This window comes from Chamaea fasciata, unplaced genomic scaffold (genome assembly GCF_029207755.1).
Source record: "Chamaea fasciata isolate MVZ Bird 193981 ecotype frontalis unplaced genomic scaffold, bChaFas1.0.hap1 SCAF_2, whole genome shotgun sequence".
Lineage (NCBI taxonomy): Eukaryota > Metazoa > Chordata > Aves > Passeriformes > Sylviidae > Chamaea > Chamaea fasciata.
This window is the reverse complement of record NW_027094087.1, coordinates 7740237-7812325: the sequence shown is the minus strand read 5'-3', so window position 1 is coordinate 7812325 and position 72089 is coordinate 7740237. Positions and strand designations below refer to the sequence as shown.

General features: G+C 37.9%; 1 long non-coding RNA gene across 3 annotated transcripts; it reads left to right on the top strand.

Annotated features, from left to right (window-relative positions):
- The first annotated feature begins 13269 nt into the window (after positions 1 to 13269).
- Positions 13270 to 71266, top strand: LOC136305013 (uncharacterized). Of its 3 annotated transcripts, none has more exons than XR_010724977.1 (3): positions 13270 to 13398; positions 57220 to 57360; positions 70885 to 71266. It is a non-coding gene; the product is annotated as an uncharacterized lncRNA (long non-coding RNA). The 3 variants fall into 3 exon arrangements; XR_010724971.1 differs by lacking the exon at positions 70885 to 71266 and adding an exon at positions 64022 to 66023; XR_010724978.1 differs by lacking the exon at positions 70885 to 71266 and adding an exon at positions 58195 to 58459.
- The last annotated feature ends 823 nt before the right edge of the window (positions 71267 to 72089 follow it).

Genomic DNA, 72089 nt, shown 5'->3' with positions numbered 1-72089 from the left:
AAAGAATATACTGATTTACAAAAAAACAAAGGTAATTTCACATTTGAAATACTGGAGTTAAAATCAGTCTGGAATTAAAAATAGTCCCTTTTGCTTCCTCATTAGCAATCATGATTGTTTAATCAATAGCAGTCAGGAGAAGTGACACAAAAACCTGCATCGCTGGTGAAGCAGGCAGGATATTGACATTTAAACAAATGCCTTAAACATACTGTGCTTACACTTCTGGTTTTAATATTAAAAGCTAGTAGGGGAGCTTGTCTTGTCTTGTTTTATCATTCATATTAATCTTGCATGCGCAGCAAACTTCATGCTGTTATTTTGTTGTTGTTGTTGTTATTTTCCACAAGAAAGAGAATTGCAAACCTATCAAATCATCCTTTTCTTTCAAGAGTTTGACTGAAACCACTGTAAGACTTGGAACTTTGGAGATACTTCCATTGATCTCAGCTGCTATGAGCACGGATAATAGCCAGAATAAAACAAAACAAACAACCTCTCAGGCATTCTTCATTCTAATAATCCATGCCTGAAGCTTTTCAGCAGCCCAGCTGATGAACTATGTGTCTGCACTGATTTTTTGGGGTACTGGATAGTTAAACTCAGTAGGGCTAATGAGATCTGAGAATTATATAACCTAGAGTTATGAAGTATCTTCAGGGTAGTCAACTTACAATGTAATTTGGAAATTACCAGTGTTGTGTTTTGTGATTCTCTGTGGACTATTTAAGTATGGAGGATGCATTTTTGTGCTGAGGTTAACGTGTTAGTCCTTTGTCCTTTCTTATTTCATAAGAATTTTGATTCTGTGACTAATTTTTATGCTATATTAATATTCTGGAATGTTCAAATGGCCTTTGTGAAGGACATACTGACAAGAAATTATGTTCTAACTATTTGATCTCCCCTAAAGACATTTGAAGAGGTATCATACATTCATTACAGGGACATTTTTGGGTTTGAAGCTCCACAACCAGGTGATTCATGGAGCATTTTGTTCATTTTTTGAAATGCTGGGGGTATTTTTGTCTTTGCTTTTAACATCAATTGCATTAAAGCTGACTTTGACCAGCCTGACAGAACCACACAGAATTGAAAGTGCACTTCTTGTTAATTTACATGAGCAAACAGAATGGAAATACTTTTGAATCCCTATTTGTAAAATTACCAAGTTCAACAGACCCCAGATTTTAGTTGAGCACTAAAAAAATAGCTAAAGAAGAGGAAAACAAAATTAAATACTTCTAGAATTAGTTTTGTCTATCTCACTTAGAGTTTTAAATGTTTCTGTGATACCATACAGTTTTTAGCTCTCCTGTTAGGACAAATTCCATCATCCCTTCCTGGGAGATGACTCGAGGGAGTGTTCTGAGTCAGTGTGCCCAGTTAATCTGTTGCAAAGTTTTAATTGTGATTCACTCATTCTTTTCAGGATATGGGGTATGAATAGGGCCAACAATAATGAGCTGAAGTCTAGAAAAGAGGAGTCTTTTGTGACTACACTCCTTTCTTTGGTGCTTAACACCCAACTGGCTACAAAAAGTATCTAAGAATTTGTTGAGGCAAAATAGTCTTAGCCACAGGACAGTTTACTTAATTTCTTGCCAATTAACACAAGCTTCTAATGACCAATTTGGGTATTGGGGAGGAAAACAAAGATAAACAACCAAGCCCTGCAGCAAACCTAAGCAACCAAGTCCTTCTCTGGGGCAGCCAAAGCTGGAAAAAAACCCCTTCATTCCCCAGCCCTTCCTGTCCTGTAGGGGTACAAGCCCACATTCCCTCCCTGCCCCACACCTCATCCAAGCAAGCAAGGACAAAGAACAGACTTGGAGCATTCTGGAAATTTTGCTGTCAGGGACTCAAGCCAAAGTCAAGTCAAGTCCTCCAGCCAAATTCACAAAGTGGTCAAGCCTATCAAGGCATACAGGGCAAAGCAGTAACCATGCACAGTTAATCACAGAAATCTCTGTGGTTGACACCTAATGAATATTCATGGGCAAGTGCTTCTGCCATCATTACATATTTTAAAATAAAGACCTCTGTGTGAAATTGAAACCTAATGTTTCATCTAACTTGTTTGCAGTGCAGAGAAATAAAAGGAGATTTTTACCTATTAAAATGATGGATTGCATCTCCTTAAAGGATGATTATAATTAGTTGAATAAACATCTAGAAAGTAATGATCTGTAAAGATACTACTATCCCACTTTAACATACAGTAATGAATGCAATAGAAAACATTGGTGTGCTGGTTTATCAACCAAAATGATGGCTGTACATGACATCCTTACTAATACAAAATGCAATAAACCTCTTACAGTTTGAAGATGTTTCTTTGTAAGTTCTTGACAAACTATTCCAAACCATTTTGAATTAAAAATCAGTTCTTTTTAAGCTCTTTAAACACTTTTAAAGTGTTGTCTGTGGTTCAATATGAGTAGTTTGAATATGTTTTTCTGACTGCATCAAAGGAATAGAATCTGCTCTTGTGAGAGTCCACCTGGAGCACTTTGCCCAGCTCTGGGGCCCCCAACTTGAGAAGGACACAGACCTGTGGAAGCAAGTCCAGAGGAGGTGCTCAGAGGGCTGGAGCACCTTCCCTATGAAGACAGGATGGGGGAGCTGGGGCTCTTCAACCTGGAGAGGAGAAGGTTTGAGGGAAAACTTATAGAAGCCTTTCAGTATCAGAAGGGAGCCTATAAGGGGGCTGGAGACTGAACGTCCTTTTTCCAAAGGCATGCAGTGATAGAACAAAGGGCAATAGCTTCAAACTGAAAGAGAGTACATTTAGATTAAATATTGGAAAGAAATTCCTTACTGTGAGTTTGGTGAGGCACTAGAATGGGTTGCCCAGAGAACCTGTGGGTGCCCCATCCCTGGAGCCAGGTTGGTGGGGCCTTGAGTAATCTGCTCTCATCAAAGGTGCCCCTGCTCATGGCAAGGGGTGTTGACCAACACATTTGGTGTTGAGGAAGATATTCAGTGCAGGGAGCTCAGGGTGCAGGTGCAGATGGAGCTGCAGGTTCACCTCTGGGTGAGAACCTGAGACAAGAAGCTGTGAACTGCCACCCTTTGCACAACAAAGGGCACAGGGACCTGTGGCACAGCCAGGTGAGGGACACTGAGACACATGGCAGGAGCCCATGGCATGATGGCTCAGGAGGAACAACAGGACTTTGGTGCACTTGGACTGTGAGAGGATAAAAGCCCAGGGGTTCCTTTGCTCAGGGTCCCTCCTTGGAGGCACCAGCTCAGGCTGCTTCTGTGTTACTGCACTGTGAATAAATGGCTTTATGGAATAAAACATCTGAGACTCTCTGTGGAAATCCTGGGATTCAGCTGGTGAGGAAACCTGGTCTGACTCTGGGTAGGGGTGTGAAGGGAGTCAAGCAGGGACCCACTGGGACACTGGAGCCCCTCCCGCAGAGGGACCTTGGTCCCAGCAGTGACCCGGGAGTGTGGCTCCCAGAGAGTCTTGGGAATGGTCACACTAGGAAGTTCTCTTACCTGGGGGTTGGAACTAGATGATCTTCAAGGTCCTTTCCAATCAAACCATTCTAACATTCTATGAAATTCTTTCATCCGAGTGTAATTGAGAAGAAAAGTTTATCTTTAATAGAAATAGTTAAAAATTTTTAATAAGTTGGCTGTTCCTGGATTTAAGAATAACAGTGAGAAGGGACGATTTAGACATTTTCATCAGGCCTGAGGGGTTTGATTTTTGTGGTGCAATAATCAGTAGTGTATCCCTCGACAGGGTACGTGGATTAGCTGTATACCATGATGACTGGGACACTGTATTAAATACAAATGTAAAAATATTTACATATTACTATGAATGAATAAGTGTATTTGTTTTAAGATCAAATTGTGAGGGAAGCAAGTCTTATACTGTTATTTCTTCCTCCAATTCTTACCTTGTGGAGGATTTTTTTTGTGTGTTTGACAGATGGTTTGTTCAGCAGAGTTATTCAGACATTAGAAATGATACTCTTCAGAATTTACTATCCCTGTATTTCAAAAGAGTTTATAAGTTCACACATGACATATGATATGTTTTTATGCCTTAGGGAGGAATATGTAAAACAGTATTGGATAAGAAATGAAAAGATGGGAAGGGAATGAAGAGCAGACAAATGGTTTTCAAGAAAATATCTGATTCTGATGTCAATGTAGCTATTCCTTCTGTTTCAAATCAGCAAACTAAAAAGCATAAAAAGATAATTTTCACCAATTGATCTAAACTAGATTTAAACACCGGTTTAGCTGAATGACTGAGGTGTCAGGTTTTGAACAGTTATAGCTTGTGACTGTCAATTTACCAATGCAAGGTAAATCAATATGACCTTCATCTGAATGAAATTAAGAATATCAACTAGAGTCTTGTATCGTTTAACACTGTGATTGCAGATAAGCTGATTCAATTTATGTAGATTTAGACCATTTCTGGTTTGGATCTGTGCAGGACTGGCAGCATATTGTAAGGGAAAAAAAAAATCCTAATTGTTAAATTGGAGTTTACTTTTAAACCATTCAAAAGCCACTTGATTGGATTAGTGTTCATGTGGTTCAGGAGTGACCATCCAAACTGTGGCTGGATGAGACACAAATGTCAGTGGCAATACAAATTAAAGGGTTCCCACCTTCCTGCCCACTCTGTCTCAAACACAGACATTTCTCAGGCTGCTGCATTACAGACTATGAGGAGAATTAAATTTCTATAAGAAGTGTCTTTCCTAATTTTTTTTTCTTAATTTTGGAATTCTTTTTAGATCTTTAGAGGTAATCAATATCACTAAATAATCCCAATTTTGGTTATTCTTAAAACCTAATGATTTTTAATGCTGTGCCTATCTCTGCTTCTCTCCTGTAGCCCAGTTCTTACCTCCTCTGGGCCAAGAGGCCACCCAGCTCTGGGATCAATTAGGGTCTTCCCTGGAACACATCCCTGTACCTCCAGCATAGCACAGAGAGGTCCTGTGGGAAAGGACTGTACTCCAAAGGGGGAGTTTTCTAGCCCCTGGTTAACCCACTTCCCCTTCAGCATCTCAGTGGACCTTGCCATTGCATTGTGGCTTCCTTTTGAATTATCTGTTTAAATTTTAAACTGCTTTCTGGAGTGTTCCCCCTGGGTGTTGTAGCGAAAACTTTAATCTCATGTCTGTGCTGAGAGGCATGAAGGAAGTCCCGTGGTAGTTCTTTCTGACAGGGAAATGGATGCTGCCTCACAAAACAAGTTTGAATTTTACTCCCAAAGTCTCCAGGCAGTTCTTTCACAGCTTTGCTAACAGGCACGGACAACACTTTGAGAAAAACCAACTTAAAGCAAGCAAACAGAAAATATGAAAAAAGCTTAGTAGGCATTCAATTTTGTTGCTGGCAACAAACTTTTCAGAATCTTAATTTTAAATCTGCCTAATGCTTTCAGACACTACTTTGGATTTCCACATTGGAATACATTCACAAAGTAATTTAAAACCTTCTCAGTGAAAATTTACTGGGATGCACAGGCTATCGTGTTTTTCAATCAATAACCTCTCCTTTAGTAACATAGTATCCTGTTGACAAGAAAAATAGTGGATATGTCTTTCTGTAAATCAGTCAAGGGGGATAAGCCCAGAGAAGGAGTAGAAACTAAATTCTCCAGATCAATACCTACTGTTGTGTATCTGTCACTTCCACTGTGTGGCAGGAAGTGTGGTTGAAACCAAAATAGTTATTGATGCATTTTCAAATTTCAAACGTTCACTTACTTGGAGATACTTAACGAGAGTTTTTAAAGCACCTGATTACTTATCCTGGCTCTAATGACCTTGGGAAGTCAAAATCAATCTTGGAATTTTTTTTCCCCCCCACCACATATTGCATGTGTATATCCACAGACTGATTTTCCAAAGGAACTTAAATGACTTGCATAAGGTGGAAAACCATGGATGCCATGGTGTCTAGAGCTGCAAACAAGTGCCATGAGCAGCAGTGAACCCTTCCTCTCTTCAGAGGGAAGAGCCCCAGCACTATGAAGCAGCCGAGTGCAGTGTTGTGCTGACTCAGAAACATGGCAGAGCATGGGCAGAGACCAGCAGTGAGGGTGGAAGAACCAGAATCTTTTGTTCCTCTGGTTTGGCTACCTGGGCTGGATTCTTTTTGAGCCATATCTGTGATCCGTGCTGCTCTGGCACGTCACTGCACACCCCTTTAACAGATTTTGGGTGCTAAAATATTTAAACTATTTAAAAACCAGAACAGGGTGGAGGGTGCAAGGTGTGTAAAATTGCGCCTACTAACTGTAGGTCTTTTCTGGAGAGTAAGAACCTGTTTCTCATCTAAAGTAAGCAGATAAAATTCACTGTCTTCAATGGAGTTAGGTGATTAATGGGAACTGATATCTCTTTGATGTTTGCTGCCTCTCCCCACCCGAAGAGAGTGTTGGCAAAGGAAGTTAACTAAGAAAGGTAGGAGAGCAGTGTTAGAGTGTGCTGGTTACAGAAAGGTGACCTGCAAATCAATTTGAAGGTGCACGCTTATGCCCCTGGTAATAGGCAAGCTTTCAGCACATTATTATCCAGCCTCACCTGGATCACTGCCCTCAGTTCCTGGGCTGACACTACATCAGCTCTGCTGGACCATGGAGCATGCTAATGGTTAAGTGTCTTCCACTGAACAGCAAAGTTTGGTAAAGCACTCACTTTTAAATTCATTAAATATTACTAAGATTTTTGAAATCAGATTTAACTTTTTTATTCCCATCTTGATGAATCTAACTATGAGCCCTCTCATTTTTAGGGCCTGCTTGACAAGGAAAAGATTATTAGGAATATTAATATAGTCATACAAGTGACAGTCAGGAAGTTGCCTTCTTTGGGACTTGCATGGTATCGGGTTGCCTTAGAAAGGAAAGGAGAGAGAGTTCTGTGGGTTTTTCAGCCTTTCCAGGGTCAAATTAAACTCTTTAGAATGTGCCTGAGAACCTGCTGGGACAGGTACATATGAAAATGCATTTCCAGGGAAGTGGAATTATGCAGAGGGAAGCAATCAGATGAAGTCAGGAACATGATTTTGAAATAGAGAGGGAGGTAATAGACTCTTAACTCTGGAGGTGAGAAAACTGAGATTCATCCCATCAGTCTTTGCATATGCAGACAGATGCAAGTAAATTCTCCATGACAACTTGGAAGACTCCTCTATATGTCTGGCAAGTCCTTACAATGACAAAGATGGTAAAACTCTGAAATAGATTAGTTGGGAAAATTGTGGATTATCTACAGTATAAAAGCCTCAAGAATAGCTTGGGAACACATCTGTTGGGAATGCCATGAGGTGTATTAGGGAGAAATTATCTTGTCCTCTGCTTTTTTTTTTGTGTGTGTGTGACTGTGGAGGCTAAAGGAAGGTCAGAGAGGAGTGAGTGCGAAAAAGATTTGGGAAGAAGTACAACAGAGACAAATGATAGCATTCTATACGGAAATGCCAAATCTGATAAAGGTACCACAGAGAATGAAGAAAGGATAAGTTCACAAATGTATCTATAATGACTCCAAAATGTCTGTATTTAACCCTAAAACCAGTCTCTTCAAAGTGTAGTTAAATTTGTTCACACGCAAACATTATTGACTCTAGATGACAAAGTACATATGTTAAATCATAGAAATAAGTGTTCTGAGATGTGACTCAAATTATTTTTTTTTTCCTTAAATATGTAGAGTCTTCATGTTTCTTTTTGCAGTTGCAAGATGAAAATGTATTGTTCTAGATACCTCTGGAACAGTGTATCTACCAAGTATAATTTTTTCTAAAGATGGAGCTCAAAATTTTACTTACAATTTTGCTGTAACTTTTCCATTATTTAAAATAGTAGTCTTCTTGTTCCTTCAGGTAGCTGTCAGAGAAATGAAATTCGATACTGAAGCTTAATCAAATGTGAGCTTGAACTCCTTCCTCTTTCCCCATTTCAGTCTGAAATTCACACTCCACAAAATGCAATCATGTGAAATACAAAATCCAAATTATAGAGTAGCAGTACTTGGAAGTCTAAAACAAATGATTACTTAAAATTCCAGCTTCCTATCTCAGGGATAGATCCATGAAATCATTGCAGCTAAAAATAGCTGATACACCAAAACATTAAATTTAGGTAACCCATGAGCTGCCTATGGATAGGTACCTGCATAAAAAAGCAAATGGAGAAATTCTGCTTAAGATTTCTGAGACAGCCGAGTACAGGAATCCCTAAGGCCTTATTACTAATCCTTATCATATATCTGCTTATGCATTAATAGAAAAAGTGAACTGTATCGGAATTTGCTGTGCCTCAAGCAAAGATTACTTCCACCTTCTTTGAAGGTGAATTGTCTCTCTAATCCATCAGAATAGGATGTGCTGTGCATCTGAATTATGAGCAAATAAATGCACTGGCAGAATTGGAGTCTTTCTTCTAATCTTAATGCTAGTAAGAACTCTAATTTCATTCTGTATTGGGCATTTGTATCCATACACAAATAATAGCCACACTTTTAAAAAATATACACTAGTCCCATAAACACTGATGAGGTGGGCTTAGGCAATAGGATCAGCACTTTATGAAGAAGCAATGAATTATTCAGTATTGAAAAATGTTATTATTAATTTGGGATTTTCAATTTGGTTGCAAAGTTATATTGAAATCCCTCTGTATGGATATGGAGGTAAAGAAATGCCCATTATGTGACCTTAAATAGCAGTTTGTTGCATTTACATGTGCAGAGTATGATGCTTTTGTACAGTTCCTGAGTTCCATACATAAAATATGAAACTATTATGAAGATATAGTGGCCAGCTTTACAGAGTTAAATTGCCTTATAATTTTGAAATACAACAGAATGACCCAGGGCATGCTATAAAAATCTTAATTTAGGAAAATGTCTATGTGAAAGTGATTTGATAACAAATGGCAATTATTTTCTTCCTTATTGCTATGGTCAAATTGTTAAGAGATGGATTTTGTTTTCATTCTTAATACAAAGTGTTTAAAAAAAAATCTTCTCTTGTCAGCTGAAACCTTGTCTGCGGATTCCCAGCCTAAAGCAAGATTTTTACAGTCAAGTTTTAAATCCCTTGATGTATCTGTGTTTGTAATGGAAATGCTAACATAACCTTAGCTGTTACAGGGCAAACAATATTGCAATAATAAATAATGAACAAAGTGGTTTAATAATTTGAAGCAAATCATGTCATGGGCCTGGCAAGATTTTATGACTAAATTATATGGGCAGGAAGGCAGGAACCTATCAAAGGACATGCTGCATAAATACCATAAATAGATGGACTAAGGATATGTGTTCATGAAGCTGAAACCACAGTTTTTATGATCTGGGGGATAAAATGCTGCAGGAGACTGTATGAAATTGTGTGGAAGCTTTAGGCAAATCAAAAACCTGAACAAATGATCAGTGTGTCAGTTTTTAATCAACTGCTATTATCTCTAGTGCTAATGAGTTGTACGGTGCCTGTAAATCTGTTGGACTTCTAAATATGGATGTATTGGTTAATGATCCATTATGTAGCCTGTTGGTAAAACTTCTTCCCTTCTAACTGCAAAATATCAATTTCTGTTTGCTTCATTTTCTTTGCAGTACCCTGCATAACCTGACTGCATGTTTTCCTCTTTGTAGCTTAAGGAACAGTGAGAGTTTCCCTGGCACAGTTTGGATCTGGTTCAGCTGGGCTAGCACTTTCTTTGTGATTGTCACTCATACTCACTGCATGCTTCTAAAATGATGCAACACCTCCCAAAGAAGGAAAGGGCTGATTAACTTGCTGCTGCCTGAGCTCTGGTACCAGAGTTACAGCTTGAAGGACATCAGTTTTCCTCCAAAGAGTGAAGTGCTTGATCCTCAGTTAACTCTTTTCTTTGGCAGTTAGGCCAATGGCCACAGGCATGCCTGGAGTCACTTGGGTTTTGGAGTGTCTTATGGCTTGGAGTTACAGAGCAGGCAGGATGTGGAAAACCGGCCCTGCTTGGTGAGCTGGTGATACAGCACATTCTGCCCAGAGGAGAGGAGAGGAGAGGATCAAAAGAACCATGAACCCGTTGCAACAGACTCATCTTAGTCAGGAGGGGCTGCTGCTTGGGCACTTTTCCCTAAGGAATTGTTAAATGGGCAGAAAATTGACTTTATGTCCAGTACTGGGGAGACTTTATGTAAGTAAAGCTCTGTGTTTCGTACTAGAGTGGCTGTGCAGCAGAGGCCACAAGAAGAGAGGCTGAGATTTTGGCAAGATTATACTCCTTTTAGCTTCCTCCAAATTAGCAAATACTGAGCGAAAGCAGTGTTTTAGTAAGAGGAGGTTTAAGCAGACAAAATCTGTGTTTATTTTAGTCTGTGCGGGGTTTGGTTCCAAGGGCTTGGGTCGCAGCTGGCATTCAGAAATGCCCTGGTAGGGCAGAGCAGATCTTTCCATATTCCTGGCATGATTTTATTCTACTTATGACATACAGGCACAAGCCAGTCATTATGCCATTGTTAATGCATTCATTTTGTAGTTCTCTGACACTTCTGCAGATCATAACAATGGAGAAAGGATTGTCAGGCTGTGCGGTCAGAACTGAGGATTACAAGAAAATGATCCAGCTCCATAAAGCTAAGGGTGGGCTTAGGGCTTAGACTACCCAAAGTCCATTTGTGAAACACTTTTCATCTAGGAGTCTTGCACCCAGAGAGATCAGTAAATGTGTCCCTAAATCTATGAATTTGTCTGTTGCTTCAATAACATCTGTCTCCAATCGTAGCCCTTCAGGTACCAAGGCTCCATTTTAGTTCAGACACTGACGCAGGAAATGCTGGCTGGTGATCACATCAGTGCATGTCATTTTCTGGCCAAATTAGTTTATAGATACTCTGGTTTACTCATTTGTGACAAAAAGTGGCTGAATTGCCTTATTACATAAAGGTTTATTATTATTATTATCATCATTATTATTATCCTTTGTTATTGCTAATAATGATTATCACAATTAATGTTAATAATAATCCGTTTCCATGCTTTATGTGTTCTTTGAGAGATCACCCTCTGTCTGTTTTCCAGGCAGCCAAATTAGGGCACTCTGATGTGATACCATTTAATATTCCCCTCTTAGCTCATCTACTTATGGAAGAGCATGGCAGATGTTCTTTAAACTCTAGGGAAGGCTCTGAGAGCCTCTACCAGGAAATTTGTGCTCACACCCTGTCACTTGGAAGGAAAAGAGACTTTTTGCTGTCCTAAAGACAGCAAACACAAGGCTAAGGGTTCTTGATATGAGGAAATACAAGGAAATAAGAAATATAAGGAATTGCAACTTTCACAAAATTTCAGGTCTTGCTTTTGAGGGAGGGTGGGAATGTACAATGGAATGCTAAAATTTATGCGTACTCTTCAAACTTGTTACTCAGACTTAGGCAGAGCAAAGGAAGAAAACTATCCTCTATCAAAATTCTCTCCTTTGAACTGTGTGTTAGCACTGTGGATTCAACTAAAATTTTCTGTCATAGTGTAACAAGCTTTAATGATTTGGAATCCAGGTAAATTTGAGCAGAGTTTCTCTGCTGTCTCAGATCTGGGAAGTTTAAATCTGATAAGCCATGTCTGTCATACATTACAGGAATGCAAGGGAAGCTCAATTGCAAGATAATTTAAATAACAGGTTTTACAATTCACTGACAGATTTGAAGACATGCACTGCTTAGGCCACACTGAAGGACTACATCGTACTTTATAGTCCTTTGTTATTAACTGGTTGCTGTTTCTGGTACAAATCATCCGTCTGTATTCCAGTGTTTGACTGATTCTTATTTATCTTTTGTGAATTTCTCATGTGGTTTAAAGTGTGATTAATTTTGGAATATTACCTTAAGTTCTGTGTATTTTTTAGGGATAACTTGTTCTGTGCTTTTCAGTGACGAATTCAGCAAAAACTATTTTTACCAGGGTCTTTTACTGGAACTGGAAATCAGATTGCAATTCCTCCATCCCTAAACCTTCCAGAAGCTCGTCTCCCCAGACTGTTTTCAGTAAATGAGACACAGCATAGAGAAAGTTGCTGCAGTTAATATTTTTCAGAGAGAGAATGAGAGTAATGAGGTTGTTCTAGGAAAGAAAAGAAATGGAAAACAAATGCAGAGTTATAATTTCCCCCCCCCCCCAAATGCGAAATTCATTCTTCAAGGCTTCTCTTAAGGAAGGTTTGAATAGAAAAACCACCCCAGTCCAAGCTGGCACCTAAAGATACTAGGTATATCAAACATTTGATGTTAAGGATTCTGAAAAAACTCGTTCTATTGTAGGACAAATGTTTACATGCCCCTATAAAGTTCAGTTCCTTGTAAAGGGGACACTAGCAATCCTCCTACATGAATTAATGAAAATTAATGTTGAATATTTTATGAAATGTGCTCTGAAGAGATTGTACATATTTTTATTTAGAATGTTGGGGGTTTTTTACCCATGTTTTATTTTCTGTCTCTGAGTAATACTACAACAACAACAAGACAGAAAAAAAATTCTGTTGTAGTGGCAGAAATGTGCCCGATAGCTGAATTTGACACTTTGAAATGCTGTAATTTTGACAGAGGAACAAAGACAGGCATTGGAAATGAGGTGTTACTTCCCTGGTCAGACAGTTTCAATTAAAGCTTGGGAAGGGGAAGGTTCTTTGAGTGATACACCTCACAGAAACAAGCCATAAGAAGTATATTAATACCAAAATGTTCAACTCTCCTACTGTAAGAGTGTGGCTGTGCAGGATATTTCCATCTAAAATGGCAGGATGAGTTTATGTGCTGCATAAAACCCAGTGTTATCTCTTCTGCAAATTTTCAGAACAGTTTATCTGTGCTTATTGGCAGCATTTGCAAACATCTAGAGATGATAGATACGGATGGGGGGAAGCAGGGTTAGGTAAGAAGTTGAAAGGGGGAGAAAGTGAGGAAGAGCTGTTTGAATTTGGAAAGGTGGCTGTTTCTGAAAGCCTGGTGTGAAGTGACGCTCCTCTGCTGTGCTCCATCTGCCTTTCTTCCAAGTCTGGCACCACGGAGCTCCAGAAGCTTGGTTGAAGGAAGGCACTGTCCAGCACCACAGCCCATAACTCTGACCACCCACAGCTGCTCATGGTTTGACCTCTCTGAGCCATCGCCCTCTCAGTTACTCCCACACCCAGCCGCTTCCAATGGCTTTTAATTTGGATCCACACCTGTGGGGTCTGACTTGTTTGATATCAGCTGGTCCTCCACTGCTGCCTCCTTTTATCCAGCCCTTGTAGCTCTTCCCTTCTCACCTCTTGCAGTTCACAGAAACCATTGGGGTTTGTGTTGTGCTTTTTTTTTTTTTTCATCTTCCTTTGTCTCTGGAGAAGGAGAAGGCTGGAGGAGCAGAGGTTGGAAGGTAGGTAGAGAAACAAAGGAGGAGGGAATTGAGAAGGAAATTTGAGGGTCTGCTAATGAACAATGACAACAACAATAACAATGCCTTAATGTATTTTATTTATTCTTTGAAAACTATTCACTGAAGAATAAATGCAAATTTGTTTCTTTTGGTAGCATGTTTGTTTCAGAATTTATTTAGGTAGTAACTGGAATGTATATTACTTAATTGCAACCTGTTTGCATGGGGAAGGATGAAGACAGAGCTACAACCAGCCAAGCTTTTCTTTTAGTGTACTTTTGTGTTGTGGGGTTGTTTTTTTTTTTTTTTTAGGGTAAGCATTGCAGTCTTTCTTTTTACCTTGTCAATCACACATAATTAGTACTTTCTGTGCACAGAGAGTTTTCACTGTCATGCAGATTGATTGGGAAAAGGCACGTTCTCTAAGGCCTCAGTTGTTCTGATGAATTAAATAGCCTTGCTATTCAAGTTAGTAAGAGCAGACTGTGACACATATTACATATGTATACTTTCTGCAGTGTTTGGAAGGCCACTTTGACTTTCATGGGTATTGGATCTGACTCGTAATTCTGGCTATCATAAACACAAGTGATCCCTTATAATAAAACATTTGGCAGTATTTACCATCAGAAATGCCTCTTTGCAGAATCTATGCTATTTTATGCCTTCTGCAGGCTATCACTCTAAATTTGTATTTAATTGGCACCTACACCCTGCTGAAGCTGGCATCCCACCTTGTCTGTGGGCTGAGTGCCATGCTGACAGATGGACACCAGTGCTGGTATGCTCCAGCCAGTTTTCACATTGCACACGAGTCTGAGTGGCTACGTTTTCCTTTGCAGATAGCAAATTTGAAAAATCTTAAAAGGACTTTGAAATAGAGGGAGAAAGGATGCACCAGTGTTTTCCAGCTCCGTGGTGGGAGGCCAGGAAAATACACTGAGGTGGTATGAAGCAGATATTAGCTGTGGTTAGCCAGGGCTGCTGTTCAGAGGGAGGATTATCTTCATCTCCACCCCCGATTAGCTCTCCACAGGGCTCACTCTGACTTTTCAGTGACATTATTTCCATGGCTAAGCCAAGTTTCTTGCAGAATACCTCTGCTAAATACAGAAATCCGATCTGTCCTGTGTCCCGTCTATTATTTCTGCTCAATAGAAGCTTTATAAAGACAGCTTTGCAAAAGAGCATCATTCAAATGGCTATTTAACTCCTCAGTGAAGAAGGTATGTTCCAGAAAAGAAAAAGAAAAGAAATCAGTAATTATGCTGTCTCATTATTCTTCAGCATTTAATACACATTTCAATACTTCCTGTTCAGCGTTTCTTTTCCTTTCTTCAGGCAATTAGCTGCCAAGACATAAACATAATAAAAGCTAAACTGTAGAGGAGAGGGTTTTTCAGCCTTTTGCTAATGCAGGCACAGACTTCAAATCTCAACCTGAATGCTCTTTACAGATTGACAAGGGGCACGTTATTCCAAGTCATTCCGTATTATGTGTGAAGAGTGCCCCAGCTGTGTCACTGCTGAGGTTAAAAGGTGTTAGTGCTTGCTTCTTTTAAATGAGCATAGTAAATGAAAGTGAACAATTAAGTAAGAAATTTGGCTTGCTATCTCCGCATGCTGCGTTTTATTGTGGTGTTGCCAGCTTCTCTGAATGAAAACACAAGAGCAAATTAAACAGCTTTATGAACTCGCAGGAGGAGCAGTTGTTCTAGTGGCTTTCATACAAATGCCTAATTAATTCTTGAAGTAACCCAAATTGTTCTTTTGTGATCTGTGAATGGGAATTTGCGAGGAACCTGTGCAGATGAAACTAAGTGAAAGGAGAGCTGGGATTTAATGATTAGCTGGCAGTTTGCACTCGCTGGGTCCAGGAAATTTTAGTTATCTTTCTCATTAATATTGCATTACAAAGTTAATGAAACATTTGGGTGAATATGTTATAAGTAATAAGGCATTAATGTTATTTTTCGATTAGTCAGTTATGCTAATGGGCATCTGTCATTTTTTTACCAGTGTTGATTTGAATTATTTGGGCATATGTTAAAATAAAGGTATGATGCATTTAAACCCCAAAATTTAACAAAAACCCTTATGCTTGGCTAGTAGTAGGGGACTTGAACTAATTTATTAACAGAAAGACAATGTTACGTTAGGAGAAATGTTGACAACTCTATAACTTGTTTGCTTCTTTCCAATGTTTTAGGAAACCTCAGTTTAAATTCTTTTTGTTTCATGTCAATCCCACATGAAATAATAAAAAAAAAACTTAAAAATTGACATAAAATATTCATTATTCTACGCCACAACATCTTCAGAGCATGTCTTGAAGTTAATGAATTATCAGAAATTATTGAAAAAACTACTTATTGTAGTATTCCTATTCACTGCACCACTGCAGGGTCTGAATCCCCTGGAGACAGCAGAATTAATGTGGTGTCAAGCAACAGCACCTTCATGGGTAATATTAATCCAAACTCTCCTTTTTTGTAAGCACATTTGATATGGAGAGTTGTAATCGTTTATATCAAAGAAGTGTCGTTCTGTTACATATTTAAAGGTCAAAGTTAACTGGTTTTAGGTAACAGTTGACCAGGTCTCTCTCTATGTCCTTTGGAATACAGAATACCATGAATTATATGTGTACACTTTCTTTAGCAGGTCTTTTAATAGTGGACAGTGAAGTCAGACAATGGGCAAAATGTAAACAGCAGAAAAAAGCTTGTCCAGGGTGCATCAAAGCATCGTGTAATGTGCTGGCAGCCATAGGTGTGAAATAACTCCTGTGCATCTCCAGCAGGAACACTGAAAGGAGCTGTACTTGGGGAGGGGAGAGCTTGCTTTCTTCATCCCCTTTTAAACATGTACCACATGATTTCCCCCCTACTGTATTTTCATTTAAACTTGGGAATTCTTTTTTGAGTAAGAACCCAGCCACTGTTAGCATTTGAGCCAGGTTTTACTGATTTAGCATAACTTGTATGTTTGAATTTGTTTGCTTGCTAGTACTTTTTTTTTTTTAAGTCTGCCTATCCTTGTACTTGCAACAACTTTCTTGAAGATTGTATTAAGCTTATCATAGATTTAAAACAGTCTGATTTAATTTGCTGTTTACATAGTGGAGATGCAATTTAACACCATGTTGTGTGTTTTTTCATTAGCTGAGAAATGTGGAACAGGTTTACATTTCCACAGGTCTGCAAAGCCTGATCCATCTGGCCCATAAAATGGAAGTGATTTCTTGTCAAAGCAAATCTCTCCACTTTTCTGAGGTTTAAAATAGGCCCCTCAACTGCTCGATTATTTTCATGAGCTGTAGCAAAGACCTACTTTACATTAAAAAAAAAAAAAACCCCGACAAAAAACCATGACAAAACCCACTCTGGAATAATGACATAAAGCAGTATTTAGCCATGATGAGAATAAAACATAAACAGACTTTGAAGAAAAAGAAAAGGTCTTGAAATCTTTGGAAGATAAAAACCTTTTGCTCCCACTGCCCATGTTGATCTGGAAAACGTCCTGATCTAGAGGAAACACATAAGTATTGCTAGAATGTAGTAAAACCCTGAATGGATAAGCTAATGTTGTCCTGTATGGTGATCTATAATAGTCATTATTCATGGATTGATATGGACAGTGTTGATTGCAGAAGTTCTAGTTGATTGACAATGTCTTGGTTTGATTAGAAGCTGTTTTCTACTCTACCAGATTGTCACTGGTCAGTTGAATTCATACTTCATACAACACTGGATCCAATATTTTAGGTAAAGGTAAGCTGTAACCACAGCAGTAATGGTAACTCTAAAATTGCTTGTTCCCTGACCCTAATTTATAGTGAGTACATTCACAAGGTCATATGAAGATCAGGATTTCCTGTGTGTCTGTGTGTGATGCATGCACACTTATATCCCAGGGGAGCATTTTATTTAGTGAGAGACTTTCAAACTTAGGTAAAAAGAATGAGGGCTTAAACTGGAAGGTTACACAAAGAAAGTTATGTTTTAATACCACAGCAGACTTTGCTTTTTTTATCAAACAACAACTGATGGGTTTTTACAACCTATTGTCAGTGTCCCTCTGAAAAAATTTGGAAGAGAAAGAGCAAGTCTGTGTTTCCTCTCTTGTGTAAACCTGTGATTAAAAATATATATGAATAAGCATATTTTATAGATTGACTCCAAGAACTGAAGATGTTGACAGCATCAGGGACACTTGATGGATCACAAAGTTGTCTAATTTGCTACATTTGACTGTATGAAAATTTTTCCAAGTTACAGAAGAGAGTGTCAGAAATGCAAAATAGAGAAGAGCACTACTTGGCTTACCTGTATATGCTTATAAGGCATAAATTGTGATGTAGGGATGTGCATTCACAACCCGCAGGCAGTGAATAAGTCTGGCATGTATAACTTTCAAAAGAGAATGTGATTTACTCATATAGATGAATTATTAGATATGTGTTTCTTTTATATATACATATAATGTCTAATAGATATCTATATTTAATATGGGTAATACCTCTTTGTCAGATCATCATTCTAGCGACACATTCGAGTTTCTGGGAGGCTGGAGCAGAGCTGTGTGCTTTGAAACAGTCAATATTAGTTCAGTCAACCTTTGCCAAGTACGGCCATATGTGGTACACCTAATTCTGCCTAACCCCTTCAGCTTTCTGTCACAGTTATTGCTAATGCAGTATATTATTTTCCTGGACCCGTGGCTTGCCTCTGTCTCCCACAGGGCTGTCAGTGACAGCTCGGTAAAGACACTTAATGTCTTCCCGAGCTGCGTGTCAGCTGTAATGCACTGCTTTGCACCTTTGTTCCCTAATGGTGCTGGTGCTCCATAGCAACGTCGGCTTCCCAGCTGTGCGGAGGTCTGCCATGGGGAGGCCAACTGGGAGCTATTAGAGCCCATGGAAAATCTCCAGGAAGGATGCAAGGTGCACAAAGCGTGGGTGAGAGGAGCGCTGCTGCTGCCTGTGCCTGGGCACTGTAATCGCCGCTAAGCCCTCATCAATATGCTCGAGTGTTGCCAGCAGCTCAGCCTTTTGACAAAATACTCTTTCCTATTGATTGGAAAGCAAGTACAAATATTAATTTATAATGCAATCAAAGGGACGGCCCAGAGTCGCTACTGTGCATGACAACTGCGAGATTTGAGGGAAAGATTTTCTTATGTAAATGGGAGAGTGTTAATCTGCATACAGAGGGATTTTGTAGCATATTTAGACCAACTGCTTCTGAAAATCCCTCAAAGGGAGAATACCTCCTTCCACTGCATTTGAAATCTGCCCAGTGTCCCACAGAAATATGCTCCTTCTCTAACGAACAAAAGGTAAAATTCAGTGAAAATCTCAAATTAGAGTTCTACCTGATCATGCTGAAATTGCAAGATATATTTGGGTTCTAATTAAAGAAACTAACTAATATTGATCAACCCTTAAGATACAGTCAGGCTTGCTGTTCATTACTTGCTCTTTGTGAAGCTAAATGAGATTCATTCACAAATCCATGCCTACCATTCCTGAAAATTTTTAAGCTACACCTGAAGTGTAATGACATGCTTCATCGTAATTTAAGACTTCAAATAGGAAACTAACTCAGTTTAAGTGTTAACAGTGAGAATAGCCTTTGGGGTTTTTTTCTTACCAAATCTGTGTTAGCCCTGATTACATGAAAAATATCCGTGAGCATTACCACATGGTATTTTATGATTGCAAAACTCCACAATTTGTTGGCTTGTGTGATTTGTGTGATCTCCTCCTCTGCCTGCCCCCCATTAAGATTTGATTTTGTATTAGCCAGCCCTGATGTCTCAAATCATAAAAATCAAGAAAGTGAAATCCCTGCCATAGAAATGCCATCCACTTCAGAGCAGTCTGTAGCTAGCTTGTTGGTGAGTACTGGACTCTGCAGATGAAGACTTGAGAGTGTCTTCTTCATTCTAAATTTACATTTATGGTTAAGTTATCATTTCTTTCATTTTCTGTGGTTTTGGTTGTTGTGGTTTTTTGGGTTTTTATAAATCTGTTTCTTTATGCTAACTTTATTATTTAATACAGGGAAGTCTGGATTTTCTCTTCTCTAATTTTATCTTCCTCTTTGGTTGCAACTCATGAGGGATACTGAGAGGAATCAGAGACTGAAGTTGAAATTGCTTTTTTTGTTTTTAATCTCAGTAATAATTCATCTATCTGGAAGACTATATCTTGTGGTAACAAATACAAAGGATTTTTTTGCACGCCCAAGAATTTTTTTTTGTATTTTTTGGAAGAAGTTATTTCTCATGGGAAATGCAAAAGTAACATAACTAATATCAAGGCTTTCCTGCTTCCTTGTCTACAGCTGTGGAGACAGAACAGTGCAGGGACACCTGCTTTACTGCCTCCTTTTGTAGATCTGAGGTGCCTTCAGTGGGAAGTGCTTCAGCCCTCCCTTTGCATAAAGGCAACAGGCGGGAGATTGCAAAACCTGCCCGCAGGTCCTGACCCACTGTCCTTTAGACCCACCTGCTAAGGGAATGCATTCAGATTTGTGTTAGAAGCAGATGAACAAACCACTGGAAAAGACACAAATGCAGAAGTTTCCTGCTTCTCACACAACTTTACAAAACTCCAGGAATGGCATTGTGGTACCTGTGGGCCCACTGAGCAGCCTGTGCTGGTGTACCCTGCACCATCCATACTGAACTCAGCTACTGGAGGGCTTTGTCTCTAGCACCAAACCAACCAAATATTGGTTTGATTCATGGAATCTGATGTATCTGTTTAAATAGCATGAATTGCTTCTGTAGCATGTGGACCGCATTGGCAGATGCTGCAGTGGCCAAAATGAATTAAAACATCAGTTGAATAAATTAAGAAGAAAATAGTCTATACAAGATATAATGAGTAAAGATACAGAATTGACCTCAGACTTAAGAACCACCTCAGTCAGGACCTACTAAAAGTTGGGCAGTCACATGAGAGAAGCAGTTCTGTGTACTTGAACTGTTCTTGTCCTTTTCTCATTGACTGATGTACTCAGTACTAAGATAGAAAAACTTCTGGTCTGAAGCATTCTTACAGTTTATTGTTTTCAGATGCATATATATATGTATTTTTTTTCACTTCAGCTGTTTGTTCCTTCTTTTGCAGTTTTATAACTGTTGGTTGACTATGTGGGCCAGTGTTATTTCAATTATTGCCATTAGTTCGCGTAGGCAGAAAAATGATCCTCCCGAGTTCATAATTTCGGTATCTAGTGGCTTTCTCCACTGCTGTTTACTAACTAGAGGATTTAAAACTTTCATCTCAGTCAAGGGAGATTGCTGAGTAGGGATAGTTTTGGAGCACAAGGTTAAATGCTTTGCTGAACTGGTATTCCAGTGGCTATATTCACAGCCACAATTCTTCCTAGATTATGAGGGGAGTAAGTAACTGCTTTTAATATGTTACCCAATTTCAGAAGTCCAGAACAACGGTAAATTTGCAGGATAACATTTGCTATTTGTGCAGAAGCCCCTGAACAAGGGTTTATCTTCACTTGCTTTGATATTCTTCATGTTCTCCATTTACTCTGCATTGTCATGGAAAAGTTTGCAGGATGAGTTCCTTAGTTCAGTGTTTGGCCTGAAGTGGTTAGTGACCTTCTGCACCAGTAGCTTTGTTTTGCAAGGGCTGACGTGAATTTTAGTTATCTTGACATGTGCAGATTAAGGTGTTCTTTGCCTCATCACCCATGAGAAGTAGCATCCTGAGAGAAGGATTTTGTGTCAGCAGTTTTAGGGACATTGGAGATCTGACTATCTACATAAATTTTGCCACCATTTTGTTGAGTATTTTAGAATGCCAGGGTGAGGCAGTAACTTGTGACAGAGATAGAAAACACTTTTGTTGTGAAATAGTTTTTACTTCAGCCACTTTGCAGTTTTCTTTTTTTGTCTAGATATGGTTAGTATAAAGAATATCTGATAGTTTCTTATTTCTCTGTACAGGAATGTATGATAAAGAGAAAAAACTCTTCATCGGATTTGATAAAAAAACACCCTAAAGCAATCCAGAGTATTGATGTTTGAGAGCCTTGAGCTTGAACACAGGCAGAATTTGAATGTAAAATGAGTTTACTCATGTACTTGTAGAGTGCTTACGTTTTCATTTGAGACAGGAGTTAGGGGAATTTTTTAATACTGCTGTTAGATTTTATCTTGTTTGCTTAAGCTGATACATAGCAAGTTGGTTTGTTTTTTTTTTTTTCAAATTATGGATGGGATTTTGATATGACCTTATCACTCAGCATACGGCAATGCAGATGGAGAGTGAAATCACAGATGAGTGACAATGAGGAACCGACTGGGAATGAGCAAAGCCTTTGATGTGCAGAGAATGGAGGAGAAAACCATCTGCTTTAACAGTTTTCTGATGGACTCCCTTGCAGGCTGTGTGTCAGATGTCTTCTGGAAGTGTTAAGAACAGCTTTATTTCCTTCCAGTCTTAGACCATACTGAAATGTTAAGTGTCCACAGTGGGAAGGAGTCTGCCATCCCAAGTCAGTTATCTTCAGGATAGGCTTGCACTGTTTCACCCAAACAGCTTGACAAAAATGTTAGTGGGGAGCAATGACTGTATCCAGTCATTGACAAGTTCCTACTGAAATTTGTTTTTAAGGTGAGTCATGGACCTGAAGGTATCTGTATTTCTTTATTGGTGATCGGCACTCAAGGTTAGTTAAAAGCCACTTTTGCCTATGGTCAAAGAAAGGCCAGAAGATGGAGTTTCAGGATATGTTTTCTTGCTTGAAAATTTTATGTGTGTGGAGTTATTTTTCCCAGATGTGGGTACTGATAAGCATTTGAGTTTTTGGTTTGGTTTTTTTTTGTGTGTGTGTGTGTTTTTGTTGCTGTTTCTTTTCAAGACTAAATATAGCTGTGAAATGAATTAACGCATTAAGGAAACAGAATCTGCTTCAACAAAAGTACTTGTGCAATGAGCATGACATTTTATTGAAATTAAATGTTTACTGAGGATATGTCTAGATTGGACTTGGATGAGAAATTTATAATATCTCAGCAATCTGAGGAGTTGAGGCTGGAGCTCACACATTGGGACAAGGATGTGGAAGGTGAAAGAACTTGTACTTTATTTTCCTACATTCAAAGGCCATTTTTGAGTGCTCTTGAGGGTAAGAGGATAAACTTCATCAGAAAGCAGGGTCAATTTATTTTCAGCAGATGTTGGAAGCCCAAGAGCTATAGCCAAATGAGATTGGTTTTATGCCCTCATCAGCTCTGCTTACTGGCCAAGATTCTTGACATGAGAGTGCATTCTCAATGATCAATTAGCTACTTTGTATTATTTGTTAATTCGCTCCCAAATGCTGTATCCAAACTGCTTCCCTTGCAGCTGCCACAATCTCCTACTTCCCTCTACCACATTCTGTGAAATATTGAAAGTATTTTGCAGCTTTGAGTGCACCGAAATGTAGATGCACTGTCAAATTAATAGCATGGAGTAATATCTAGTGGCACAATGCAAGGATTAAATACAGGCTCTTTTGCTGCAGTTTTTCAGTTAGTAAGAAGATTTCCATTTCAAGCTTCTCCTCAGCTTCCGCCTTCTAGATGTGGCACTGTATTGCTGCAAAGCCATGGACTGCCCAGTCATTTTAGGGTGAACTTTTTATTGTAGAATAAATGGGTACTGGCTGTACCCCATTGCAGAAGAAGGCTCTTTTTTCTTACTATGCTGATTCTGCTCTTTATCAGTACATTTAATTTCCTTACACCCCCTTCTTTTCCGTGTTACTCTACTTTTTATACCCCTCTATTCCACACCTGAGATCGTTCTGCTTGTGGTTTTTGTCCCATTATTCACCCCAAATAAAAGGCAGCATCTATCAGTACTCCTGGGAAATAAAAGTAAAATCGAAAAGCAGGTAGTTTCCTGTTTCCCTTTTGCTTTTACAGGGGAAGACGAATTTTATACCAGCCTTACTGGGTGAGCAGGAATGCTGCAGGCAAGGACCAGGCCTCGCTCCTTTCTCCTCCCAGCTGTGCTAAGGATAGTCCTCAGCTGAGAAGCATCTTTGTAGTGAACCTCACCCTCTGTGCTTTGATGTGTGGGCAGGTCAGGCCTCTCTCACATGGTACCAGATTGCTGAAGCAGCCTATTACAGGTGGTTTCCTTGCAATAAAAATCAATTTATTTTTTGCTGCTTCAGAGCATCTTCAATTTATCCTTAATCTCTTTCTTTCTGCACACTCCACTTTAATTTTCAGATTGTTTTGTTTATTGAAATAAGACGAGGTAGCCTAAATGGTGCCAAGGAGAATTATCAAGTTCTGAAAGAGAATTGTAAATCATGCTGAAGGAGAAAAAAAGGAAAGAAAGAGCTGAACTTGGTCCTTATTATTTCTAATGTCACCATGCTAACTCTTGGATGCAGCAGCTAATAGATTTAGTTCACATTGGTTCATACAATACATAGAAAACTGTCAGTGGGCGTGAAAAAAATAAGATTGATGGGAAATGTCACCTTAAATTCAATAGGTCAGATTCTCAGCTGATGTAAAACTAAGCTTTGTGGATTTCCAACTGTTTAAGGTCAGGCTTAATATATTCACAAATGGCTTTCTTATATTGCCATTTTATACAGCCACATAACTTTCTACTTGATTTTTTTATTTCTTTCTAAATTCATCCTCAATTGATGCACACCTAAAAAGCTATTAAAATCAGCAGTGGAACAGTGTAAAAATTCAGCTCTGACATTATGACTTTAAATGAATTCTTCACATCAAGTTTATTAATAATTTTTGAGAAATCAAAAAAGTACCTCTTCCAGACCTGTCATTTTACCTTAACTTGATTCATTCAGGGAAATTTTGCATGGAACCTTTGTCTTGTTGTTCGGTCTAGGTGGCCTCAGGTGTGCCATGTTACCCATAGGTTTTTTGGAGACTGCTAATTAATTTTAAACTAATTTACAGGCCAAGCTGTTAATACTGTAGATATTTAAATTTCTTTTCCCCTTCCATGGGATTTTATAAAAATTGGAAATTTGTGGGGTTTTTGACATTCAAGTGCACTTGAAATGCAAAATATAAAAAGTAGGTAGTTGGCCATGTTTCATTATAAAAAATAGAAGCTATTTTTAGCTTGTAGACTGCAGGGCTGTATCTGCCTCCAAGTGATTACATGTGGAAATGAGAGTGCCCCTTATTTTGCTGAATAAACTAAAGGCTATTGTTTAAATGATCTCTAACGACCTTCTAAATCTTTGCTTTAGTAGCTTTCTGCTATGAATAACGACCCTGACCTCCCTGACTTTTCTCAGGGTATGAGGTGCTATCCAATATGCCCAGGACCAGCAGGAGTCTGTCCTTAAAGAAGCCCCACTGAGAGGCTCGATTTGCCCCCACACCCCTACTTTTCCTCCTGCAGTTTAAAGTGGTAACAAGCTCTTTCCTGAATCACTGCTCCTTGTGACAGTGTAGGATATTCTCCATCTGGGATTCTGGAAATCCTTTCGCCGCAAATCATCCTAAAATTTCTTGAAATTTTAAACTGGTCTATAATATATGCTGCACTTTCATTAAAAATAATTGTTTAAAATTAGTTTGTTAGTTTTACCACATGCAGGTTGCTACTAAACTTTCAGAAATTAGTTTGGTGAGTTATATCCAGCAATTTAGCACTTGATACTATGCTCTTATATGTTAGGGTACACTACTGTTAAGCTTTATGGCCTCTGAAGCTAAAAACCTTTCTTGTATTTCATTGTTTTTGAAATGGAATTATAAAGTTTTAATATAAAATTTTATATGGGAAATATTGGCCGTTGCTCCATGAGGTGCATGCAGGAAGAGTTTTCACATGGGCCCGCTCAGAGAAGCATTCTTTAGAAAGTTTTGTTTTGTTTTGTTTTGCTTTATACAGGTGATGCTATTTGCATTCCCATTAGCGGATTCTTTGTGAGGCAGGGATCAGCGTCTGACACTCCCATTGAAAAGCCAACAGTAGATCTTCCTTTGTGTAATCTGTCTGTAGCAGGGCAGCTACAGGCATATCCTAGGCAAAGAGGTTGTTCAATAATGTCAGATGACTCCCTGGAGCCCTGCTCTCTGTCATATTATTTTCTGCAAATGCTGACAAAAATGAAGTGAAGCATTTATTTATATTCATATACCTATTATTATGGTAATTGGATGGCTATTGTAGTATAAATAAGAGAGTTTAAATATATGGGGTTTAACTTTAAGGCCCTTTTTTATGATTACTTTGCAATTTTTTCCCCAAAATGAAAATGGGAGCTCAAGATGGAGTTAGGAAATAATATGCTAGTTTCTGCACGAGTAAGAAAGGTAACAGTTGGAGAGATGAGAATAGTTAGACCTTTAGGTGAGGGGCTGTACTTAACAGCTTCCTGCATCTATGTAAGTGAAATATATCCAGTAATATACAGCAGGCTCTGTGCCTTCAAAGGATACCTTAGACTGCCAGTGTGTTGTGAAGCAGAAAGAGAACACAAGTTTTCTTCATTCCCCAGAGAAAACTGAGTATCCATTGTGAGCTCCATTTATTGAAGTGCATTATTGCACTCATAAAATGCTTTTTGGTTATGGTTCAAACAGAGGAGAAACTAATTTAACCCCTAGATTGCAGGAACACCAACACACTTAGAATCCCTGTTTAAATTAAATGTTGAAACATAACGTGGCACCTTCATTTGTAAGAGTGTCCAGATTTAATTTTAATTGCCTGAAAAAGATGCCTCAGGTCAGATCCTTTGCTAAATGACATAAGTATTCATTTATATATGTAGTGGTTCTATATTGGTTGGAAACTTCATTTTATACTTCTTTGTAAAATCTGATTATAAAAAAATAACAGGAGCCACTAACTAGTAATATATTTCATTTCTTCATGTTTAAAAAAAAAAAAAAAGTGTGGCTTAGATTTTCTAGCCTTCTCTTACGTTATTGTTCTACTGTTAAATCCTCTCTAGTCCTGCATATCCACGGAATTAACTCTCCCAAGTCTTTTAAATATGGGTAGGTGCTGTGAATCTTCCTTCCCTTTCTGCAATTCCACTTTCCTACTAGTCCATTATGCCAAGAAGGATGAACGAAAACATAGCTGTGGTTTGGGGCAACTAAATGCTTGTTATCCTTTCTTAATTATAGTTTATTTTTATGCTTCTTGCTCCTCTATGGTTGGCTGTCATCCACTCTTCGTTGCTTTGAGGATTAAGTGGTTGTTACCTATTCCTCTTTTACGTTTCTCCTAGTTTTCTGCATCTCTAGTGAATAAATATATAGTCACTTTGACAGTTTTGTCTTTTGATAGTGGGGTTGTGAGGTTTTTTTTCTCTCCAGTATATCATTCTGTGATTTTTACAGTTCTACAACATCCATTGCCTCAGGGTATGTTCAGTAAAATCCTGCCGGAGTTTGTTGAGTCTTTAAGAGGTATCAGCTTGTTAATAATGTTACAGGACTTGGAAAGAAAGAACGTGTGATATTTCTAGCATGATTTGTTCATCCACTGTGGCATTTTGGCAGATATATTGATATATAGCTTCTTTGAACTCAGTGCTTTTCCATCAGGATGAACTCTGCTTTTCTTCTTCAGTCTCAGTGCTGACAAATGTGGTGGATATGTGCATCTATAAATATATAGCATTATGCTTTACATACTTGCCTTCATTTTGAATTTTAGCCTTCAAATTATTTACAACCCGCATCTCACCTACGTGGAACAATGTACATGTGCTTTATTGTCTTTCAGCTTCTCCATTTTAAGTTTTGAACCAGCAATTGTTCTGTCTCTGATCACGGGTGTCTGAAAGAGATGCACTAGTTGGAGTGATCTTACTGGATAATCAGGAAAACACATTTGACTTGGGAAAGGGGAAAAAAAGGAAAGGAAGTAAAAAAGGAAGAACTATTCAGTGGAAAGCAGAAGACTCAGGGGCCTTGTTAATGAGAGAATGAATGATCATGAGAGAGAGAATATTTCACTCCTAGGTCACCAGTTCAAATGCAGACTAGCTTAATAGTGTAAGTTGTTACCGTCTGACAGCTGTTCCATAATCCATTAGAAATGGGAAAATTGTCACAGTCCAGTTTCTCTGTCTTCTAGCTATCCAAATGTTGACATCCTGCAGACAATCATAATTTGCACAGAGATATTAATAATTTGCTTCATCCTTGCAGACACTGAAGGGGAGTATTAAAATACCAAATGTAAAGAACACTTGAACTTTCCCATTCTTTAAATATTGCTCTGTGGACAAAGTTGAAGGATATTTGAAAGCCACTGTGAGACTGGGAGAGGTGTCACCTCCCCCTGCCAGTTGCAGTGTTGAGTTATTTGGTAATTGGTTAAGGGTAGCAAAGAGACAACACAGACCTTTCTGTTACTAAGCTTTGCTGGATGTTTTTAATGAGTAAATATGGAGTAAAAATTCCACAGTAATTTTATCAAGCAGAATAAAAACTGAAAAATTCAAAAGGCAAACAGATTTAATATTTCCTTTGAAATCATGACCTTGAGGTGATGGTTCCAAGTTGTAACTTCCAAAACTCTTAGGTTACATCATAGTGTGTACAAATTTATGTTAAGATCAATATGATTTAACAGGTGTAGTATTTATACAAATACCGTGATTTTACCAACAAGTAACTGCTTTTTTACTTTGCAATGTTTCAAATAGTAAGGTAAATGTGTATCTATACTATAAGTACCATCAGCTGATGGTACAACAACAAGAACAATTACATTGGGATTTATAGGCTTAGATTTTCATAAGAAGAAAATTTCAGTACGTATTTTAAGGCAGTAAAATTCCTGGAATTGATTCTGGAAGGTTAAAAAAAAGCTAGCCAAAACACCAGGAAGATAAGTCTGGCCTGGAAGTGAAAAAACATTAGAATGAGGCATAATCTCTTCTTTCATTTTTCCATCCAAAAAGCAAATCTGCAAAAATACCCAAGTCAAATATTACCCAAATGGGGCAAAGCAAACCCAGAAAATACTTACACACATGTCAACAGTGTTACAGTTCTGGTCTATTTTCTGGTGTTTGGTTTGGAAATATAAGATTAAGATTTCTTTGTACAGGATTCTTTTTTAAAAATACAAAGTGAAAAATACTGTCATCTTTCCATGTCATTTTTGTTACCTTTCTTGGAGGATTTGGGAACTTGACTGTCTCTGTTCCATTCCTCAAACCCTAACAGTATTTAATGGGTTAAAATTTGTCTTAAGCCTTGACGTTTGTTTTAAATTATTTTACTTCATGAGTTCTCTAGCACTGCCAAGCATCTGTACATCCTGGTTCCTTCAACAGGCCTTGTAAATGCTCAATGTTTTGTGAGGTTCAGACTGGTACTCCAGGAGGAGTAGATCCCATGTAGGTTCATTTTGCTCTTTGGTACATCTTGTAAAGGCTCTTCAGATTAATACAAGCCCACCCCAGCTGCTAGGAAAAGGGAAATGTAATTTTGAAGAGGTTTTTGGCTGTTACAGAACATAAATGATGCATGGAACTGATACGCTTGTGAGTGAAAATGACATTGCCTGTCTCAAATGGTAGAGCACATCTTAGCAGCTGCTCTTTACGTGTAATTAGAGGCCAGATGTGGGAGAAACCTGGGCATTTAACAAGTTAACAACAGATATTAAAAACTTACTTTGTCAAAATAAAAATGCTGCCAATACATTATCCGGACTTGCAAATTAGTGATCATAAACTAGATTTGATTCAGCCACGCTGCCTTTCATTAATCACATTTAATTGTTTATATAAATGTCAATAGCTGTAGTCTCTTGGCATTTTATTGAACTGCCATAATGAAGTGTTTATTTTGAAGTAGGATGTTTTTCTGCATATAATGAGAATTTTAGGCTTTTTTTCTGCTCCTCAAGCATCTTTTTATGTGGCTTTCATGCTTTTGCCATTTAGTTAAATTTATTTTTTAGGGACATATGCTTGGAAGGATGTGCTTGTTAATGTCTTTGGATCAAAAGACTAAAAAATTTCCTCCTTACAAATGATTGCAGCTTTTAAACCGAATATACAGGCTAGGTTCTCACTGTAGGCATGTAACAATTATTTTCTTACAGTTTGTAGGTGACCCAAGGTTTAGTTGCAAGCAGGATCCAAAGTGAAAATAGCTGATGATCAGTAAGTAGAAGAGTTTCTTTTCCACAGACATTTTTATCTAAAGATGAGAGACAAAACAAAGAAAACCCAACACTGTCTACTTAGATAAAGTGGCTCTCTGATTTTACTGATGATTAAATTTTCAAGATACAAACTCGGTTCTTTACAATGTGATAAGTCTGATATATGGGCACCTGATGGACTTGCTGATTTGTTGATTACTGTAACTTGAAAGCTGCACAAGTGACTACGTGCTGGATATTTTATTAATTTACCCTTTTGGTTTATTGCCATTTTCATCAAAAGTGCCAATTTTCTTCGTAGTTCAAACTTGTCAAAAAACAAAAATAGAAAAATAATTATTTTCAACTCTTTATGTGCAAAGTGAAGTAGCTTGCAGGTGTATCAGTTATTTTTCATATTTACTGGTTTGGGGTGGAGGGTGAGTTTCGGATGTGCTTTTTTTCCAATTTGTCTTGCAGAAGTGGAAATTTTTTGGCATGAGCCTAATGGTTCATCTACTGAAGATTTAAATTATTTCTTCTCTTTATCTGTTGTAAGCTTGATGTAATTTCATTCTTCTATTTGCCTGAAAACATAAGTAACGAATTTTACTAAGCAAAGCTGGGTTTAAAATCAATTTTAAATAACTTTTCCTACAATTATTCATTCTTTCCCTTTTTTTGAGTGACTTTTTTTTTTTGGCTGATGTTAAAAAAGAACTAGAAACTAAGGATAAGTCTCTTCCTCATTCTCTTTCTTAAATTACATATCCAAATGGCATGACTGTAACCATAAATAAGATGTAGGTTTTAGTTGGAAGATATAAAGTCCTTTACATTTAATTAATTAAGCAAGTCTTAAAATATTGTTATATTTCTCCACACTTCTTTTTTAATATAGACAGTAATAAAATGAGCCCTGCCATATGGGCAGAGGAGAAAATACTATTGCAGGCTTGATGTAAGTCAGTGATTTGTAGGTCAAATACAGCAGTGGGGTTCCTAAGTTTTTTGAAAATTAATAACCACTTGAAAAAATACTGAGTCAATATTATGCAGCAAATGCTTTTTTTTGAATAATTTGTTTTATTAAACTCAGTATCTGATGACTCCACTGACTGTCTAAGATTTTGTTGTAAAAAGTCTTGTTTTCTGCAATGATAGCTACAGGTTTTGATTTGTCTCATTGCAGCTTCCTTGCAGAATTCAGGATGATGGCAAAAGTGAATTTGTGTCTGTCACTAGTATAATAATATTCCTTTGAAATGTTTTTTTGACTTTTTTTGGCAAGCATGTGATTTACTCCTTTTGTTGGGAAATCAAGCATGTTCTTCCAGGTTTTTCTTTCTCCTGGCACAGCCCAGTCCTGACAGCTCCATCTCTGAATGCAGCCTCATCCCTCCAAAGTAGGGGTTACCTGGCATGTACCTGGTCCAGCCTCCCCTACCTGCAGTTTTGACAGCACGAGGGAGTGGTGGTTTGCCCAGAGATCAGATGTGTTAATTAACTGCCTGGGTTGGCCAGGGGGGATGTTTGGTGAGGAGAGACCTTGCTGCATTTCCATGTGGTGGAAATGGACACCTGAAGACAGACATCCATGAGTGCTGAAGGGCACCGAGGTGCAGGTTCTCTCTGAGACCCCACCTCTCAAACTTGGCTGCAGTTTAAAATCAGATTAAACACCTGCCATGATCTTGGATTCAGAGTATAGGGGGTATGATTGCATAAGTCCTGTTTTGAAAGATGCCAGGAGGGCAAAAAGTCTGGTTTATTTTAATTTAGGCAGCTATTACCAGGAAAAAAAGTTGCTATTATATATAATTTATATTCACCTATTCAGGTACATTTTAACTGCCATTTCCATGCCAGTTTGGTGCTTGGTTTAAGCAGAAGTGAAAGCTATGTTCAGATGTATCTGTTTCCATGGGATTTGAGAGCAATTGTGGCAACAAGTGAACCTCCATATACATCTATGGAAAGCAAGCTACAAACTAGGGGGGAGGGTTCTTTAGGTAAATGCTGTGTGATATTTTATAAATATTGACTCCTTTCCTTTTATTTTGCATATGAGGGTATCAGCATGCAGATGAAAGAGGCAACTTTGAGAAGAATGTTTGCCTAATGCTTTGCAAAGGAGTTGAGCAATGCAGGCAGTGTGGGATGGACTGGAAATTCAGTATTGAGTAATGCCCACTATATAAAGTGGACTCTGCACTTTTTAAAATTCTCTCTTTAAGAAACTGCTTAAGACCAGGCCTGTCTGAGTGTGGCACATGGTGTAGGACACCGTGTGTGGTGTGATGGAGCTCACCACTGCTTCAGCCTGGTGGAGTTTAGAACAGGAGCTTACAAACACGTCATGAAAACAGTAAAATAGCCTGTGGCTTATAAAGGCATAGATGGTAAGAACTGTGTGAACAGACCAGAAAACCTGACTGCTTTCATGCCAAGAGGAAACCACAGTGGTACTTTTAGTTATCAAGCCTATCTAGATGGCCAGAGTCCCTTCCATCAGCACAGAGAAGCCTAGGTGTTGTGGAGATAACACATTGCACACAGTAATTTAAAAAAAAAAAATACTGTGAAAACTGTGAATAATGAAGATATATTTGACCAGTATTTGTACCTATTATGTTGTGTTGCAAATCAAATGGGCAAAGACAGAGATTGCAGTACGCTGTTAACACTACTGGAAATTGAAAAGAATTTTGTACCTTGAGTAGCTGAAGGAAAGGATTGTTAAAGAGCAGAAATTGCAAGTTGAAATAAGCTGGAAATGGAATAAATTATAATTTTTTACCTGCCTCAATCAAAGCATACAATGAATCTTGCATTTCCTTATTGAAATTCAAGGAATTCTTTTTGAATAGCTTGAGACTTAATTTAATGGAAGCATTGGATAGTGTAGATTGGATAGTGCTTCTCTCAATCTCTTTTACTGCATTCAACTTTTCTCTTGTAATTTATGTATTTACAGATAAAACAAAGATGTGAGTTTATAGTTTGCTATTGATTAAACTCCTTTTTCCAGTTGATTTAATTAGCTCCTTTACTCCTTGAAAACCTGATCTGAAGCTTAGATAGGGATGCATTGCTTCAGGCATTCAGGTTAAGGTGATGGAAAGAAGCAATGAGCCCATTGTGAGGGGCTGGGCACGGGGAGCAGGCAGCAATCAATCACCGCTGCTTTCCTTAATAGAAAACTCTCCAGCGCCGAAGTTACTACTGGGAACAGTGATATGTAAATGAAAGCATGGAGAACTGCACAAATGCAGCTAAAGAGGGAGATCCAGTAAATTCTGTATGCAGTTGTCTGTACAGGTTGGGGCTTCTCTTTTTTTTTTTTTTTTTTTTTTTTTTTTTTTTTTTTTTTTTTTTTTTTTTTTTTTTTTGTGGCGCTGTTCTGGTTGCTTTCTTGTTAACATGACTAAAAAGAGAAATAAGAGCAGTCTGGGAGACCTGCCTTTTACCACGGCACGATAAATGAGTTTTATGTACAGGTTTTCTGGGTGGATGCAAAGACATTCCTAGGTGTGTGTGATGTGACCTATTGGCCATCTAGCAAGAGTGCAGTACTGTAAAACAACATCTACTGATATTGCAGTAAAAATTATTTCTGACAGTAGATATTTTTAGAAGCATGAGAAGTGATGAGACCTCAGTTACTGTATACTGCTTTTTAGCATCCCAGACCCTCTGTAGGGGCTGTCTCTTTTCTCTGTTTAAAACACCCATTTTTCAACTCACTAATATCCTTATTCTTTCAGGAACAAATACGAAACAGTCTTTATACTCAGAAGCTCTTTTCCCATGACCTAAGTAGCAACTACTCCACATATACAGGATATAATCCTAGTTCTAGAATAGTAATTACTGTGTATTTAAAGCCAGTCAAAATTGGAAGACCAAAAAAAGATTATTAAATTTCTTAAAATAATTTTAGCAAGTGTCTGAAGTCAATAGATTGTGTACTTTCAACTTAAACATAAGTTATTTCAGATTCCAGTTATTCCTTTTATAAGCTAATCTAATAAATTTCAACATTTTAAATCTACCAAGCTCAGGTAACAATTGCACATGCAGTACCAAAACTTCCAGAAGGCTCGGGTAAAGCATTATGAAATTCTGTAAATGGCTTTACATCAGAATTATATGTATTTATGCCACAGTGCAGAATGTCTGTTGAGGAAGATAATCTTTATTTCAGACATGCTAAAGTACATGCAGATTACCTTTTGTTTCTCAGACAGTAGAATGTGAAAATTAAAGCTGCCAAGTATCTTCTTCTTGGTCAGCTGACAAGCAGAGAATAGGGATTAATGAGCTGCAACCATGACGAAAAGGGAGATTGTTTCGCATGTCTTTGCAGTTGGAACATACGCACGTAAGATAATGTTCAAACTTCAGTACTTGGCAGCCAGTTCAACCACCTGCTCAAGCCAGGATTGACTTCAAAGTTCTTGACACTTTGTTCTGTTTCATGCCTGTTAAAATAAAGGTCTTGGCTTAATCCTGAGGCAAGTTTTTAGAATTAAGTAGGTAGGTGAGAAAATTTTGCTTACTTTTTCTGCCCAGCACCGTAATAGGGAGGCTCTGATTGTTTTACCGGAACATGCCATGCCCACATAGTAAACTGAGGCAGGTCAAAGAGGAAAGGGGAGAGAATCAGTCCACCTGTTTCAAATTCTTTCAAGAAAAACATGGGAGGGATGTGTCCAAGAGTGCCAGGTGGGACAAGTCCTTCTTATCTCTATAACTACTTTTTGGGGTCTTATTTCCCTCTTGTGCTAAGTAAAGTGATGCAATTTCCAGTTACTTATGTTTATAATATTTATTCCTTTTTTTTTTTTTTTCCACTGAATTATGGGAAGTTAACATATAAATATGGAAGTAAATAAGTGGAATTTTTTACCCATACTAGCATCCACAAAATGCTGCTTTGCTTACTCTGTGACTAGTTGTAGAATCTTTTACCATCTCTTGAGGTATTTCAGTAACGTGAGTTTCATTTGTCACCCTTATCATCAGTCTCAGTAGTGATTAACCATTCCACTAGCTGAGTATATGACCATGGTAAGAAGAAAAAAAAAATTGATTCCTGATGGAATTTGCAAGTAATTTCATATTGTCAGTACCAAGCATATTTGAAAAACAGGACTACTTTTTCTAGGGATTTTTAGAAAAACTTTTTCCTAGAGTGAATTGCTGTAGCTTCACCCCACCTTGGGACTTGAATTTTGCCCTGTGTCATGTGGAAGGCATTTAAAAACTTCTTAGAAGATAAATGTTGCATGCAGGTCTTTATTTTTATTGCATTTTTTAAAACTCAACACCTCTATATCTTTTCAGTTAGAATGTCTAGAACAAGAGTAATGTCATTTAGAGGTTGTTTCAGTATTTGGCATGTCTTTTGGAAAACAAATAGGACTTGTAAGACGGGCCAGCCTATTGATCACCTTGCATTGCCAGTGTAGTTTGTGTTACACATCTGTCCAGCTCTGATAAATGGATTCAGTATGTTCCTAACTATCCCTCCTGCTTTTTTGGTTCTGGTGGCATCCCTCCCTCTTCTGTTCTGGGCACCTGTGCCCTGGATCCTCCTCACTCCATGGTGCCACTTCAGTCCCTGGCCCCTGTGTGATATTGCACAAGCATCCCCAGACTAAATCCAGGGGCTGTTGAGCAGTTAGAGATGTGGTTTATGGGAATGTGCTAAAGAGGCCAATGTCTGAATATCTGTGCTGTAGGGACCAATCCAGAGATTACATGGAACTCCATGTGGTGTAACTGCAAGCAGGGAGTGGTTTCACAGAGCAGTGTGGATGTGAGCCACCCTGAGCCAAATGGCATAGGAAATAGGAATTAAAGCAGCTCAGTATCCATAGCCCACAGAAAATACGGGAAGACTGCTGCTATAGCAAATAATTCTGTAATACCAATTCAGGTATCACCAAAACTGAAGAGTGCCATGGTTTTCCTGTTAGAAGGCGCTCCTTAGAGTCAGTGTTCTGTAGCATGACTTTGGGAAGTATTTTTCCACTTCAGCAAGATTGGCACTTTGCCAGCCCAAACCCCCAGGCAACAGTGTTTTTTTTAGATGTACAGATTCTTTGTATGTCTCCAGGGGCTGAAGTCAGGTTGTTTCCTCCCTCGTCCTCTTTTAAATATGCAAACAGCTAATTGGCCATTTTACTCTACTCATGAGTTTCTTGCATTTTTATTAGTTTGTTAGCACAGAATGTCTTTGCAGGCAAGAGCATAAATGCATTTAATTATATTGGATTTACTTGTCTAGAGATATAGTCTAAACCATTTAAAGAAGGGGTTTAAAACCTTTCTGTCTCTTCAATAACTTGTTTTGAATGTAGAAACATGCTTTTATGTCTCCATTTTAGTTTTGAGAGCTAGAAGATGTTGAAGTTAACAAAAATGCGTGTCCAAGGCTTATGCAGAAAAGTCCATCATTTTACTCCCACAGACTTGGAGCTAACATTTAGGACCACCAGTGGAAATAAGCTGGTGGTGTTACTGGCACTATTTGTAGTGTTTTCTGTCGTGGTACAGGACAAGGTAAGAAAGTCGTACCCAGGGCTGAGTATCCAGCAGCAGTTATGGGAGTTACATTCACCTAAACATAAAGGGAGGAATGTGAAGGAAGTCTCCAAGCCTCTGGACAGATGTAAGAATGTATGAGGTCTAGCACTAGGAACACCTTTATAATGGAGTTATTAGTAGTGACACTCCAATGTGGAAAAGTGTCTTGTGATCAGGGTTACCCTTTCTGCCATGAGACGGAAGGAAAACACATTCTTGATCATATTCATTCTTGTTCTGATGGTTACAAATGCTTTTTTGTGAGAAACTAGAACATGCTTCTTAGACTGGGGGTAATTTCTGTTTCATTTACTGTATGGGTGTCTTGATTACAACTTTTAGCAGGAGCAGGGCCCTGACAATCATGGCTAAGCTATACTCAGCAGAGCGCCTGGCAAAGCAGTTTTGGTTGTACATCATTATGACCTTAATCCTCATGTCTCTCCTCAGCTCAATTGCCATTTTAGCTAGCAACAATTAACAGCAGAGGAGTATGTGCTGTTATACAAAAGATAATATCAGGTGATAAATGCTTCTGCTGACCATTTTATTCCACCATTGAAATGTGCTGAGCAAACACTTCTGCCAGAAATGTCTTAGTGCTTCATCCCTAAATGTACCTGATGTGAATCGTTTTTGGCTTCAGTATTAGGCTTTTGTTTGTACAGGATTCTTCATAATAATACAAAAAAGGGCGAGTCATATTTCTTTCCTAACCATAGCTTTGGATTAGGTGGTTTGTTTTTCTTTAACTGAAGGCTGTAGGTAATGCATGATTTAATAAAATTACTTGAGCATTCCCACCTGAGCACTGATCAAGATAGAATAATACAAATGATTGATGTTCTCTTACTTTATGGTAAGCCAAAAAAACCTGATCGTGGTATCATAAAAAGGGAATAGCACTTTATAGCAGCAGTCAAAGTTGAATGAAAACTAATGAATTAAAGGGGAAAGTTTTAGTACCTCTTTGAAGGAAAAATTCCAAGTGTTTTATGGGATGAATTTATATGGGCTTTAAGGCGGAATTCTTTTTACAAAATAGATAGTTTTTGCTGTTATGTTTAGTGTTTATCAAAAACATTCTTATAGCAACATCCATAAAAATGCAGCAGAGTTTACTAAATAAGAAACTGATGTTTTGATTAGAATAATTAAATATTCTTTTATTTTGTAGCTGGGAAATGAATATATAAATAGAAGAGCATATGTGTTTTCTGTTGTGGATAGAAAAGAACTCTGCATTTCTTCTTAGTAATTTAGTTATGTATAAAGCTTACCCATGAAGGCTGCTAAATGCCTCCTCTCTGGGGTTTTGGTTTGTTGTACAGTGCTCACTTGTGTATGTGTACCTCAAAAATTAATCCAGAAGGTAGAGATCTGTTATTAAGAATGTCTGACAAGTTAGAGTTGTGATTTGGTCACGGTCTAAAGCCATGGTCATACAGACATTCAGTTTGGCAGAAATGCCAGCAGAAGCAATTCCTTCCTTCCTCTTCCACAGTCATGGCTGCCTACCCTGATTATGCCCTTCATGCTCCCTGTAGCATTTGTGAAGCTAAACCACAGACTGAGTGGAAGCCTTATCCAATAAAAAGAAAGTGGCTGGGTGCATGCAGGAATTACATCACCACCAGAACTGAGCAAACAACTTGGGGATGTTCTTCTTTTACAGGGACAGAGACTCTGACACATTGAAAACAGAATCCAGCAATAGTGCTAGTTTGGGGCAGAGGGAACAGGGCAGGCCACCAAACAGGAGAAACTGCTGTTGGAATTTTGATGTCATGGGTGGTTTTTATTTATTTGGATTCTAAGGACAAAATGTTTAACAAAACCTCTAAACCACACTGTTCCCAGGGAGTCAATCCTTCGCCCTTCCAGAGTGGAAGTGGGTGGATGCTGGCTGAAGGCCATGGCCTAGGATCACCAGTCCTGTCACCACTTGCCACTTCAGCACAGCACAGGGCCTGGTGTCCTCCACAGCCCAGAAACCCCTCTGTGACATTCAGCACATGACCTCAGATCAGCCTGTTGGAATATCAACAGGTTCTGGTTCACTTTGCTCACTGAGTCAGTTGTGAACCACTGTTGTTAATCTGCTGCTGCCTCAGGGCACACTGCAGGACCTTCATGCATTTTCTCTGGCTAACATAGAAATGCTTCTCTCTACTTTAACACTTTCTTTTTTTTGTTCATTTGCTCTCCAAAATTTTGATTTCTAATAGTAAATTCAGCAAAATTTTACTGTAATATATGAGAGAGGGCAGTCCCAAGCAGAAACAATCAGGGAAAAAATGAAATACAGTTCATTTATAGTTATGTATGCTTGGCTTCAAAATTTTAGTGTCAAGTGTTTGATAATTTTCTGTATAGTCTCTGTGCATGGATTTTTAGGAGTTGCACGTTCAATAGAGAGATGATTTATTGTTCCCAGTGGAGACTCACTCTCATGGTATAGCATAAAATGACATGGATTAGAATGGAAGGTGAACTGGGTGACAATATGCCATCAGATATGTGTTGTTTATGCACATTCTTTATATGAATAGTTCCTTGCTTTGTTACCATTGTAGCTTTAAGCATCTTAATGAGCTGGCATTAGTGAACTGCTACTTAGAGTTAGGTGTGCCACTAAGGAGGGAAGTACACAGAAGATGCTTTATGCCAAAAGCATGACATGAAATGGAATTTTAGATATTTATGGGATGAGATGGAAAAGCCCTATTTAAAATAGATGGTAACAGAAGAAGCATAATTTAAAATGCCCAGTGAGAAGATGAGGCAAAAAAGGACAAAATTAAGAAATTATACCAAAAAAATGGATGTGTGAAATGTAAGAAGGTGGCAGAAGGATTACAGGAGTGGACGGGAGTGTAAAATTGTCCAATTTCCAAGATACTTAGGGGCTTATGTGCTATTGTCAGGGGGAGAAGCTTTTGTAGATGTTCATGTGTCTAATGATAATCTGCATCTTGAGCTGCACCAATGCTTACAAAAATAGCCCATGTTCATTTAGAATCCTAAATGGATAAAAGGATCTTTGGGTTTTACACTGTTTTATGCTTTTGGAATTTTTACTCATTGTGATGAGGCCTAAATGGAGATAAAACTAAAACCTGCATTTAGAATGGGCTGAAAGGGAATGGTTGATACGATGTAATGGAGCCTGAGAATAAATGAATTAAAATGAGAACCAAGAGCTTAAGTGAGCATTTTAGCTGTGCAGGCACAAAAGAAGAAAATTATCTTTAATGTGTAGGAGAAGCCACAGAAAGATTTATTTATGATCTGGATTAGGAAGGCTAGGGAATGGTGAAACAAAAATGGCATTTTTACTACAGGCTTGAGTGACAGGGGGGTGCCAGTGATGCAGTGCTTTGGTGGGAAGACCGGCCAATTTTGGCCATGTTAAGCTGGTGGCATGACAGCTAGGTGAGCTATCAGTGAGACAGCTGAGGTGGGAAATTGGGTACAGGAAAGGTCAGGAGTGGAGAGGTTAATCTGGGATTTGTCAATACAGCCGCTTGTGTATTCTGCTTACAAAATTCTTTTATTAAGCTTGTATCAGAATCACAAAACCCCCCAAGAAACCCTCAAAAGCCATTGACAGTGACCAGATACTTTTATTAAAGGGTGCATTTACTGCAGATTTCATGACTCAAAGCTGGATCTGCTAGATTCTTGTATCTTCTATTGCTTACAACACAGGGTTTGATACGTGTTTGAAGGGAGACAGTGATCCACTAAAATAAATTGCCAGAATGTTTGTCTAACAGATCAGATTGACCTTCATATGTGGAATTTAGTGGTTTAGACTCACAGTTAGACTGACAGGTTGCACTAAACAGAAGTAAAAATATAATATCACTCTGTTTTTCTACTTCCTTTCTTCTGAAGTTGCATTTTGAGTCTTCTGTATCACACTGAGCATACAGTTCAGTTTCTTCCATTTCCCCATTCAGAGAAGATGTGTGTTTTTCTAGATGATATTTTCGATTTTATGGGAAACTAAAACAGATGCTTTGCCAAGCACACAGTAAATAAACTGCTTAAAGAATGTGATGATGTAGTTGACTTAATTTACATGTAAATGTGAGCAATGCTATTTTAGATTAGTGAAGCAAATTGCTAAATAGGAGCCTCATAAATATTGCCTTTTGAAGACTGGAGTCTGAGTTTTTAAAAAGGAAAAGTTTTTTTGCAAGGAAATTTTATTTTCTGCATGACATTTGAGAAACAGGTTGTGTTTGGTTGGTTGTTTGTTTTTTTTTCTTTCTTTCTTACCAAGGAATGTTGTTTTCAAATGACTTTTCAGGAGCTTTGGATTTTCTTATTTTTCACTGTAATCAAACCTGCTGTCATTTCTATTCATGCTCTATATTTTTATTTATCTTGGCTTTCCTTGCTTGCAGTAGTAGAGCAGCATCTACTGCTTTGAAGAATGTCAACTACTTGTCAGTCATGAATTATTTTGTGTTTGGTTATGTTCTATCTGTGAGAGCATCTTTTAAGGTGATTTTTCTGGAGGAGGGAAGCAGAGGGAGTTATTTTTTTGTAGGCGTAAATGAGAGCAAAATTTTTCCCCGTGTCCTGATGAAGGTGTTTTCTTCCAAAACACACATTAGGGTGTGACCCACTCTGTATCTTTATTGGTCCACTGGCGAGCATAACAATGTACTTTAGCATGCTTTTTCTCCCTGGCTTCAATTTAACTTCATTATTTCATGGAAGGCACTCTTCACAAGAACTTTAAATGGCAGGAGAGGTGGTGTTCATTTTATGAAAATGAGATTTTGATTAGTCATCTGCTGGCACTTCAAGTCATGGCTCTTGAGCTATTTGAGTTCTCTGAATAAGCTGAACTTTTTTGGAACTGGGAAACAGTTTTTCCATGGCAGCATTGCCCCACCTGGGAGGGAAAAACTGAGTTATTGAAGTTGTTATTGGGGGGGAGGAACTGTTTATAAACAAAATATATGAACTGTTGTACAAAGACCAGGATAGTTGTCGATTTCATGTTTAGGAGTATATCATGCCATGTAAGTAATGTAAGTAAAAGCTCAGTCAGCAAAGTGTGACCAAGAGTTGTGATGCTGCTACCTGTGGAAAAAGACACAAGTAAAAGTATGGACACAGGGTGACATAAAAGAAATGAGAAGAGTACCAGGGAATAATTGAAATATTTTTCAGGTGGGAGAATTCCTGAATTGCTTAAAAGAATTTATTAATATATGATACAAATTTATTAATGTGATCATATATTGTAAGAGGTATCAATTCTAGTGCTTGCTGTGCAAGATACAGTTTTGTTCTATAAGAACATACAAGTGTCCTGCTGCATACTAATTTATCTGGGAAAATATTTATTAACGTTTTTCTAGTGATAAAGTTTAGGAAGGCTTTGTACTCTACAGAATGTGCTTTTTGTGGCATTCAACGCATTTGCTTTTTGTCTGTCAATAACTTACAGTACATCTCCAAGGTAGGCTGAAAACAAATTAAGTATCCATTTATCAGGAGATGAATGGAAATGAATGGCTGTGATACAGGTTGGCGCAAATGAGAGCAAGGATTTAAAATAAATTATTTCCCTTTCACTAACAGGAAAATAGCTGGAGAAGGGTAGCTCTGAATCAGTTTAATATGTGCTAGGGATGTGACTTTGAGGCATGTTATGAACCTCTTCATCAATACTGATTAGTTCTTTTGACTGTGTGATAACTCATGTGCTCAAAATGTGAGGAAATTTACACTGTGGTCATGTGAATGTCTAAGCCACAGCCTTCTTACTGGTGGCAGCATCAGTGTGCTGCAAAGCACCTATTTGCATGGGCTGACCTGAAGGGAAAGGAGGGTATTGGGTGGGTGTTGGAAAGCCAAGCCAATGGAAATATTAGAATGAAATTCTTATTTTAAATAGGGGTGAATGAGGCAAAAATACCTTGAGTCATTTTTTACAGCGACTTTCTTTTGCTGAGTTAAGTTAATGTTGCCTTTGAGTCCTAGAAAAACAATATTGCCTTCCAAAAGTGCCAGTAACACTAATGAGCACATATATAATTTTCTTTGATGTCAAATTAACATTCTTCATTTCAGTTTCCAGTTCAGAGATAAAGTATATGATATTGTTCTCTTGTTCCTCTGGCATCTTATTTCTAATAGCACAGGACTTGTTAGAAAATGAAAGCCACTTTATTTCAGGTATTTTCAAAGAGTCGGCCACTTCAGTGAAAGAAAATATAGGATTTTCTAAAGTCAGAGATACTCTTCTTGAATCACTCTTAACCTTTTTAAAATTACAATCGCACAATATCTGCTCCTCTAGTAGTCCCAGATTGCAAAAACCATTAAACTAAAATATGTACAAATATTTTATTTAGCCATTATTAAGCCATTCATTATTAAGCCATGAACATGCAGTTCCTGAGGATTCACTTGTTTTTTCCACTCCCAATTTGTTATTAATCCATTAAAGATTAGTGTCATCATTATGGTTTACTGCTAGGAAATCAGTTGTCCACCTCTATAAGTTTTCAGTTGTCTTTTTCTGTCAAGCTTGGGAACGTTGAACTTCAACTCATTTAGCCTCTGAAGGTTTGGGAGCTGATATAGTTTAGTTGCTTGGCCTGTGTTTTCAAATTCCTGCTGATGTGACTGAATTCAGTGATTCAAGATCTTGTGTTTTCTTGCCCACATGAGACTGATTATCCAGCAGTTCCTCCATCAGGAAAGGTCACACCAGTTATGTCAGGCACATCCATAACTTTTAAAATATGTTTATAGCTGGTGTCCCTTGTACTTACAGGGAGAGTGATACATGTGTGAGCATCTGATGGTGCATTTGACAGGTGCGAAATGCCTGAGGACCCATGCTAGGAACTGCAGAGCAGTCAAAATAATAACCAGTTAGCCTGAACTTTTAGTATTTTATATATACTCTGATAAAATCCCTTTTGTTCAACTGTTTTCTCTCAGAAAAGTGCATTGTATTGATAGGAGAAGACATGTATGAAATTGTGATTTACTCTGCTATTGAAGAACTGAAACCCTAGAATTTGGTATTGAGACCCAAATGGGTGTTTGTCCTTGTATGTAAAGGTTATTTCAAGTTTTGCACTGAATTTATAAGTTTGGGCAGCCTGTTTAAGATATAAGCTTTTCATTCTCTCTTCTGTATCTGCTGTGCTTTCCCGGCCAGGTTATTTTTAGCTTAATTCTTTTAATTTTTTACAGTTTTACTTAGAAATAAAAGGTAGAAAGCATCCTGTTGTTTACTGCATTTCATATACTGATGGACACTAACAGCTTTTGTCTTTTGAACAGACAGAATTAATGATCTGGGAGCATCCTCATAAAGGAAATCGTCCAGGGTCAGAATGCTCAGTCCATCCATTTGAATTTTCTCCTACTGTTAACTCTATAACAGATAACTTCAGCCCTTAAATGATGAACCAGAACTTATGAGTCAGTAGACTCTGAGATGACTAAAAATTTGCTGTAAAGGAGTATTTTAAAAGGAAAAAAATAAAGAGTAAGAGGGGTGGGGGGAGAAGGAGGGTGTCATTCTTTTCAGGAGTGATCTTTATTTTCAAATTACTGTTTGGATTATGCAGGAAACTTCTTTTGCATATCCTGCTCTTTATCAAATTTAGTGCAGCTTTTAAATATATTTTGTCTGAGATTCCATCTACATACTAAAAATGAGTTTTTGAATGTTGCCTCAGTTTCTTTCCTCCTACTTCTTCCTAAAGGAAGCCCCTTCCTGGGAGAAACTTGCTGGTGATACCTTAACCTTTCATAGGTTGTTGACGGCACATATGCTAAAAAACTCCCTTTGATAAAGCATCCTGGAGGGATAATTAGGGTTTACAGAATAACATTTTCTTGCATGTAGTCTGTGCTCCCACTGCTTCATTGGCTCTTCTCATAGGAGTTCGAAACAAAAATAGCAAGTGATCTGAAGGATTCCTGCATCCACCAAGCTTTCTCTTTGAAATAATCCCACATCTCTCTTTTCATCCCCTCCCATGTACTTTAGTCCCACCACTGCACTGCTCTGCATCTCTCTGCCCTGGAGGTAGTGTGGGATTTGGATGAGACCATTAGCCAGACAGAAGAGGTAAGGGTTACATCCTCTCTGCATTCCTCCTGGGGCTGGAAGTGGTGACATTTAGGATTTTTACCTTTGACCCACAGATTTACAGTCTCAGGAGCTGTAGAAATGCAATTACTTTAAATACTTTTCTCTGGACTCACGGTTTAAAAGCCAGTGGGAATAGGAACAGTGAGCTGGCCACATCTGCTTTAAGTATGAGGCATAACAAAAAGCTACCGATTTCAGTTCCAGAAACAATAGAAGGCAGTAATACTCCTCATTTAAAGGAGAAGCTCTTTTGTCTGCTAGATATGGACAGGATGAGGTTTTCAGAGTCACAGCCCTGCAATGACAGCTCGGCTGCTGGCTGCCCTGAGCTGCCACTAAATGCCTCAGTATCTTCCAAGGAAGCAGAGGAAGGAGTTGCTATTAACGACCATAACGACCTTATCAGATCAGTCTCAGTTTCAAAGGGATTCTGCCACTCTTCCAGTAGCTTCATGAAAGCTGGCATCTTTTTCCTTTCCCCCAGGGAGTTAGCATTTCACGGAAGTCTCCTTAACCAAGAGGCAGAGGAGGTTGAAAGTCCTTGTATTGTTTAAGCTTCACCTTTACTGGCGACTGGAAGAATGGCTGTGCTGGAGGGGAGAGCTGAATATTCTTTGAATCCTGATGTATATTTCTGCCTCTGAGAAGGCTTGTTGGTGAAGCAGGTTGTGGAAATCCTTTCTAATTGCTCTTGTTCTTACTCAGGGCAAAAGCCAAGCTATTTTTCTCTCCTTCAAAGTTGTGTCTCAAGTGAAGATTAATTCCAGCAAACTTTTTGCTGCAGATGCTGCAGCTCACAGTCCCAAAATGCTTATTGTTTCATTGTTTTGCAGTAGAAAACAGTCCCTGTTTAGTCTAGAATTCCTTTTTTTTTTTTTTTTTTTTTTTTTTTTAATTTCACAAAATTTATTTTTTGAGGGGGCATGGAATGTTCCTGCCTGTCATGATGGATAGAAGCCTAAGTTTGGAAACTGGATGAACACAAAGGTTTCACTGTATACTGAAGAGAAGTCTGGGTGTTTCTTTGGACTGTGTAATTTGCACTCAAGTCTCTTTTCTCAGATGCAGTTGCGGCAGGGAGAATTTATCCAGGAATTTTACTTCCATAATTTAAACAGTTTCAGAACAGTGGTTATGGCAAAGCTGTGACCTGAGGTCACGTCTTAATTTTCAGGCAGGCAAAACTCGGGGACCTTTTGCTGCTGTGCCCCACTGAATATGCACGCCTGACTGCTGGAACTTAAATGCTAATGGAGTGTCAGCTCTTCCCAGACATCTTTACTTCATGTTTATGTGCAAGGTGAATAATGACACGTGCAGAGATGCTCAAAGTTACTAGCTGAGAGTCAGAAAGGAGCAGGTTTGAAAACTGTCACTCTACTGATTGTGAGATAGCAGAGGAAAGGCAAACCAGCTTAGTTTAAATCTTTGTCGTAGAGTTGTGGAATTGTTTAGACTGTAAAAGGCCCCTAAGACTTGAGTTCAGCTGTTAACTCAGCGCTGCCAAGGTCACCACTAAACCATATCTCGAAGCGTCACATCAACATGTCTTTTAAGTGCTTCCAGGGATAGTGACTCCATCACTTCCCTGGGCACTCTGAGCCCTCATTTTTTCTTTTTTTTTTTTTTTATTTTGTGTGTGTGTGTCCTCATTTTTGTGAGTGAGATTTACACAATTGCATAGATCCATCCTTGTTTCCTTGCATTTGCAGAATTCCTATCGATTTGCTCCCATCTGGAAGCAGAACTAGGTCAGGACTAGGTGCTCCTGAGATCACCACCCCAGATCTGTTGCATTTTTGCATAAAGCCTGAGGAATATATAACTTTTTCAACTTGATATTGTGGAAGCATTATCAGTAATCTTCTCCTTCCCATCTGTGATTTTTGAACTCCACATCATTACTTTGATATTTCATGCTCTCGAATCCATTGACATTTAGGGTATGTAATAGGGGCCAACACTTTTACAAGCACAAGGAATTCAGCAAGATTACAGGATTGACTTCTACAACGTCGATTTTTCAAAAGATTCACTGAAATCTGAGTTGCTACATGAAATACCTGTGGGATTTTTTAATTGGTGGAGATACCAAGTTTCTTCACTTTTAGGTTATTTTCAGAAAGGATTACCATTTTTTTCAAGAAGAATGAGAGTGTTCTTAAACATTGGTGAAAATTTATGAGTTCTTTCTTATTTGATAGGGAGGACTATAATTGTTTAAGATCAGAATGTTTTTCTGGTTTGCAACAAAATTACAATTTAAATTTTCTGTAAAGCAATTTACCTATTAGGCAGCAGTGTCAAGAAAAGACAAGGTTAGTCTGAGTAGAGTACAAATGCTTTCTGGAAAAAAATGAGTGTTTTTACGGACTCTAATTACCATTGTGGATTTTGGAATGTAATTGTTCTGTAGCATGTAATTCTGTGTTATTTGAGAATATTTTACTTCTCTGGTTAAATATTGTTTCTATTTATTATTCCCACATTTAATGAATATTTTGTTTTCTCTGAGGACTTTGTATACATTTTATCAGCTGAATAAATGGAGTAATTCACAAACCAAATGCATCTTCCTCTTGATGGCTTTAGGGGACCTTGTCATTCCCTGTAGCCTTTTCTCAGGCCCAGCTGTGTGGCTCTGAAATCACTTGGTTGGTAATTAGGTATTTATCAGATTGTTTCTGAAAAGGGATGAGACAGTTATCTGACACAATTATCTTTGAAAATTGAATCCCTCTTTTCTGGTGCTGCTGAGGACATTCAAAGATACTGTGAATGTTTAAAGCTTAATGCCTTTGAAAAACCCTTGCTTTTTTACATCAGGTATAACAGGAGTCAAAATGCAGTTAAAAGGAGTGGTTTGGGTTTGTTTTTTTTGGTTTTTTTTTAACCTTTCAGACACTGAATTTTCTTTCTCTCAGCTATTTCTTTTCCAGTGTGACTCTAGTTGGAAGCACTTTTGACAACAATCACTTCTTCAAATGTCCACTACTTAACAGTGTTTGAAAACTGTCGGTGTTTCTTACAAATCAAGAAACTACTAATCACATCAAGGCATTACTAATTTTTTTTCCCTGATAAAAAAGTGCCGAGTGTATAGTTCTAGAGAACATAATTCCCAAACACTCTCTTGAAAGCCTCAGTAGCTGAGACATGAGTCTTTTGTTTAATTTGCCAAAGAACGAAAGGAGATAGTGCATCAGTAATGCAAAGTGTCAGGGTTTTTGCTTTATTTAGATCAATCCTTGGTTGCGCATAAAATCTGTAAACTTTTTGCCAGGTTTTAAAATTTTTCTGTAGGAAAACACAGGCCTCATTACTCTGTTACTGAATTTCTCATACATTTAGATTATTTTCAAATGATAGCATTTCTTTCAAGAAGTTCAGACCTCTTTGAAGGAACCTAGTTAAGTTTGAATTGGAGGTACTTAATTCTTGCACCACTTATGTGCAAAAGGCATTTGTAGAATGGAAAGGTGAAATTATCTGATCTAATAGAGGCAAAGCATCACTTTCTTTCTTTCTGACATTCAGTAGGAGACTTCTGAATTGAGAAACTCACAGGCTTGAGAAATGATGAGAAAATTATTTCATATCATGTGTTGCTTTCTTTTGAGTAGTTATAAACAAGAATGTGATGTTTGACAGTCTTGCAATTTGGGTTCAAAATCATGCTGAACTTTTATTTCCTGGTTGTTGAATCACAGAAAAGGAAAAATTTCACTATAACAAGGCAAAGAATTTTAAAAATAGCAAACTAAGAGATAATTCATTAATTTTATTATCATTTTTATTCTCATGATTATCTGAAATTGCTTTGCAGATACCTTGCCTCAGTTAGTGATCTTGCTACTAATATTTGTTTTCTTTTACTTTCCTCTCTCTGCTTTTTATATTGAATATGGTCCCAAATCCAAGTCTGAATTCCATTCATTTCCTCACAGGGTGTTCTGTAGTGTTGGTAGTTACTACAGGATTTGTTTCCCGCTTGCTTGTCCTTATTAATAGATGGTGCCTAATTATGCAAAAAGAGAGAGCCAGGCTGATTACAGGGAAAAAAAATTGAAAAAATATGAAGCTGCATTAAAAACAACCCCAAACAGCTTTTTCAAAAGTTTGTTTTAGAGTTTCATGGAGCAAGTCAGCTGAAGCTGCTGGTGGTGGTAGTTGTGTTCCTTTGGCAGACTTGTTTTAATTACAGAGAAATTGTCTTCCCTGAGCATGAGTTTTGTGAGTCTGCCTAGTTACTGTTGGGAAGAACAACCCAAAGGGTCATCTTCCTCTAGGTTTGAAGTAAATTTTGTCAGATTGAAGATCTCTAAAGCCATGGCCACCTCTTTTTCTCACTCAGGAACTTGTGTGCACACACAGACTACCCTGAACTGTAAAAGTCTTAGATAAGACTTTGATGTCTTTCCCTTTCCCTCCCTTGAATAGCTTATTGAGAGTGCTGACACACAAAATCTTCACTTCTCCCCTCTCTTCCCGTGGCTTTTAGCTATATCAGCAGTTCCAGAAAAAAAGAAAAAAGGCTAATTAGCAGAATGAAATCACTTTCTGGATTTGAAGAAAGTTTTGTTCAGTAAATTCACTGGTGACTGTTACCAATTACCTTTTGGCCTCTGATTGCTCCCCTGAGAGTGACTGAATATAAAATAGGGAACAAAATCTGCAATACCGAGGGTCTGTGCAAAATAATAGTCTGCAAGTTAGAATTGATTTTTGCATTCCAGGGGATAATCAGCCTGAACAGAACTATCACAGTGATGACAGGCCATAGCTTACAATGCTGCATAGCATATTTAAATGTTCATCTATCTGCTTGTTCTGTTTCCCTGTGGGATCATAAGGTTATTCCCCTAGAAATGTCATCACTAGCCTCCTCAACTTTTTATTTATTGCCCATGAATTGAGGATTTTTCACAGAATAAGTGATTTTCCTATTCATATTATTTTTTCTTTTCAGCCCTAAAGAACATCCCCAGCATGCTATCTTCATTCAGTCTGCCCCTGCTCCAGGACCATTTGATGCCGACAGCTTTTCTAGTCACCCTGCACTACAGTTTCTAAGCATTTTGTGACTAGTTTTCAGTGAGAAAGCCTTTCTACATTCTGTGCTGGACACCCTATAACATTCTATTTCCCAAAACAGAATATGGGTTGCTGATTTTGTTGCAGTGGAAGCAGGATAATCAGAGATGAGGTAGGGAGAGGATAATTTAATTGCCTGGGACTGTTTCTTATCAGGTTTTGCATCTAAGGATGGAGTAACCACATTTATCCAGGCTGCCTATTCCATTGTGCACTCACCCTTGGAGTACAGAACTTTTTTTCTTATATCTGTGTTACAACTTGTGCTTTTAACCCTGTCAATGACCGACACTGCCAAGAGCTTGGCTCTTTCTTTGTCATTCCATCACAGCAAAGATTGATTCACATGGATCAGATTCTGTTGACTGAGCAGTCCCAGCCTCTTCCCAAATGACAGATGATCCTAACTCTTAATCATTTCTGGGCCCCTCTGCTGAATTTTCTCCACTGTCAGTCTTGTACTGGGGATCTCAATGCTGGCAGATCACCCCAGGTGTGGCCTCACCTCTGCTTAGGAGAAGGAGAAGAAGGAACTCTTCCTCCTACCTGCTGTCAGGCTTTCCCAGACTAGTCCAGGATACCTTTGGCCTTCTTTTCTTCAAGAATACATTGGTACTAAACTTTTTTGTCCAGGAGGAGCACTCAGTCCTTCTTGGCAGAGCTGCTTTCCAGCCAGCTGCCCTCTGGGGTATACTGGTGCCTTAGATTATATTCCTCACCCAATGCAGGATTTGGGATTACCCTTTGAATTGCATGAGATTTTGCCAACCTGAAGAGGTCGTCTGGATAGTGGTACAACTATCTTCCACTCTTCCCAGTTTTATGTCGCCTTCAAACTTCTGAGGGCGTGCTCGGTCTTACTGTCCAGGTAAAGGTATTTAACAGTGTTGGACCCAGTAGCAGCTCCTGGGATGTACTGCAAGGGACTGGATGTAGAGCTGGACGTTGTGACACTGACAACAATCCTTTAAACCTGACAGCTCCAGCAGTTTTCAGTCCACCTCGCTCTCTGCTGATCTAGTCTGTACCTCATCAGCTTCTTTATGAGGATCTTATGGAGTAAAGTCTCGAAGACCTTCTTATGGTCAAGATAAATAATACCTATTTGTCTCCCCTTATCTACAAGGCCAATTATCTCATCACAGGAAGCTTTTAGGTTGGTTAAATATGTTTTTTTCTTTGTAAAACCATGCTGACTACTGATCACCTTCTTGTCCTTCCATCCATATGGACATGGTCTCCAGAATGGGTTCATTCCTCACCTTCTTACAGTTTGAGGTGAGGCTAAGAGGCCTGCTCTTCCCTGGTTCCTTAATCCTGAAGAGAGGGGCAATACTTGCTTTCTTCCAGTTCTCCGGAGACTCTCCTGAGCATCTGTCAGGTCCAAGGAGCTGCTGTGTGTTTCCAGGTGGTTCAGGTGCTTCCAAACCTGTTCAACCTCCACTGAGAGCAAATATTCCTTACCTCAGGCTTCTCCTCTGGTTCTAGCACCCTGGGATTCCTGAATGCTGGTCTTTCCAACAAAACTAAGATAAAGGAAGGCATCAATTACCTCAGCCTTCTTCATGTCCTCTGCCTCCATGTCCCCTATGTCATCTCCCTGGTCTGTCTCTTGCTGTTTATGTATTTGTAGGAATCTCTCTTGCTGCTCTTCACGTAGCTTGTCAGACTGACTTCCAGGTGGGCTTTGTTTCCCCTCTGCACGCTCAGACACTGACTCTACTGCTCCTGACAGAGTAGGCAGCAAAGACAGGGAGCAGGAAGCACTTGGAAACCTAATTTGAGTCCTTGAGAGAGTCCAGCACTCTGAGGTCGGGCAAGGGCAGGAGCCTGAAAAAGCACTGCCACTTTTCTCTGGTGTTCCCAGTTCTTGCCTGAAGACTAAACAAAAGCTCCCATGTGGTAACTTTTTTTCCTTTGTGTTTAGTCTTTTAATTGAGCTGATTTTAACCAAGTGTCACCCAATAAGGGATGGACACCAACTCCTCTTTCCTGCAGCAGGGCAGCCACAGTCCAACTCCTCTTTCCTGCAGCAGGGCAGTCACAGTGTAAACAGCAGTGGTGTGGGGAAGAACATGACACACACAGTGACAATTTGGAGTCTTGGTAAATCTCTTTGAATTGATTGCTTGGGAAGTTTTTTTGTATTCTGATTCTGTTGAGTGGTAAGCATCAGCCCCTTCAAGAGAAGAGTCATACCTGACCTATTTTTTTTTTAATCTTTTGTGTCACATACATATGTGTGTTTCTGAAAAAACAGATGAAATTGCTTCTAAAGTACCTGAAGAATCATTTTTAAAAAAACCTAGACACAGATAATACAATTCATGGTACAATTTGTTTTTCATTCTATTTACACTTCTTAACACTCCACTTCATGTTCCATACCTTACATTGTACATTTATATTGCATTATAAACGTATTGCTTCCTTACACAGAAATCCTGTTCTGTTGCTCACTGTCTCACTGACATACTCCTCCCTGAGGAATGGTTCTTTGTTCAAGTCATCCTTTAATCAAGATTAATCTCAGTTTGTATGGTCAGGCATGAAGAAAACCTTAGCAGAGCTTCTGGTAGAGAAATTGTTTGAAGAGAAACTGGTGGCAGAAAAACTGACTTTTTTTGTCATATGTCTGACGCCTCAGACTGAGCTTAAATACAACAGGATGAACATGGACACAGCTTCTTTTTAATTTTAATTATAGTAGATGAACTATTCCTATGGTATTGCTTAGGTAAAAAAAATAGCATACAGAAATCAAGTCAGAATCTGGGTAGGATTTTTTTACGTATAAGGTGGTCACCTGCCTCCTTAGAAATGTAAATTTAGCACATTCAATACATTGCTATTATTAATAACAAGAAATATTTTACCCTTGGGTTTCCCACTGCATTAAAAAACCACAGCTCAAAGTAAGTAAAGGGCAAATCTTGCATCATAACTGTTAAAACCAATTGTTAACAATTGGTTCTAAACAAGCAAATGCCTGGAAATACTAAAAGATTAAATAAGGTGAGCTTCATGGATGTCTGCTGAAACTGTCACTGAAAGGATGACAGTCCACATCCATAGATGTGTTATACTGATAACTACTGGTTTAAGTAGATTTATATTTTTTGAGCTACTTTGGTCTTGGTAGAGTAGATTTGCTCTATAGCAAAAAAGGAGCTAACCAGACTTTTGCCCCTGGTTCAACTCCCTGTCATTTTTTGCTCCTAAATGAACACAATTGAGACAATATAGAGCAGAGCTTCCTTCTGGAACTTTAAATAAATTTAGTTTAGCATAGACAGGATGTTTAAAGTAGTAGAGGGAAGTTCTTAATTTCTGTGATCTATAACTATACTGATATTAAGGCACAGGAGGAGTAAGTTCACAAGTAGTGTCAGTCTAAACAGAGATGACCAAATAACTGGGTGTCTGACTAATAGGCATGAGGATTGAAAGTATGGGAAGGACCATCCACTGCCATCAGGCAGGCCTAACAGTGCATCACAAGCTTTTAAAAATTCCACTTCCAAAAATTGTTAACCTTGCTTCAAAATGAGTATCTTCTCTTTTTTTCCCTCCTTTTGGTGAAATTTTGCTAGTCCACTCCTAAATGGTTGGGTACATGGCAAATCAAAATTGTCCCATTCTGTAGATAAGCAATCTCCTTTAGCATAATATTTACCAAAGTTTATATTACCAATATATTTACCAATATTTCCCTATTTTATAAAGAGAAGTTATTTTTGCAAGTTAGAATCTTAATTACGTGACTTTTGTGTCCTTTCTACTCAAGATCACATCAAAATCTAGTCATAGGAAGCTGGTTGCCTTAGAGAAGCATCAATAGTTATCAAATTTTTGAAAAAAAGCAACCCAAAACCCCTAAAGACATAAAAATAAAACCAGCATTGGTTTGATCTTGTCTGTGTCTTTGCTTCTGCACTGGCTGTAGTGATAAATAGCACTAGACTTTGGAAGTGGAAGAAAATAATTGATTGGACCTTTTCCCTGCATTTACCATGCTATTTCTTTCCCCTCTGGGCTTGTGCAATTTAATTTGCCATTGATTCTTTAATGATTATAATGTCATAGAGAAGCCAGTGTTTATCTTCATTGTGCACTCTGGACAAGGCATTGGATCTGAATCTTTTCCTGCACATTCTGGTGAAGGTCCCTGGCCATTTGAGACAGAGTGAGGTGAGGTCTCAGGCCAGCTGAAGTGTCTGTGGTGAGTGCATCCTTCTCCTGTCACTGGCAACATCTAATTACTGCCAGTCCTTATCCTGCAGTATTAGTTTTGTAGGTCAGACACTGAAAAACTAATTGCAGAGAATTGCATCTGAGTCCCTTTGGCTGCAGTACACTTGTGGGTGTTTCTTCCATTGTTGTGCAGTACAGGAACTGTGGCACTGTGGCAGTAGATGATGAAAAAGATCTTGTTTCTCTCTTGCTGGACTCAGCTTCTATCTGAAAACCATTCTGATGACAACTCTTTCTACTTTATCTTTCCTGTGATCAGGGCTACTCTTTCAGAAGCTCTGTACCCCAAAGAAAGAGAAATAGGCCTCCTATTCAGGATCGTTTTCAAGGAATACCTACAGGATTTGTTTTTAAACTGTAGACTAAAAAAAATGTTGTTTTCACATTAGAATTATTTGACTTCATGAAAGCTCTCTTCACTGAAATTTTCTGTAATAATATTATTTTTTAATGACACTGAGAAAATTTCAGGTTTTAGAGTGAAATATTATATTTCAAACGTAAGCCTACAAGCAGAAAAAGAGGGTGGAAAAGCTTTTAACTAAACAGCCAAACCCTTACGGTCAGAGCTCCCTGTGGAGCTCTGTCACATACAGAGATTAGAAAGAAGTCGTAGTCTACCAGTTAAGTAAATGCAAGAGAGAGGTATGGAAAAACAAAGTGTTGGATTCATGCATGACATACCTTCACAGTGAGGGTGAGTGCCATCAGGTATGTTCCTGGGATTCATCTCTTCCCTGAAACTTTATGGTTGGGGTAAACTGACCTTGGCTAAAGATCAAAATTTATTTTTGAATAAAATAGTTGGGTAATGAGAAAAAAGGACAATAATTAAAACTGTCCCTCTGTCACCCCTCTTGTTTCTCCTAGGCTCATCTCTATCACTTCATCCTCAACTCCTGTACCTCTGGTATCCCACCTTTCCCTGGAGTGGTGCAAGGGGATGGGGAATTGGAGATTGTAGTCAGCCCATGAGAGCTTTTCTATGCCTCTCCTTCCTCTTCCTCATGCTGTCCCTCTGCTCCAGAGTAGTTAGTTCCTGTGGGTTGTAGTCATTCAGGATTAGCCTGCTCCTGCATGGACTACAGATTTCTCCAGGGAGCATCCCCCTGGTGCCCTCCATGGGCTGCAGTATGGATTCCTGCTCTTCAGCATAGTTCTCTCCACGGGATGCAGGGGAATCTGCTCAGGCGCCTGAAGCATCTCTTCTGTCTCCTCCTCCTTCACCTCCTTTATCTCACATTATAATGACAAAGTAAACCTTGAAGTGAAAGTGTTATTTTTCTGGTTTTGTTTAAAGAAGCAAAATCAAAGGGCTGCCCCCTCGGCTTTGTGTTGGAAGTAACATTCAGTCTCGTGTTCGTGGCAGAAAGTAAAAGTGAAGAAACAATGGGAGTCTGAAACCACATTAGTAAAATGATTTACAGAGTAAACCTGTAAATAAAATAAATATTTTTATCTCTTAAATATTAATAGATGGATGTTCTGAGGGCCTGAGCCTGCAAATCCTCATTTCAGTCTTGGAGCCATACCATGAATAACATTTAGAGCAGCATGTAACACCTTGGCCATTAATTGCTGTTAACTCTGCCATTAAGAGCTGTCAAGCTGTTTGCAACAGAAGAGCAGCCATATGAGTGATAGGGGAAATTAAAAGAATGAGAATGGAAGGAACTTAGAGTTTTTGTGTGCAGTGTGAGAAAACGGTTGAAATGAGAAAAAACAAAGTATAATATTTTGTAGGATACAGGTAATTGTGATAGAAAATGGCTTATTACTATTATTATTTCTAGTTGCTGAGATAGTAGAGGCACAGGTACAACACAAAAAGAAAATTTAAAATGCAACATGTGTGGGAGATTTCACCTCTTCATATTAAACTCATTTATGCATTTTTGAACATCCAAAAGTGTCAGGTGGCACTGAATGCTCCCAGGAGCCATGCAACTCTTCAATGTGTAGGCATTAAATATGTATTAAGTTTACAGCTCTGTCCCAACAGACTGAACAAGTGACTGGTGTCACTGTAGTTTTCTTCACTCTTACAATTATGTCTGCTGACGTTTAGATAATATAGGATTCATCATCCAAACTGGTCATCTCTGAGGAAACATTAACTACAAGTAGGACAAGGAGAATGAAATAAGTGTATTTGTAAAGATATCAAGGTCTAACATAATTATTTATTGCTGGAGTAGATTTTGATGAGTCAACGTACATCAGATTTAGTTACTTGGTGGTCTCTCATTGGTTAGGGTCAGGCAATTTGACACATCTCATAATCTGACAGACACTTAAAACAATGTCTCATTTCACCATGAAGATCTTGAGATGAACGCCAGATACTATGGAGTGTATGGAATGTTACATTCACATGCACTTGGGTTTGTATTGAGAGAAAGGCCATTTAAGAAAAAAAAAAAAAAAAAAAAAAAAAAAACCAAAAAAAAACCTCAAAGAACCTCCCCCAAAATAAACCACCCAAAAGAATACAATCAGATTTCAGATGGTGTGTATTTAATTACAAAAAAAAAAATCTTGCTGTTTTTAGAAATCTACTGAAATAATCTGCAAAACACCATATGTATTTTAGACAGCTTTAGAGGAAAGGTGTTTGGAACAGGCTCAAAACAAGGCCCGAGGCCCAGGGATGTCATGGGTTTTCCCTCTCTGGGGACATTCCAAACCCACCTGGATGCATTCCTGTGTAACCTGCCACAGGTAACCCTCCCTTGGCAGGGGATTGGACTGGATGGTCTCCAGGGATCCCTTCCAACCCCAAAAATTTCATGCTTTCTGGACAAGTCTATAAAACAGTAATGTAGGTGAAGAGTGAAAAAATGAGTAGGATGAGCAGAGGTGACTTTTAAGCACCAGTAGAGCTGTGAATGCTTTTTAATCTACAAATGTTGTGGTCAGAAAGATGAGTCTAAAAGTCATATTTTGGTTAAAAATATTTTGATTTTTTTTTTAAAATTCAAAATATTGTCTTTATAAGATTCTATTTTCCTGTCAATCAGATGAATGTTTTCTGCCCTTAAGAACTTAGAAACTCACCAGAAAATTGTCTTTACCGTTCAAGTTATTGCTGGGTGAAAATATCCCTAATCCTCCTTCAGCAAAACATAATTTCATAAGGAGACCAAAGTGAAGTTTTAATCCTGCTTTCATAGTAAATTGAATAGCCTAAATGTAAATGTTTTCAACTTATGCAAAGGTTTAAGTATTTCCTTGCCCTGAGATGGGTTAAATATGTACTTAATTATCTTCCTGAAGTGAGCAATTTCTTTAATAACTTAACCAAACAACATGCAGCTCTTTAAAACACATATGTGCACTATGGGATCCTCATGTCTCCCTTTAAAACATCTGGTTTAGGGTTGTCTGCTCTGCAAGGATAACTAATATTCTGGTTGTGCTTTTCAACTGTCTAACTGTTAGATAATTTAACATTGTTTTGATACCTAAGGCTGTACTGAAACCAGCATTCTTCATAAAATTACTCTGGACAAAAGTATTTGGAAGCACCTCAACTTATCATGAATTCTTCTGTTCTTATTTCCTTGGTGTATTGCAGGTGACGTTTGCGTTAGTGCTGCTGAGCTGGTGTAATGCAAGGAGGGACACATCATGAAATGGAAACATTATCCTTTTCTGGCTGTTGTAGCTGTATTCAGCCTTTCCAGATGCCAGCAGTTACTGGGTCAGCTCATTCCAGGTAGGTACCTCTCACTTAAACATAAATGTTCATGGGGTTTTTTTGCTGTCCGTGTGAGTGTGTGCACGAATATACCTGAAGTTTTCTCTGGGTGTTAAAACGTGTGTATGTGTGGAGTTAAGAAAGTTGTGAGCGCACCTGCTGGGGTAGCACACAGAATTTGGTAATTTAATTGTATTGTCTGTGCTGTAATGACTGGGATTTTTTTGACTGCAAAGGAAAATATAGAAAAGGAGTGGCATGGAAATATAAGTATGGCAAGGTTAAGGTGGCTGTAAATAAAGCATTCCTTTGATTAGCACGGTCGGTGGGGGGAAGATAGAGAGTGCAGGAACAGACTTGAATATCAAAGAGAATTGGAAATCTATAGAGAAACTTCTGGAAGAAAGAGCAAAATGGCAACTGGGGAATGCTGAAATACAGTGTTTCAGTGAGGCCCAAAGATCAGGGATTGTCCTGGTGCTTGCATGTGGTAATTCTTACCAGTGCAGAGAGGAGTAGTGTGTATAAAAATGGCAAGATGCTGTCCAACTTAATGAAGAAGGTGGTGGTAAAACAGGGAACATGTATCACTTCAGCAAATAGTGGATTTTTTTTTTCTAGTAACACAAAGGAAACAAAATGTTTTATTTTATTGAGTTTTTGTTTAAGAATAAATCTCTAAAAGCAGCTTTCAAATAATTCTGAATAATTTCTCAATGTTTATGAAGAAAAATCTAAACACACTATGCCCAGTTCCGCTAATGATGTACAACCTTTCAGGAAAACACAACAACTATATAGGAAAAAAAAAGTGACATGCTGGTCTTAACTGGTTGCTTTTTCTGCTTTCAGTCTGAATAATAATTTAGAAGACTTTACTGGCTGAATTTCTGATTTGAATATATTGTGAATGCAGAGTTTTGTGGCTGTTCCCCATATCTCTAGGCAACTAGCTCAAATATAGACAACTAAATGAAAAGAGAGAGGAAAAAGGTTTCCTCAAGGACTTGTTCACCTGTATTTGAATGGTAGTTCATAGAAAATAAAATAAGGAAATGAATTGGGTTGGGAATTTTTTGTTGTTTTTGTGGGGTTTTTTGTTTTTGTTTTTTTTTTTCCCGCTGGTTTTCTTGGTTTCAAATGCAGAAAGACTCCAGAATAAAGGAAGATGTAAGTTAAAATTATCATTTTAAAAGTTTGACCTCGGACTTCAAACATAATCTCAAAGCAATTTACCTGTCACAAAGACATCTACTGCTCATTTTAAAACGAATGCCTGCAGATCCAAATGTATTTGCATGATAGCTACCTCCATCCACTTGCATTGGTTTCAATTTAGTCATAGTCTTGTAGTCTTTACTAAAATAACTGTTTTCATTGTATTACTTTTCCCGTGAAATTAGTTTCAGAATAAATCACAGGTGGCATTTTGATTTTTGTCCCTGCTTTGTAATTTTCATCACAGCCCTCAGACTTGAACCAAGAGATTACTGTACTTGGCCAGACATCAGCATGCTGAGCCTTGCTGGCAGGGTGCCAGGAGTGTGATTATCACAAAAGATCAAATAAAGCAGGATTTTTTTTTTTCCCTTTAAGCAGTTCATCCCATTCATTTTGCTCTTTTCATGTCTATTCCTTACAAAGGCATGTCTCTTTTAATTTTTTTTAATGTAGAAAAAGAGAACTGTGAAAAATCTCAAACTTTTTCCTTAATTTAATGAGGGAAAATGAAATAATGATTCTTTAGAATTCTGCTGTAGCCATTAAAAAAAAAAAATTAAAAATCAATAGAGCAATAGGTAAGAGCTTTTCCTGAGGATTGCTAAAGGCACTAAGCAGCTGAAATGACTGTCATATAGTACTGCTAAATTGCAATATTTTATTACAATTAAAAACACGTTTTTCAAATAACAAATTAAATGGAATTTTTATATCATGTTATTATAAACCTTTAAAAATGAAATGTTATGGTTTCAAAGTCTCAAATTCTGTCTTACGTAAAAATTGAAATTATTCCAGCCTTACTGATGACATAGTTTGTCATATGAAATTAACGTTATCAAAAATGTGTTAGAGCTTACCTTCATATCTGGAATATTCAGCTTCAGTAAAGTGTGATGAATTTTAATAGTCATCTTATAACTTGCAAGCATTTATTGTAGTTTTTGCTGAATCTTTTCATGTATTCTTGCGGAGTCTCACTATTTTGCATATGGGGTCCACAGGGAAGCACTGTCTCCCCCCTTTATTAAAATCATGGCTGAGCCTTTCATCTCATGTCATTACATCTTACCTCTAATTCACATATAAAATACACTCACAATTCCACTATGGCTGTCTCCTGAGGCATAAAGTATCTCTGCCTTGGCACATCTTTATTTAATCAGGGTTTGAATGTTATCTGGGAAAGATGTGATTTTTTTTTCCTTGCCAGTTTCTCTGCATATTTAAAGGCTGAAAAATTGATAGTTGATTTTAAAGTGCGCTGATCTAAGAAAACATGGCATTAACGCATGTTGTATTATATTTAGAAGTATATGTTAAGTTGTGTTTTCAGTTAAGCCTTTAAAGTGTTTTAAAGTTACCTGTTACTAGATTGTCAAAAAAAGAAAAAAACAAACCCCATCGAAAACCCAAAACTATGCATCTGACATACAGCAAAAGATGTAAATAATTTAAACAGATTTTTTTTTTTCTTATTTTCAACATCAATAGCTGCAAGTTTACAAGTTTTTGGGCTGCTAATAAAGAAAACAGGAGAATTCCTGCTGAGTTTGTCTGGGTTTGGAACCTGGTTCTTTAACAGTGGGTGTTGTGGAAGGTCTCATCATCTGAACTGGAGCAGGTGCCACTTGTGTTGTGTCATCAATCCTTGGGCTTCACAGAGATACCAGCACAAAGAAAGTCTTGTAAAAACATGACAAATTTGTCAGCAATGCTGAAAACAAAGAAAAAATTTGAATGCTCCTGATAGAGTATAATAGATTTTATAATAGAATTCTCTGTAGGTCTTAGGGAGAAGAGGATAAGGAAAATACCTCTTTTTGAACTCAGATTTTCGAGAAATTTGTGACGGGAGCTTCTAGACCTCTGTGGTTTACATACTGTGCATTGTTTCTCCAGAAACTATGTTTCCTTTAAGAGATATGTATATATATAACATAGCAAAATATATATAAAACATACATCATGAAATATAAATCTGAGAAATCATTCATGGCAGTAAGTGTAAAAAGACATAAAATAAACAACTCTCTTTGGCAGTCATAGTGGCTTACTAAAGAGGATCAGTTCAGGATTTGACTTTTCTTGGGGCAGAAAGTAATATTTTAAATTTCCTTATCCCTAATGCTTCCTGGCTTATTACTGAAACACTACAGGAAATAAATTCACCATTGTACCTTGTTTGCCTGTTTTCAACAGGAGACGGTTGTTCGTAATGAAACTCCCATAAATTCAGATTTCTTACTATAGCATCTTAGAGGCAGTGTAAAAGAATGGAATCTGAATAGTCTTTCATTATACTTTTTGTCAAGTCAATCATAATTCAAAAACATAAGTAACTAAATTGTTTGGTATCATCTTTTTTCTTTTTTTCTTTTTAATTAGTGTTAGTTTTTAGTACTCAAAACTTTGTCATCTGGCTAGAGAAAACAAGATTTGTGTTTTTGACCAATTCTAACACTACTGAACTTGTTCTCAGAATATGATGCTTAGGATTTATATCTCTGATTGATACACTTTGACAAGAAACTCCACATTCTTCTAATTTCTCTGCAACCTGTGAAGGTATATTGAATAAAAGTTTCCTAGCACTGTCAGATCTTAATTTTGCTGCTTCATAAAGAAAACCAGAGTCTTGTAATGTGCCTTCAGGCATTTTTCTGTACTTTTAAAGTGCTTGAATGGCTTTTCAGTCAAATATTCAAAAGAAAACTGTTAATGACTGAATAAGGCACTGAATAGTTCAGGTGAAGAATTTAGCTAGTTTTGTGGTTAGGCAGGTCTTTTTCTGAGAATAATGTTTAAAAAAGGGAATGTTCAGCTAAACTCAGAGACCAACCCATAGTTTATCTACTGGCTGTCTTTTGGCATAGGCTGAGAGTCAAAAAGAACTGAATGCTTAAATTTCATGATCCTGAAGATGTAAAGGAAGAGTGAAGACTCACTGAGCTAAGAAAATTAGGTGATCTTGGCACTTCTTGAAGAGTGATGGATATGGATTCAAATTCCTTCACTTGGGAGTTACTTGAGGATAGTTTTCACCTTTTATGAGCAAGTAGAAAGATCTGCAAGATCCAATAGCAAAGCTCATATAAAAAGAAAAAAAAGGCTTTGTGGTTTTTTTTCATAAACTTGTATTATTTGAAAGTAAAATGATGTTGGTAGCTATTCTGCTATGAGCCAGTAAGCATTCTAAAGGCTTGATTTTTAGGTCACAGGGAAAATAAAGGCAAAGGGCAGAAGAAAAAAAAAAAAAATCCAAACAAAACTTTGTCTCTGAGAAGATGCAGCTTTATCTAAGCTATAAATCCCAGAGTAATATTAACTCTGAAGAAGGAAGGATACCATTTGAGCGAGTCAGATTTTTAAAAATACTTCCTCAAATTCCATGCACCTTCCATTTCTGCCCGTGAATCTGAGTCCAAACAAAGAGAACATTTATCTGTTCTTTGTTCAATACATACATGTAGATATGAGTGGAAGTGAGTAGCTCAGATGTAGGAACACCCATGGAATCTGGGCAGTCATTAGGTTGGAAGGCGCATGGAAGCCATTTAATCTGCACTGGATGCACTCTTTCTTTTCTTTTCCTTCCATGTGCATTTATGAATAACAACAGGAGCGAGTCCATCCCCCTTGCCCTGCTGACTGTGCTTTCACTAAAGCACCCCACTATGCTGGTAGCCTTATGTAGATCAAGGGCACAGTGCCAGCTCAAATCCAGCTCACCTACCAGGCTCCCAAATTCATCTCTGAACTTTCCATCACATAACTTCTATGTAGAGAACATAATAATGGAGGATCTGTTCTGCTGACAGGCTGGAGAGACAAGAAATACTGTGTTTTGGTTCATGTTCTCTGGTAATTTTGTTTTCACAGGCTTTATGAAATGTCACTCTTGGCCATAAATTACATTTTAGTGATCCTAATTTAATATAACAGTGACAAATGCATCTGTAAGTGATGTGCATCAAGGGATGATGATTTAATGTATTGCTTCCACTTGTAAGTGCCACCAAGTTTGTAGGTTGTGGAAGTCAAGGTTGAATTCAGGGAGCATAGGCAGACAGTTTAGGCCTTACTGGGGTCAAGGAACACATAGAAAGATGTGCTTCTATCATGCACATCCAATTAACTTGAAACAGGAAATTGTTGTCAGTTCAGAACTGAAAAAGTAAACCAAACCCCAAATAAAACACCCCTTGCATTTTGGCCTAGACCCTCCAAAGAAAGGGTTTTATTTAGGCTGAGTAAATAAAAGGAAAGTTAAGAAATTGAAAAAACCTGGAATCTCTGCTGTGGTAAAGACCAAGTTTTTCTTCACATCTGCCTCTTCCTTCGCTCCTATCCCTGCAAAGTGCATAGGCCATCCTTAAACCTCTTGCAGAAAGGAAGAACTACCACCTGAGATCATCTCAATTCATCACTGCTTTTTTTGTATGCATGTGCATATGGCTTTGTAAATATGCATAATGGCATACAATTATCTGTTAGTAACTCTTAAGACTGGAAAGTCATCTTGCCTCTTGGAGCATTCAGCTTTCTTTGAAGTGCAGAGCAGTATGTCATTCTTCCTTGTAGAATATTTTTAAAATGTCGTAATAGTCGTGGGCTAATGCTCGATCCCATTATGTTGCGATACAATGTATTTGTTATCCAGGAAATATTATAATGCTTCCATGGTATGGTATTACCATGCATAATTTCCATTATGGCTGTACAAATGAGATTACTTAATAACACAAGAGATAATAATTTTTTGTTATCAGGAAATGAAAGGCATGTAGTAAATCTTGGATAATATTTTTAGTTAATATACCTACCTAAAAATCATGTAATTTTTTGGTCATTTTTTTCTGCTGATAGAAGTAAAAGCAAACAGCTATTTTTTTTTATTAATTTCAGGCATTCTGACCAAATTTTAAATATTTTCTGACTTGATTATATGCCAGCTAATTTTTACAGTTATGTCATTTACCTGTCTTTTTCAAAGTATTCAGATTTTTGTACTCAGATTTCACATTTGTGGGCTTTTTTTGTGTGACCTTAGGTTTTTCCTGTTGGCTGGTAGATTTAGTTTAGTCTTTTTTTTAAATTGTTTTGGGCTTTTTGTGATTATTTTTTTTTCTGCCTCTTCTCCCCACTGGAGAGGATGACAAAGGTTTCGAATTCCTGTTAGGAGAAATGTTGTGCCTGCAAAGAGGACATATATTAAAAAGGGGAAAAAAAATCCCAGCACGTGCCTTGCTTTCCTGAGATTGTCACTGTGTACACTGAGGTCTTAATAAATAAAAAGATTGCCAGCTGTACTTCAATTCACAGCTTCTTTATTAGCCTTTAAAAAGAAATAAATAAAGCATGACGCTTTATTTAATTGTCTGAATAGATGGAGACAAACCAAGAGGCACAGTCAGCTGCAAGACACTTAATGAAGAAATCCCTATTTTTAATCTAGCTGTAGAAGACACAACTCTTGTGCTTTGATGATGTGGCCTTTGTGATGAACCTGGCTGGCAAAACCACATGTGCTGCACCGTCTCCCTAATTAAGTCATCAAAATGCACTGGAGCAACCGGAGTGGCTTGGAGAAGTAATTTTAGTTCCTCTATTGCTTGGTTAATAGAAAGTGGCACTGTTCTAGATTATGACTGATAGAGGTGAGATGCTACAGCTGCTGTCATTGTTCCTGTAGGTAGGTGCTTTTATGAGCTGTTTCTGTGTGTGTAAGAAGGAACGCTTTGCTTTGTTTGTCTTTCTTTTACTTTTCAAGGATGTAATTTCAGAGGTATTTAATCCTTTTTTAAAATTATTTTTTCCTTGAGAAGCTGATGCCTGTGATTGTCCTCAAGATATACTGATACTCTACTTGTTTGGAATGCACTGACAGAGCATTCGCCAAAACTGATCTCAAAATTAGGATTTGGGAAGGCTGCCCACTAAGATAAATTTAAGGGGTTCTTTTTAAGAAGAAAAAGATTTCAATTACAATCATGAAGATATAAAAAAGTTTGAGTATGTATGAGGACATAATCAGTTTTTCTAGATGGACTTGGTTGGCCACAGCTGAAGATTTTGTAAATATTTAGACCACAATCTGAAGCTTTTATTGGTAAAATTTTTGGTAAATGTTCATTCTGTCTATTGTGAATAGTTTTACTTGAAGCTCTTAGCCTCTTGGAGACAAAAATATGCCAATTATGAGAATTGCATAATCAGGTTTTGCCTACCTTTATAATGCATATTCATATGCATTATATACTTAGGTTGTAAGGCTTTCCTAGTTTACACAGCTCTGTGACACTCCCAGTTTGATGGCAAGTTTACTGTACAGGCACACTAGAATCTAAGAAAAACAAATTTGCTTAAATTCTTCTGTAAAGATTGTGTTTCATATGGTTAATGGCGACACTGGCATAAATGCTTTGCCTGCATTTGGAGAGAATATAAATAGAATTTTCCCAATAAGTTGTTCTATTCATCTTAAAATTAACAAGAATAAATGTTTCTTTCCATAATTTTTCAATTATCCTGAGAATAATTCTCAGTTAGAAAAGTAGAGCACAAAATTACATAGTCTCTCTTGACTCTAATATTTATTTTGATGATCAATCTGTTAATACTTCAAAGCAATTTCATGTCTTTAACATCAATTATAAAACTAATTTCAGTCATATCAGTAAAAGAATGTTACAATTTACAAGGGTGTTTTCACTTATGACTACTCAAGGGGTTACAGGAGACATATCTACACTTGCTAATTTATTTTCAGTGCTGTGAAATAGGGTGTCTAGAGATGCTTTATTAGATATTTTAATAAGTGTCAAACATATTTGTAGAATTCCTGCCCTGACAAAGGGTGATTTATATGCACCTGTGTCTGCATATGCAGAAAAAAAGTATCCTTTTGTCAGTCTGCCACCTTATTTTTGCAAAAATGAAACAGGAAATTACTCCCTTTTGGCTAATCTGAATTTTAAATCAAAGTGAAATTGGTGAAAGAAACAAGTCTTATTTTAAGCTTATTTCTCAACCTTAACTGCTAAGATTGACAATAACTTTATTCCAAGCATTTATACTGTGATGGTATTATCAGTACAGCATTGTGCAACTAACTATTGCTTCATCTTCTTTATTCCAACCATTTTTAATGCATTTTATAAACGTTCATGAAAGTCCTTTACTTTTCTCTAAAAGTAAAGGTTTAATAATTGCCACCTATTATTTTTGACCCAGGAGAAAACTTGTATATGGCCCATATTCAGAGGAATCAATACCTCACATTTGATAAATTTAGCAGTAGAAGGCTAGGTAGGTGCTGTGAGTTTCAGTGAGTTCCTATTTTTAATACACATTAAACGTGTTTCCTACATTAATTTTTTGTATACAAATGTTTAAAATAAAATGCCGAATATTCCCAGTATTTGAATATTATTATTATTAATAAATGTAATTTGTTTAACAGCTACCACTAAACCAGTCAGTCACATTTCCTCTGCTGCATGAAAACAAAGAAACACCTATCCTTTACAAATGTATTTTGCTCAAGGCATTGTCATATCTACCACAAAGATAAAAGAACCCTTAAAAGTGCGGGGAAGCACATCTGGTTAGCCATTTGCTGTTAAGTTCCCATGTTTAGACATTGCTTTAATTACATTTTGGGTCAGTTTTTCTTTGTGTTTGGTTTTGGTGGTGGGGTGTTTTTTTTTTTTTATTTTTTTGTTCTAATTCTCTCCCCAGTATTACCCTAAAGGTAAAATTTAACGATGTTATGTAGAACTTGGTTTTAAATCAGATCGTAAATGACCGAGGTTTTAATCCTACTTCATTTTGAAACACAGGCAACCACCAAGGTCACACTTTTAATATATGAAAATATGAAAATAAAAAGGTAGTTTATGGTAAGCAAAAAGGGGATGCTTCTGGGGTTTTGTTCTTCCATTTTCTCTGTCTTTGCAGAATGGATCAGCTATGCCTTTCAAGATTGCATTCATATGCAGTACTTACAGTAAGATTAAACAATTTCCAGTTCTCCTTACATCCACCTGCCACTTAAAAATAGAGATAAAAATTTAAATGATCTGTTCATATGTAATGCTGTTTCAGATAATATGCTTTGTTATATTCACCAAGGCACATTAAAGGTCATGGCACTGACCTAGCACAGAGCTGATCACTTGTGCTTTTTGAAGATACTTAACCATGTAAGTGTGCTGTCTTTGAGGGTATGTTGCTTAAAATGTCTGGGCTAGGTTAACTTTTGAAATTTGATGCACACTTACACTTCTTTGTTTGTTTGACCTGTAACACATCATGAAGCATCATGTTTTTGAAGTATGTGGTGCCCATGACCCCTTCTGTTCATCAGTTTCCACCATCTCTTTTTGCCTCCTCTCTTAAGTACATCTTTACTCATAAATGGGAGCAGATCCCTTGGATTTTATCTGCCTCTGAAATCAGGACTGGGCATTGTGCTGATTCAGAATTGGAGTTTCAACATGTTAGAACTTTAGGCTTCTAAATAGCCTAAGCAAATTTTTAGATTTGTTTACAATTTACGGTCTGAAATAGTTGTGATTTTCTTTCCTTCAGATGTCTTATTTACCTCAGCCACAGCACAAGGAAGGTAACATCTGCTTTTAAATTTCAGTGCTTTGGTGGCCTGTTTCTGAAATAACACTCATGGAGGGCTTTTGGTTTTAAGTTGGAGCTGTTGCAGTAGTAAGAGCTTCTTAGGCTTACTCTTACTCCTAAAACTTTGTTTTAGGACCTGGGATGAAGAAGGTAATTTGGATTGGTCTCATAAGTTAATCATGGCAATCTGACATACTGACCACAACTGCTGTGTGAATTTGATTAAAAATGTTCAACATACACAAACAATTCTGAATTTGAACTAAGATGCATGAAACTTACAGCTGGGAAGAGGACAATGATTACTGCCTACCTGGTTTATTTTCCATTCCTTTAAAGCTGGTTTTTTTTTTTTTTCTTTTTCTTTTTTTTTCAATGAAATTTCTCTGTCCTTGAAAGTGCTTGCTACATGGAGAGGTCAAAATGTTAACTTAGGTTCAGCTCTTTCCAGCATTCAGACAGCTTTCCCAAACTGAGCTCCCTGCTGTTGTGGCTAGATTACTTCTGGGACCTGAGTGAGCTTATTTAAAGCTAACCTGGCACCTTGACTATACATTGCAGTCTCTGTTCTTTCACTGTCTGCTGTCTTTATTTCATAGTGCTGCTTTTCTTGCAGGGCTCTGGTGTTTTGTCCTATTGTAGACATTTTAGAAGTTATAATACAGTCTGTAAATGAAATTTGCTTCTGATTCCTGGTTTCTTTTTTTTACCCCCCATATTCTATTATTAAAGGATTTTGTCTCCCATGGCTCTTGAAAGGATGTGCAGAGTGGTTTTCAAACGTTTTAGGTTGTGTGTGCTTTAGCAGGGAAGTCTGCATCCTCTAGTATTTCAAAGAAACTTTGTACAGTGAGGAAAAGGAGGGTCTGAGGTCAGTAGTAGCTTATGAAGGTATTCAGTTAGTGTCAAGTCTGACTTTGAGCTCTTGTTCTAAATATTGAACCTTTCTATTACTGCAGAGATTCCAATCAGTCTGTGTTGCAGTCACCTAGTAAGAAATAACTGAAATGCCTAGATCAGCACTTGCAGAGCAGTCTTTTGGGCTTATTCACAAAGACTGACACAACTAGAAACAAGCCAACTAGTCTACTCTCTTAAAAAAAAATTAAAAAAAAAAAACCCAAACCTAAATGAATGTGTGATGTACATGGCTGCAGTAATAATATGTTTCAAATTCATAAAAGCACATTTTTCCCCTGTTCTTTGAATCTGAAGGAAGATCTGCAGTAAAACTGCTCCATTCTGGCCAGTTGTGTAAAATCCTTATTCTGATGGTTGGTGGCATAAACATTCATGCAAGTAACTAAACATAAGCAGTATTTTAATACAATTCTAACAAAGTAAAAAAATTCCCCTGAAAGGCCACAGGACACTGACAGTCACTACTAAAACTTGTAAATTAATTGAATTCTGCCAAAATGATGAAAAGTGGCCTGAGTCATCTTCAGTTGAAGCCTTTGGCTTGCCTCCTATTTTAATGACTCCATTCAGCCTCATTGATGTGCATCCTGTTTCATTTCCCAGCTGTAAAACAATGGTTTGCTTCATTTTCACTGCAGAATTCTGCATTCTTACCTTGTGTATAATTCCTTGTGTTTGCTTTATCTCACATTTATCTACAGAAATATTTATTCTTTTTTTTTAGCCCGTTTGTCACTAAAATATGCAGGAGCAGCAAGATATGTTTATCAAATGCAAATATCTTTTGCTTTATTTTTTTTTCCTATTAAGTTCCAACCGTACAGTAAAGTTCTCCATCACTTTGAAAGTTTATTTCAGTCTTCATTAATAAATAAAATAATGAACTCCACTATAGTGATATCTCCACTTACTAGGACCTATCATTCGACTAGCTTAGTCATTTAGGTTGCAATTTTCTATGTTTTCAGATGAACCAAATTCATATTTATTTAATGTAGGAGAAGTGGTTCAGGGTTGTTGGCTTTTGTGTGGCTTGTAGTTTCTTTGTTTCCCAAACAAAGTTCAGATAAAAGGACTCTTTTACCTTTGCCTATAAGTCCTTAACACTTTGGAGCAAGGACTTAAAATTGGCCATGGGGCTTACATGATGTCTTCTTGTCAGTTCTTAGAAAATTTACTTTAAATGTACTCCAGTTGTTCATGCCCAGGAATTCTCATGTTCAGCAGCTGATGTTGTATTTGATATATTGGTGGAATTTGGAAAAAGACTTTGTGTTCTTAGATTAGAAAAAGAAAATCTTGTCAATCCTATGATCATTGCTTCTGAAGAGTAGGAGTTGGATTTTCTAGTAGTGATGAGGAAGATTACCCAATCTTTTGTGTTCCTAAGGTGATGCCAAATAAATTTCCAGGAAGGAGGTGCTGTATGGAAGAGCCAATCTGTTGGAATCAATGTGGAGATGTCAGAGGATGGTTGTATTAAAGGATTAGGAAAATAGAATATGCTGTGTCAGTTGAGTACATCTGTGCTCAAAACCTGTTTATTCATGTCGTTATCCTGTTTAGCACGACATGGGCTAGCATCTCATGCTATCATCTCTGTGTCCATGCTATCAAAACTCCTGCTGCAGGCATGTCACTGTGCACTTTGATATTTTGCGTGTGATTTAGCTTATCTGATAGTAGTGTACATCTGCAGGCTAATAATTTTTGCTGCTCTTCTCTCATTTTCCTTTAATTCTTCTTCCTTCACCAGTCTTGGAATCTGTTCACCAATTTTTTTGGATGTAACAGGAAAAGGGAATTTGAAGGGATGAGGCATTCACATGAGAATTGGGCCGTGCAGACAGAGTGCAGCAGGAATGAGTCACCACTGAAAGGATTTCAGAGGGTATTTCATAAAGAGCTGGGAATATCATGTTGGGAGAATGTAAGAGGAGAGAAGGATATGCTTTTTTGTATTTATGGCTTATGGAACAGTATCTTTTTCTGCAATATATCCCCCATCTTTGAGTGCACAGTGCTCCTGAACTGCAGTCAGGATAATATAAAAAACCTGTTGACTTTACCATGCCTCTCTCATGTCCTGTGCAACCACAGAAAACTGGAGCCCATCCATGCATTTGCCACAGGTATCCCAAGTGCTGCTGCACAAAAGACCTCAAATTGGCAACTCATAGGCATTAATAATCCACATCCCATTCTGTGGCTTATCTAATTTGATTTCCATGAACATATTTTCCATCAGGTCTGGGCACTTGCCATTAGAATTACGTATAATCACATTTTTCACCACAAAATAAGTTTAAGGTGTGAAATATTCTTTAAAAATGAGATCTTCCATTTCTCAGTTTATCTGTGCAGTCGGGGTCTTATGGGTGGTAGTTCCCTATACTTTCCATTTCTGTGTAAGGGAAGAAATAATATTGTACCTGAGGGAAAAGAAGTTCACATACTTTGAGGGTACAGTGTATTGTGGCAATCTTAAAATAATACAACAGAAAATTGTCCTATGTTGTTTCATTTTTTGTATATTTATTAATATTTTTTACAGATTTTAGGAGAAAAAGACAATAAGGGTTTGCCAATAATTAAGCTTCAGTACTGGTGCTATACAGAACTCTGAATGTAGCTGCTCAAAAACAGTGGCCTAACAGCACTGTAACTTTTATCTACAAACTTAACAAATATCAAAATATTTGGGGGGAAAAAATAACATTTTTGAGTAACATCTTAACCAAGAAATCTCATTGTCTTTTGTAGCACAATGCAAGATTGCAGTAAATTGTTTGGACCCGTCAAATATGCAGATTTTTCATCTCTGTGCTGACACTTGATGATCCTCATCCTTCAAACCAGCATCACAGACAAGTATATGTAATGGTGTAGATGCTTACATCTGAACTGATCCACGAGGCTCTACGTAATTTACCAGCCAATAAAGTGAGACAATTCAGAGTAGAGTTGAGGCATTCTAGGTGCACTCTTGGGTGCACACATTCTCTAGTTGTCTGTTTTCTCCCTCAACTAAACTAAAGACTGTGGGTTTACCTTTGGTCAGATAAATCCTATCCTCTGCTAATTCTCTTCTGGCAACTGGTCTGCCTCTAGACTAAACAGTGGATATGCTGTTGTGTATCTTGCACCTATTAGTCGTGTAATTATCCAAATGAAGGGTTGAGGCCAAGTGTTATATGGCTGTGCTGTAATCTGCATGCTCCTGTTTTCTTTCTAGGGAAACCGAAGTGTAGGAAAAATGTCCATGGTGCTTGCCTGAAGTTGGAGTCAGTCTGAGGTTGTACAACCAGACACACTTATTTTGTTGTTGCATAGAAGTCTTTTAATTTTAAATGTGAGACCTGTTCCATTGTCAGGCTGATAAGAGAGCTAAAGGTGATCTATTACAAGAAGAGTACTTTTTCTAACCTGTTCTAGCAGCAGCTCCAAATTATGTAGATGGTTTTTAGCACTAGTGCAGAAAGTGGAAATATTAGGGATTCATTAGCATTTCCCAAGGTAAGAAAGGCTGTGAGAAGACATGATATATTTCCATGGCATCTTTTGAACATGGTGCTCTAAGAAATGAGGAAATTTGAAAGTCTTTGTGAAGTCTTCAGCACCCTTGCATCCTCTTGGAAGTGATTCTAGAGTGAGTCTACTGAAGAGCTCGAATCATGAGTCACAAGCTTCAGCAGCTTTGTGAGAGCATCTTGGATCTCAGAAGAGGAAAGAGAGTTATGCCTGGAGCTTTACCTCTGGGCACAGTGCCTGAAAGTTAACCGGGCTCGGGAGCAAAAGCTCAGCCGTGTAAAGCTCAAGGAAATAAATTAGGGAGCAGTTATGAGGGCCTGAATTCATTCCAGCTTATGTTAAGTGGGGGCATCTGAGTTAGGGCACCCTTGTAGCCCAGGTGGATGTGGGCTGAATTATTGCTTGACTACCTGTGTGTCACCATTGGCTATAGAAGG